We start from the raw sequence: 72,089 nt of genomic DNA, 5'->3' as shown, positions 1-72,089 counted from the left end.
TGCAAATGGCCAGAGTGAGGTTATGCTGATGAGCTCCTCTGGTGGGGCGATATGAAAATTAGCATGCTTCTGACATGGTGGACATGTCTTTACGAATTCCATTGCTTCTTTTTGTAAAGTTGGCCAATAGAATCCGGCCCGGAGTACTTTTTTGGTGAGGGCTTGTGCTCCAAGATGGTTGCCACAGATGCCACTGTGTACTTCTTCTAAACTTCTTTTGTGTTGGAAGTCGGCACATATTTTAACAGTGGTGTTGAAATCTCTCTCTTGTATAGAGTATTGTTTATGATGGTGTAGTACTGTGCTTCCCGTTTTAACCTCTTTGCTTCCTTCTTATCTGTAGGGAGTGTTTCTGTTTTGAGATAATTAATTATGGGAGTCATTCATCCTTGATCCAGACTTGTTATGGCTAGGACCTTTTCTTCTTTCGAGATTGACGGGTTTTGCAGCATCTCTTGGATGAGGTTTCTGTTGTTGCCCCCTGGTTTGGTGTTGGCTAGTTTTGATAGTGCATCAGCTCGAGCTTTCTGTTCCCGGGGTATGTGGCGGACCTTGTATTCCCCGAGTTGTCCGAGTTGTTCCCTGGTTTTGTCTAAGTACTTTTTCATGGTGAGATCCTTGGCTTGGTAACTTTCTGCTATTTGTGAGGTGACTACTTGTGAGTCACTGAAGATGATAAGCTTCTGAGCTCCAACTTCCATAGCCAGCTTCAAACCAGCCAGTAGTGCTTCATATTCGGCTTGGTTGTTTGAGGCAGGGAATCCAAATTTGAGGTAAAGTTTGATTTGGGATCCCTGGTTGCTTTCTATTATTATGCCTGCGCCACTTCCCGTTTTGTTCGAGGAACCATCTATGTAGAGATTCCATTCTGTAGGGATTTTTGGGGTGTCCATGAACTCTGCAATGAAGTCGGCCAAATACTGTGATTTGATGGCTGTCTGAGCTTCATATTGAAGGTCAAATTCGGACAACTCGACTGCCCATTGCAAGATTCTTCCTGCTAAATCTGTTTTCTGTAAAATGCCTTTTATGGGCTGGTTGGTTCGAACCCTGATGATGTGGGCTTGGAAATATGGGCGAAGTCGTCGAGATGTTAGTATGAGAGCATAAGCAAAATTTTCTATCTTTTGATAGTTCAATTCGGACCCTTGTAATACTTTTCTGATGAAGTATATACGTTGTTGTCCACTATCATCATCTCAGACCAGTGGTGAGGCTATTGCCTGATTTCCTACTGCGAGGTACAATACAAGTGATTCTCCTTCCCGTGGCCGAGTTAGAATAGGTGGTTGTCCCAGGAACCTTTTGAAATCCTGGAAGGCCTGCTCGCACTCTGTTGTCCATTCAAACCTCTTTCCCTTCCTTAGGGTGGCATAGAAGGGGAGGGATCTTATTGCCGATCCAGCTAGAAATCTGGACATGGCTGCCAATCTTCCATTGAGTTGTTGTACCTCTTTAACGCTGGTCGGACTCTTCATGTTGTGTATGGCTTGGAATTTATCCGGATTTGCCTCAATTCCTCTTTGTGTGAGAATAAAACCCAAGAATTTGCCAGCTTCTACTGCGAAGGTGCATTTTGCAGGGTTTAGCCGCATGCCATGCCTTCTTATAGTATTGAATACTTGGGTGAGGTCGGACAGTAACGACTCTTCACTTTGTGTCTTTATTAATATGTCGTCCATGTAGACTTCCATGTTTTTCCCGATGTGGTATGTGAAGACTTTATTCATTAATCTTTGATAAGTGGCTCCTGCATTGTTGAGTCCGAATGGCATGACGATATAGCAGTAGTTTGCTTTCAGGGTTAAAAATGAGTTTTTTTCTTGGTCAGGTGGGTACATCGGGATTTGATTGTATCCCGAATAGGCATCCATAAACGAGAGGTATTTGTATCCGGAGGAGGCATCCACCAGAGCGTCGATACTTGGGAGTGGATAAGGATCTTTTGGGCAGGCTTTGTTGAGATCAGTGTAGTCGGTGCACATCCGCCACTTCCCATTTGATTTTTTCACCAAGACGACGTTAGCTAGCCATAGTGGGTACCTAACTTCTCTTTTGAATCCTGCCTCCAGTAGAGCTTGTACTTGCTCTTCCACAGCTTGGGATCGTTCTGGTCTGAGCTTTCTGCGTCTCTGCTGTACTGGCCGAGATCCTGGGTAAACTGCCAACTTGTGGCACATTAACTTAGGGTCTATGCCTGGCATGTATGCGGCCTTCCATGCAAAGAGGTCGACATTGTTTCTTAAAAACTGTATGAGTGACTTCTTTACGTCTCCTTTTAAGATTGTGCCGATATTGGTTGTTTTATTTGGGATATCTTCGATATGGACCTTTTCTATTTCGCCTTTGGGTTGTGGACGAAGTTTTTCCCGCCCTCGAACTCCCCCGAGTTCGATGGTGTGGAATTCTTATCCTCTGCCTCTAAGGTTTAGACTTTCGTTGTAACAGCGGCGCACCATCTTCTGATCTGCTCTTATCGTAGCTATTCCTTCTGCAGTTGGGAACTTCATGCACAGGTGTGGAGTCGAGACTACTGCGCCGAGCTGATTTAATGTTGTCCGACCTATTAGGGCATTATAGGCTGAACTCACATTGACCACGATGTAATCTATGTTGAGTGTCCTTGACCGGTTTCCTTTTTCAAAGGTTGTGTGTAGTGAGATGTATCCAAGTTGTTGGATCGAAGTGTCTCCCAGCCCGAATAGGCTGTTTGGATATGCTCTGAGTTCTTTTTCTTCTAGGCCGAGTTTGTCGAAGGCGGTTTTGAATAAGATATCGGCCGAGCTTCCCTGGTCTACCAGTGTGCGATGGAGATTAGCGTTGGCCAATATGATAGTGATGACCATGGGATCGTCATGTCCCGAGACGATGCCATCTGCGTCCTCTTTAGTGAAAGTGATAGTGGGGATGTCGGGTGCTTCTTCTCCTCCCTCAACATGATATACTTCTTTGAGATGTCCTTTGCGAGATGATTTAGAGATTCCTCCTCCCGCAAATCCTCCGTGTATCATGTGGACGTGTCTCTCTGGAGTACGAGCTGGTCGTTCAGTTCGTTTGACATCTTCGTCACTTCTGCTTTTTCTTGTTTTGTCTGCTCGGATGGCTAAGTACCGATCTAGTTTTCCCTTTCTTACCAGTTTTTCTATGATATTTTTCAAGTCGAAACATTCGTTGGTAGAATTTCCATAGATTCGATGGTATTCACAATATTCAGTCCAATTTTTTCCTCCATTTTTGCTTTTGAGTGGGCGAGTTGGGGGTATCTTTTCAGTATGGCATACTTCTCGATAGACATCTACAAGAGACACCCGAAGAGGGGGTGTAATTGTGGTATTTTTTGATCTTTTCTCCATGCTGATCTTCTTTTTTCTTGGACTCTTTGTCCTTATCTCGGGAGGAGTAGGAGAATCCGGACTTTGAGGTTTCTCCTGGTCGAGAGTTTTTCTCCATGTTGATGTATTTCTCTGCTCGTTCTTGCACTTCATTCAGGGATGTGGGATGTTTTTTTGATATTGAATGACTAAAAGGTCCTTCTCGTAACCCATTGATGAGACCCATAATGGCTGCTTCTGTTTGGTAGACTTTGTATGTCCAGACATGCTTTGTTGAATCTTTCCATGTAGCTACAGAGACTTTCTCGATCTCCTTGTTTGATCCCTAATAGACTTGGGGCGTGCTTAGTTTTGTCTTTTTGGATGGAGAATCTGGCCAGAAACTTCTTGGCTAAGTTGTTAAAGTTTGATATGGATCTAGGGGGCAGATTGTCGAACCATTTAATTGCTATTTTTGTTAAGGTAGTCGAGAAGGCTTTGCAGCGAACTGCATCTGAGGCATCAGTGAGGTACATTATACTTCTGAAATTACTGAGGTGATGGCTGGGATTTGCTGTGCCATCGTATAGAGTCATGTCGGGAGGTTTGAAGTCCTTTGGGATTTTGGTCTTCATGATCTCTTTGGTGAATGGGTCTTGGTCCTTATGGGAGCTATCTTCATGGCCGGATTGAGTAGTTTTGGCCTTGAGATTTGCTTCGAGCTTTAGGAGCTTGTCCTCTAACTCGCGGCGTCACCTAGCTTCCCTTTGTAGGTCTCTTTCGGCTTTCCGTTGATACTCGACCTCTTTTTCAAGTTGTTTTAAGCGATCTTGAAGTGCCTCCATGGCTCCCGTGTTTGGTGAATTCTTGTCTTTGTTAGGTTGAGAAGTATCGTCTATTGTGATCTCCGCATTCTTATGTGGCGTTCTATTCTCCAAATCAGAATTGTGGTCGTTGTCAAGGTTATCCACCATGACGATGGGATGACTTCCAGATTCTCTGACAATGGCGCCAATGTTCCGAGAGTTACCTGAAACTGTAGGTCGATCTCGGACAAGATCTTCTGTACTGGTCGGCCATGCTGTGTCCGACTTGATAATGGTGATGCTGATCCTTCATCACCGGAGGGGATGGTACCTGCAAGGGACTCCGATGCTTAAGTTAGCAAGGGTATTAAGCAGGTTTTTTGTACTATCAGAGTATGAGTTATACCTGGGTGTTCCAGTGTATTTATAGTAGTGTGGAGTGACTTTTCTGGAGATAAGATAGTTATCTTTTCTTATCTTATCTTTGAGTGAAGTCATCTTATCTTTAAGGGAACCGCCCTTATCTCTATAGGCTTGGGCTGCCTTTGGATTTGGGTCGGGTTCCTCTGTTTGGGCCCTTATTGGGCTTTTCCTGGTGTTTTGGCCGAGCTCTTTGAGAAGAGCTCGTGTAGTTCTGATCTGAAGAGGTCAGTCGACTTGGTGTCAAACAACCCGGGTCAGATAGCTTGACCCCGGGTATGAACACCTATTAAGAAATGATCAATCTTTAAATTCTAGAATCATATCTTTTAGTTTCTTGTTAGTCAAGTAATCAACTTTAATTTCAAAAATCAAATCTTTTCAAATTTCCTTTTCAAATCTTTTTCACAATAGATTTCAATCATATCTTTTTCAAAACTTAATTTCAAAATCTTTTTCTAACTTCTTATCTTTTCAAAATTGATTTTCAAATCTTTTTCAATTAACTACTTGACTTTTTGTTTGATTTTAAAAGTTTACTATTTCTTATCTTTTTCAAAACCACCTAACTACTTTTCTCTCTCTCTATTTTTTGAAAATCACTAACCCTTTTTTCAAAATTCTTTTTAATTAACTAATTATTTTAAATTTTAATTTTATTTCTTTTCTTAAATTTTGAATTCTAACTAATAATTAAAATAAAAACAAAAATATTTTTCTTTTATTTTAATTAATATTCGAATACTCTCTCTCTCTCTCATCTCTTTCTATTTATTTTATTTATTTACTAACACTTCTCTTCTTCTTAAAATTCGAACCCTTCCTCCCTCTGTGTTCGAATTCTTCTTCTTCTCCTTTCTTTCTTCTATTCTTCCATTCTTCTACTCACATAAAGAAATCTCTATACTGTGATATAGAGGATTTCTCTTCTTTTCTGTTCTCTTCTTTTTCATGAGTATGAACAAGGATAAGAACATTCTTATTGAAGCTGATCCTGAACCTGAAAGGACTCTGAAGAGGAAGCTAAGAGAAGCTAAAGAACAACACTCTGAAAAGGACCTTACAGAAATTTTTGAAAAAGAAGTAGAGATGGCAGCCGAAAATAACAACAATGGTGGAGATGCAAGGAAAATGCTTGGTGACTTTACTGCACCCACTTCTGACTTCTATGGAAGAAGCATCTCAATTCCTGCAATTGGAGCAAACAACTTTGAGCTTAAGCCTCAATTAGTTTCTCTAATGCAGCAGAATTGCAAGTTTCATGGACTTCCATTGGAAGATCCTCATCAGTTCTTACCTGAATTCTTGCAAATCTGTGACACTATCAAGACCAATGGTGTTAATCCTGAGGTCTACAGACTTATGCTTTTCCCCTTTGCTGTAAGAGACAGAGCTAGGATATGGTTGGACTTACAACCTAAAGAAAGCCTGAACTCTTGGGAAAACTTGGTCAATGCTTTCTTGGCCAAATTCTTTCCACCTCAAAAATTGAGCAAGCTTAGAGTGGAAGTCCAAACCTCCAAAAAGAAGGAAGGTGAATCCCTCTATGAAGCTTGGGAAAGATACAAGCAATTGATCAAAATATGTCCTTCTGACATGCTTTCAGAATGGAGCATCCTATGTATATTCTATGATGGTCTGTCTGAATTGTCCAAGATGTCATTGGATCACTCTGCTGGTGGATCTCTTCATCTGAAGAAGACGCCTGCAGAAGCCCAGGAACTCATTGAAATGGTTGTAAATAACCAGTTCATGTACACTTCTGAAAGAAATCCTGTGAATAATGGGATGACTCAGAAGAAAAGAGTTCTTGAGATTGATACTCTGAATGCCATATTGGCTCAGAATAAAATATTGACTCAGCAAGTCAATATGATTTCTCAGAATCTGACTGGAATGCAAGCTGCATCCGGCAGTACTAAAGAAGCTTCCTCTGAAGAAGAAGCTTATGACCCTGAGAATCCTGCAATGGAAGAGGTGAATTACATGGGAGAATCCTATGGAAACACTTACAATCCTTTATAGAGGAGTCATCCTAATTTCTCATGGAAGGATTAGTAGAAGCCTAATCAAGGCTTCAATAATAATAATGGTGGGAGAAATAGGTTTGGCAATAGCAAGCCTTTTCCATCATCTTCTGAGCAAAAGATAGAGAATTCTAAGCAAAGTCGCTCTGACTTAGCAACCATAGTCTCTGATCTATCTAAGACCACTCTGAGTTTCATGACTGAAACAAGGTCCTCCATCAGAAATTTGGAGGCACAAGTGGGTCAACTAAGTAAAAGAGTTACTGAAATCCCTCCTAGTACTCTCTCAAGCAATACAGAAGAGAATCCAAAGAGAGAATGCAAGGCCATCAATATACCCAACATGGCCGAACCTATAGAGGAGGAAGAGGCAGTGATTTCTAGTGAGGAAGACCTCAATGGACGTCCACTGACCCTTAAGGAGTTCCCCATTGAGGAACCAAAGAAATCTGAGGCTCATATAGAGACCATAGAGATTCCACTGAACTTACTGTTGCCATTCATGATCTCTGATGAGTATTTTTCCTCTGAAGAAGATGAAGATATTATTGAAGAGCAAGTTTCTCAATATCTAGGAGCAATCATGAAGCTGAATGCCAAGTTATTTGGTAATTAGACTTGGGAGGATGAACCTCCATTGCTCATCAATGAACTGAATGCCTTCGTTCAACTAAAATTACCTTAGAAGAAATCAAATCCCAGAAAGTTCTTAATAGCTTGTACCATAGGCACCATGACCTTTGAGAAGGCTCTGTGTGACCTGGGGTCAGGAATAAACCTCATGTCACTCTCTGTAATGGAGAAACTAGGGATCTTTGAGGTACAAGCTGCAAGAATCTCACTAGAGATGGTAGACAAATTAATGAAATAGGCTTATAGACTTGTAGAGGATGTCTTAGTGAAGGTTAAAGGCCTGTACATCCCTACTGACTTCATAATCCTAGACACTGGGAAGGATGATGATGAATCCATCATCCTTGGAAGACTCTTCTTAGCCACAACAAGAGCTGTGATTGATGTAGACAGAGGAGAGTTAGTCCTTCAATTGAATAAGGACTACCTTGTGTTTAAGGCTCAAGGATCTTCTTCTGTAACCATGGAGAGGAAGCATGAAAAGCTTCTCTCAATACAGAGTCAAACAGCGCCCCCACACTCAACTTCTAAGTTTGGTGTTAGGAGGCCACCATTAAGCTCTGAGTCTCTGTGAAGCCCTCTAAAAGCTCACTGTCAAGCTATTGACATTAAAGAAGCGCTTATTGGGAGGCAACCCAATGTTATTTAATTATATTTATTTTAAACATTTGTTTTCCATTGTTATTTTATGTTTTCTTTAGGTTGATGATCATGTGAAGTCATAAAAACAATTGCAGAAATAAAGCAAAATAAAAAACAGCACACCCTGGAGGACAGGCTTACTGGTGTTTAAACACCAGTAAAGAAAGCATTTTGGGCGTTTAATGCCAGAAATGGCAGCATTTTGGGCGTTCAGAAAAACGCCCAGTAAAGAAGGAATCCTGGCGTTTAACGCCAGGCAGGGTATATGGCTGGGCGTTAAACGCATAAAATGGCAGTCAAGTGGGCATTAAATGCCAGAATAGATAGCATTCTAGGCGTTTAACGCCAGGATGACACAAGGGAGGTAATTTTGTTTCCAATTCGATTTTTTTCAATTTTTCATGTTTTAATTCATAATTTTTTGCATCAAACATATTTTAAAGTTTCATCTTTCAGTTTCTATTTTCAAAAATTAATAATCTTTCCAATTCTTTTTAATTCTCTTTTTAATTCTTTTCAATTCCTTCCAAAACGTTTTCAAAACTTACATATCTTTTCAAATTCTTTTGAACTCTTTTTTTTGTATACATTAATATGTTTTCAAATTTAATTGCATCACTCTTCTTTTACTCCCTTCTATCTTATTTTGGTTGAAGACGAGCAAAGCTTTTAAGTTTGGTGTGGAAAAGCTCAGTTTTTTATTTTTCCATAACCATTAATGGCACCTAAGGCTGGAGAAACCTCTAGGAAGAGGAAAGGGAAGGTAGTTGCTTCCAACTCCGAGTCATGGAAAATAGAGAAATTCATCTCAAAAGCCCATCGCTAGAAAGAGGATGGAGCAAACAAGAGAGCCCACCCATGGACCTCAACAAGAGCACTCCATTATCCTCCATAACATCAGAGAGGAGCAACAAAGGCAAGGAAGAGACATAGAGGAGCTCAAGCACTTCATAATATCTTCAAGAGGAAGAACTAGCCGCCATCACTAAGGTGGACCCGTTCTTTAATTTCCTTCTTCTTATTTTTCTGTTTTTCGAATTCTATGCTTTATGTTTTGTCTATGTTTGTGTCTTTATTACATGATCATTAGTGTCTAGTGTCTATGTCTTAAAGCTATGAATGTCCTATGAATCCTTTACCTTTCTTAAATGAAAAATGTTTTTAATTGCAAAAGAACAAGAAGTGCATGATTTCGAATTCTATCTTGAAATTAGTTTAATTATTTTGATGTGGTGGCAACACTTTTTGTTTTCTGAATGAATGCTTGAACAGTGCATATTTTTGATATTGTTGTTTATGAATGTTAAAATTGTTGGCTCTTGAAAGAATAATGAAAAAAGAGAAATGTTATTGATAATCTGAAAAATCATAAAATTGATTCTTGAAGCAAGAAAAAGCAGTGAACACAAAGCTTGCGAAAAAAAAAGAAAAAAATGGCGAAAAAAATAAAAAAAAGAGAAAGAAAAAGAAAAAGCAAGCAGAAAAAGCCAATAACCCTTTAAACCAAAAGGCAAGGGTAAAAAGGATCCAAGGCTTTGAACATTAAAGGATAGGAGGGCCCAAGGAATAAAAATCCTGGCCTAAGCAGCTAAATCAAGCTGTCCCTAACCATGTGCTTATGGCGTGAAGGTGTCAAGTGAAAAGCTTGAGACTGAGTGGTTAAAGTTGTGGTCCAAAGCAAAAAGAGTGTCCTTAAGAGCTCTGGGCACCTCTAACTGGGGACTCTAGCAAAGCTGAGTCACAATCTGAAAAGGTTCACCCAGTTATGTGTCTGTGGCATTTATGTATCCGGTGGTAATACTGGAAAATAAAATGCTTAGGGTCACGGCCAAGACTCATAAAGTAGCTGTGTTCAAGAATCAACATACTGAACTAGGAGAATCAATAACACTATCTGAATTCTGAGTTCTTATGGATGCCAATCACTCTGAACTTCAAAGGATAAATTGAGATGCCAAAACTGTTCAGAAGCAAAAAAGCTACTAGCCCCGCTCATCTAATTGGAACTAAGTTCGTTGATAAGTTTGGAATTTATTGTATTTTCTCTTCTTTTTATCCTATTTTGTTTTTAGTTTCTTGGGGACAAGCAACAATTTAAGTTTGGTGTTGTGATGAGCGGATAATTTATACCCTTTTTGGCATTGTTTTTACATAGTTTTTAGTATGTTTTAGTTACTTTTTATTATATTTTTATTAGTTTTAATGAAAAATTACATTTCTGAACTTTACTATGAGTTTGTGTATTTTTCTGTAATTTCAGGTATTTTCTGGCTGAAATTGGGGGACCTAAGCAAAAATCTGATTCAGAGGCTGAAAAAGGACTGCAGATGCTGTTGGATTCTGACCCTCCTACACTCGAAGTGGATTTTCTGGAGCTACAGAAGCGCAATTGGCACGCTCTTAATTGCGTTGGAAAGTAGAAATTCTGGGCTTTCCAGAAATATATAATAGTTTATACTTTGCCTGAGATTTGGTGGCCCAAACCGGCGCTAAATCCAGCCTAAAACTTTCTGGCGTAAAACGCCAGAACTGGCACCATAATTGTAGTTAAACGCCTAAACTGGCACCCAAGCTGGCGTTTAACTCCAAGAACAGCCTATGAATGTGTAAAGCTCAATGTTCAGCCCAAGCACACACCAACTGGGCCCTGGAAGTGGATTTCTGCACTATCTGCACTTAGTTACTTATTTTCTGTAATCCCTAGTAACTAGTTTAGTATAAATAGCACTTTTTACTGTTGTATTAAGATCTTTGGAGGTTTAGTCCTTAGACCTTAGGACTTGGAGGCTGGCCATTCAGCCATGCCTAGACTATTTTCACTTATGTATTTTCTACGGTGGAGTTTCTACACCTCATAGATTAAGGTGCGGAGCTCTGCTGTTCTTCATGAATTAATGCAAGTACTATTGTTTTTCTCTCTATTCACGCCTACTTCTTCTCCAAGATATACTCTCGTACTTAATTCAGTTAAGTCAGAATGAAGGTGTGACCCATGACAATCACCCAATCTTTGTTACTCGCTTAGCCAAGATCCGCGTGCCTGACAACCACAAGCGGTCTACATGATGTTCAACATAGTCATTGGACGACAGCTAGACTATATTCTCTTGGATATCTAATACACGGACCGAGTCTGTGAGATTAGTATCTTCGTGGTATAGGCTAGAACCAATTGGCAGCCATTCTTGAGATCCAGAAAGTCTAAACCTTGTCTGTGGTATTCCGAGTAGGATCTGGAAAGAGATGACTGTGACGAGCTTCAAACTTGCGAATGTTGGGCACAGTGACAGTGTGCAAAAGGACAAGGGTCCTATTCCGATGCTAGCGGGAACCGACAGATGATTAGTCGTCCGGTAGCTGTACTTGGTATTTTTTATCCGAGACGAGAAATCTGACAATTGATTAGCCGTGCAGAGATTGTATCTGGTATTTTTCATCCAAGAGGATCATAGAACTTGCCATGGAAGGGAGCACGCATGATTGGAAGAAGACAATAGGAAAGCAGAGGTTCAGAAGGAACAAAGCATCTTCGAACGCTTATCTGAAGCTCCCACCAATAAATTACATAAGTATCTTTATCTTATTTTATGTTTTATTTATCTTTTAATTATCAAAACCTCATAACCATTTGAATCCGCCTGACTGAGAATTACAAGATGACCATAGCTTGCTTCAAGCCGACAATCTCCGTGGGATCGACCCTTAGTCACATAAGGTATTACTTGGACGACCCAGTGCACTTGCTGGTTAGTTGTGCGGAGTTGTGAAAAGTGTGAATCACAATTTCCCACACCAAAGCCCAGTACTACACCATAGTGCACGACGTCCTATATAGGAGAGGGATCTCAACACCTCTCCTAAAACGTGTCCCGACCTCTACCACGAGGGAAGTCCTAGAAGAAGTCCATGGAGGCATGTGCGGCAACCACCTCAGGGCACGAGCTCTTTCCAAAAAGATACTTTGTGCTGGCTTCTACTGGCGGACCTTACAAAAGGAAGTAACAGAGTTTGTCAAAGTGTGCCCCCCATGTCAGAAGCACGCCAACTTTCATATTGCCCCATCCGAAGAGCTCATCTGCATTACTTCACCATGGCCGTTCGTAAAGTGGGGACTTGACCTCCTTGGACCATTCCCCTAGGGAACAGGGCAAGTCAAATTCCTTATTGTAGGAATAGACTATTTCAAAAAATGGATTGAGGCGGAACCATTGGCCACCGCCACCGCCCAAAGAAGTCGGAAGTTCCTATACAGAAACATTGTCACAAGATTTGGGATCCCATGCTCCATCATCATAGACAATGGCACTCAGTTCACCGACACGAGCTTCAGGAACCTGGTAACCAATCTGAAAATCAAGCACCAGTTCACCTCTGTAGAACACCCCCAAGCCAACGGACAGGCAGAAGCCGCCAACAAAGTCATATTGGCCAGGCTAAAATGGAGACTACACGACGCAAAAGGAGCTTGGGCTGAAGAGCTCCCGCAAGTCCTATGGGTATACCGGACAACACCACACTCCACCACCGGAGAATCACCCTTCCGACTTGCCTACGGAATGGAGGCAATGATTCCTATAGAAGTAGAAGAAGGATCCCCTAGAGTGATCCTCTACAACGAAAACACCAACTTCCAAGCACAAAGGGAAGAGCTCGACCTACTTCCAGAAGTCCGAGAAAGAGTTCGGATTAAAGAGGAAGCGCTAAAGCGTCGAATGGCTTCAAGGTATAATCGAAAGGTAATCCAGTGAAGCTTTGCCTCCAACGATATCATCTTAATCCAAAATGATATCGGAGCAGGTCGGTCAGGAGAAGGGAAGCTAGCAGCCAACTGGAAGGGACCATACCGAGTTACAGAAGTACTAGAAAAGGGTTACTATAGGGTGGCCGACTTCGAAGGGCGGGAGCTACCAAGGTCATGGCACGCCTGTAACCTAAGGAGGTACTATAGCTAGAAAAGATTTTAGGCTAAGGTGCACTCTTTTTCCTAAAAAGGTTTTTTAATGAGGTACTAGGCCAAGATCTATGAGCTGCCCAAACTAGAAGGGTAAACACTCGCATGTGCACACTTTTATTCATATTTTTTATCTTATTACCTGAATAAAATTTGTCGATTCCCCAAAAAAGTTTCCTACCAAGACGCATTAATCTACACTCATAAACACAAAATTCATCGCCCGATTAAGAAAGGTTGGCAAGGTGAAGCGATAAAAGCTCAAGTTAATGCAAGAAGTTATAAAAAGTAACCCATACAAAGCGACCTGATGAGGTCGAACTAAAAATGGGAATAATAGAAATAACTTGAGAAGGCCCGACAAAAAAGTTGGACCAAGGAAAGAATCACTGAAAAGGGGAACAAACGAAGGCCAAAAAGGTTGAAAAACCTAAGTCCGAAGTGCTCAGCTAAAAGGTATAAGCCCTGAAAGGGGACGCTACTTGAAGTGGAAGTGCGACCTCAAAGACGAAGCTAAGAAGTCGTCCAAATAAACTAAAAAGAAAAGGTTCCACATGTGAACACTACCTAAAAAGTTATTTGGAACTCGACTAAAAAGCCCGGATGGGAAAATCGCAAAGATGACATAGATAAACAAAGAAGGTTGTCAACACAGCCAAAGAAAAGGCGTGGTCCAAAAGGCAAAAAGAAGAATCCATAAAGAAAACATTACCTCAAAGCGCGTCGAGTCAAGAAATCTCGAGCACCTACATCCTAGGGTATCCAGAACCCACGAAGGGACGACATCGCCAAAAAACACAAAGACCACATAAGGGTTGAAAGAGCAACCTCCAAATACAAGCGTCTCGTCACAAGCTAAATTGATGCATCACTCAGATGGACTGAAACGCGAAAAATTAGAACACTAAAAGCTCAGAGGCTGCCTGACAGCAACCCAAGAGACAAAAGTGTTTTGTTCAAAATAAAAAGTTGCTAAGAAGCAACTAAATGTCAAAGAAAAGTTTCTAGAAGCACCACAAAAATCAGAAGTTCAAAAGGTCCACCGACCGAGCCACATCAAATACATATTGACAAAGATATGAACAAGAGAATTATAAAGGCTCCAAGTTCACCCCAGTAGTGGCATCCTTGGGAGAAGGAGGGATCATCAAAATCGGGGTGGCTCCAACAACTCCGTCCGGGCCATTGAGGATCTCCACGTCAGGCTCAGGCTCAGGAGGAACCACCTTGGCAGAAGGGGCTGCAGAAGACTCAGCAACAGGAGCTGTAGAAACCTTAACCATCGACACAGTGGGAGGATGATGAGTCCATATTTTACGATATATTTTGTTTTGATTTGAGTGGATTTCATCACATAAACCCATATTTATTCATCTAAATAGCATGCTTTTGAGATTTCTTCCTAAATTGTGCGTGAAAGTGAAAACATGCTCTTTTGTACTTAATTTGGTCAATTTTAATTCTCTTTAATCCTATTTGGTGACTTGATGTATTTGTTAAGTGATTTCAGATTTTCAAGGCAAGTTTGGGTTGAAGAAATGAAGAAAGAGCATCAAAAAGGGGAGAAATCATGAAGAAAATGAGATTTGGAAGCTGCTGCAAAGATGCGTACGCACAGTGATGCATGCGTACGCACAATGGTGACTTCATGCAAGGATGCGTACGCACCAAATATTGTGCGTACGCACGATGGGAATTCTGCGCAACCGTGTGTACGCACAGTAGGTCGTCCGTATGCACGCATGCATGCACGTGAGGTCATTAATGCAAATTGCTGGGGGCGATTTTTGGGCTTCCAAAACCCAGTCCAACTCATTTTCTGAAGCTATTTAAGGCCAAAGTGAAGAGGAATGAGGGGGGGGGGGGGACAATTAGGTTTAGTTTTTATGATGTTTTCTCTTAGTTTCTAAAGAGAGAAGCTCCCCCTTCTCTCTAGAATTACGGTTTTTAGCTTAGTTTCCTTTTAATTTCAGCGCTTTAATTCTTGTCTTAGTGTAGTTTCATTTATGTTTCTTTGCTTTATTCTCTTTATCTTCTTCATCTCTTTTGTTATTTTCTCTTTTATGTCAATTTTCATGTTATGAACACTTTTGTTATTTTAATTCCAATTAATGCAAATTTATGTTTCCATGTCATTTATTGCTTTCTTTAGTTGTTATTGCTATTTTCTTGCTTTGGTAGTTATAGAATTTATTTTATTGTAATTTAATGTTATTTTATTTTCATGCACACCAAGTGTTTGATAAAATACTTGGCTTAGTTTTCACTTAGTTTTTCTCCACTCTTGGCTTAAATTTGATGACTTTGGTGATCCTTGAGTCATTGATGTCCATTCTTGTTTGATATATTAGAGTAGTTAGTTGATTTGGTTTCCCTTGACTCTATGTGACCCCTTAGTGTTGACATAGGACTTAGGGATTGAAATTAACTATGCCTATTTGACTTATCTTTGATGTAAGGTTGACTAAGTAGGATTAACTCTTCATAATCATCATATGTTTGTGGTCAATGGCTAGGATAGGTAACCTTAGCTCTCAATTACTTGCCAAGAGGTTTTCTTGCACTTTTAGTTTCCTTTCCTTGCATGTTCATTGCTTTGACTTTTATTGCTTGGACTTTGAATTCCTTGCATATTTATTTGATTGCTTTGATGTTTAATTTATTACGTGTTTAATTTTCACACTCTTGGTTGAGAAATTGGGTGTTTGGGTAGAATTGAGTTGTGGATGTCCATTCCGCATTGTGTGAGAATAGCTAATTGGTTTGGTTTCTATTGACGCTAGTCTTTCACTAAGTAATTAGTTAGTTGACTAAGACTTATGGATTGAGGTCAATTACGTCTTTTGACTAATTCTCAAGGAGGATTGACTGATTTTGATTGATTCCACACAATTGCCATTTTTGTGGTCCATAACTGGGATAGGAAACCTAGATTATCCACTTCTTGCCAAGAGTTGCCATTTACATTCCTTGCATGCTCATTTACTTTCTTGCTATTTACATCTCTTGCTCTCTTGCTTTCATTCCCAATTCCCCATGCTCTTTCTCATAGCCAATGATTATACACTTAATTGCAACTCCTAGGGAAGACGACCCGAGGTTGAAAGACTCTCGGTTATTATGTGGTTTGAATTGTGATAATATTTTGATTGATGATCAATTGTTGGTTTTGGACTATACTTGCAACGTCAATCCTATTTTTTGTGTGAAAATCCAAACCTATGCTTTTGGTCATCTATCAAAATTTGGCGCCGTTGCTGGGGAGTTGCAATGGTATAAGTTATGGGCTATTGTATATATGTTAATATGTAAATAGCTTGCTTTTTGGTTGTCTTTTGTTAGGATTTGGATCCTGGAGGACATTGGAGATTCAAGCATTTGGTGGGAAAGTCAAGCACAAGCCACCATAGCAAGGGCTTTCCCAATTTCTAACTTAAAGACATTAAATAAAAGTGCTTGGTAAAATTGTTCTAACTCTTCTTTTTTGTGCATATTTTGACTTATTTGCTTTTTTTATGCTTGGTTAGCTTAGAATTAGTTTAATTTTGAGTTAGTTATGTTAATTTTGGTTTGGATCATGAATTTATGGGTTCTTGCATGTTTTGGTGTTGAGTTTTGGTTGAACTAAGGTTTGGTGCCTTAGAATTTTGAAAGAAAAATTTTTCCAACCTACCTACTAATTAGCTTAGTAGTGGGTTAGCGTCAATGGGTATCAAATTTATCACCAAGGGTTCTCAAATCATCAAATCCGTTATACCCAATAACTAAGTTTACCCAATTCCCTTAGCTTAGACCAAGAGTTAACAAAACTACTCAAAAATAAAAGGGAACATTTCATCAAACATGTAGAATGCAATAAAAGTAAACATCATAAATTGCAAGAATAGTAAAATCTACCAACTATCGATTGCAAGGAAAATAAAATCACAACTCAATTCATCAATAAAAGAAACATCAACATCAAATTGCATTAAATGTAAACCAATCCAACATGAGTTCATCATCACAAAAGAGAGCAAAATGAGAAATTAACATCACAAATAAGAGAATCAAGATGTAGAAATGAGAAATTATAAACGAAACAAGATGAGATCAAGGAATTAAACATGGATCTATGACAATCTAACCTAATCCTAACCTAATTCTAGAGAGAAGAGGGAGCTTCTCTCTCTAGAAAACTAACTAAAGGCTCATGTTGGCTAAACTAATTACTCCCCCCTTTGCTTAGACTTCAATTCAGCATGAAATACACCCAGAAACAAGTTGGATTTGGGCATGGGCAGTTCAGAAATCGCCCCCAGCGTTTTGCCTTTAAGTGGGCCACGTGAGAGTATCGACGCGTACGCGCCATGTGCGCGTGCGCGTCGATTGGAAAATTCTTCATCCGCGCGGACGCGTCATGTAGGCGTGCGCGTCTCTATGCGAAACCACTTCTGCGCGTGCGCGCCTTGTACGCTTGCGCGTCCATTGATGCATTCCCAATCTTTGTTTCTTCATGCATTCTCCACTTTGTATGCTTTTCTCCTTATTTCTTCCATCCAATACTTGCCTTATGAACCTGAAATCACTCAACAAACACATCAAGGTATTGAATGGAATTAAAGTGAATCAAAATCACCAATTTAGGGCCTAAAAAGTATGTTTTTACACTTAAGCACAATTCAAGGGAGAATTACAAAACCATGCTATTTTATTGAATAAATGTGGGAGAAGGTGGTAAAATTCCCTAAAATAAGCACAAGATAAATCACAAAATCGGGGTTTATCAGTACGCCCACCCCTGTTTTCTCACACTTTACTTCTTTTCTTCTCTTCTCTCTACTTCTTCTCTTCTTCTTTCTTCCACCACTCTCTTCTCTTACTTTTGCCCTCTTTTCTACTTTTTCTAGTTTCTTTTCATTGCATTTTATTTTTTATTTTAGTAAATTTATATTAGCTTTGATTTAGTTACTTGTTAATTAAATAAGTTGCAAGTGTTTGATTGATGATTTATTGGGTTGCTTCTTGCTTGAATTTTGATCTAATGAATACGTGCACTGAGCATCATATCTTTATTTAATTGCCTAGATAAATTGTGAGTTTGATTCATATGTTATAGCTACCATATGCATTAGACTTTATCCTTGTTTGGCATTATGAATTGGGCACTTTTACTTTAGTGAATTGAGTTGAGCTACTTAGTCATCATGGCTCTTAAGTAAACGTAATCACATAATAAGGTATTTGTTCCTTGTTAATGCTTTGCATTTTTTTGAGTTGACTTAACTTGATTCTTATCAAGACTTGTCACTTTTTGTAACAAGCACCTTATACATGTGATTATTTTCTTATTCCTAAGGGTGAATAAGTAGTCCCTTTTCATTATTGAATTGGTTGTTGTTGATTGTGCCATTTTCTATTCCCCATGCGCTTTCACTTGCACGATTTCGATAACCAATGTCTTATATACTCAATTCACTTTAGTTATGGTTACCTAGGTTATTTGTGCCTTAAGTTTTGCTTATCTATTACTTGCAACTTAGGACTACTTAATTGAGGAACATGCTATTTCTTTCGCTTTTGTGGTTATTGTTTTACCCGATCAATGTGTTGTATTCTAAATTTTGCACACATTTATAATATACACATTGCCCTTTTATCATACCACACACATCTCACTTTTCCTCAATTGTTGTTTATTTATTTTCTATAGCAACCCGAAGCCCCCGGAGCCCACCCGCCGAAGGTGGAGCCTCACATTCCCTCACTTTGCAACATTCTTCTTTTGTTTGGTTTGTTTGTATATATCTCCTTAATGCTTATAGTTATATGATAGTAAATACTTGCATGTTGCATGTTAGATTGAATAAGTTTGGTTGAAACAACAAAGAATTTTCAAGAAATCTCTTTTAGGGCGTTCCATTGATTAGATTTGAAAATTTGTTTTTGAACTTGCTTGAAGTATTCTTTGTTATGGGACATAGAAAAGAGCTTGAACAAATTACCAAGTGAGATTTGAGCTTTAATTGTGTGGTTGCACATCTTCAACCACAAATTTTATTCTTGTGTGATATACTCCTTTTATGATTATGATCTTTGATTTGCTTGGATTCTTTATGTCCTATATTTGTTGTCTTGAAATGCATTTAATATGATTGAGGCCATTTTTGATTGAACTCACTTAACCCATATGGCCAACCCTTACATTTACCTTTGAAAACCACTTTTGAGCCTTTTAATTCCTCTTTTGTTCTAATTTTAAGCACATCTTTTGCCCTAAGTGAAAAACCATTATGTCCATGTATTGTATCTTTGATTAGCTTGGGTTTGAGTGTGTGTTAATTGAGTGTGGGAGGAATTTGTGGAAAACTTTAGTAGTAAGTGTTTTGGGTTCTCATATCGAAAATTTGGAAAAAATGGGTGATCACTCATGCATTCATCATTTAAAACATATGCATCTTCTTTGTGATAATAATAAAAAAAGAGAAAGAAAGGAAAGAAAAGAAAAAGAAATGATAATAAGAATGTAAATAAAGGATTTATATGTGTGTGAATTAAAAAAGAAAGATGCATGAGTGAACATGAAAAAGGGATAAATGGTTAGTTAGGTTATTTTGTCATGTTTATAGGATGATATAGGATTAGGTGGGATACTTGAGCCAATCAAAGATGCAATCTATTATCCCACTTAACCATATTGATCCTACCCTTACCTAAGCCCCATTATAACCCACAAAAGACCTCATGATATTTGCATTTATTCATCAAATATTAGTTGATTGTTAGATGAATTGCAAATCTTTGAAAACATGATTAAAGGAGGATTGAGTGATTAAGCCCTAAACACTGAGCAATTAGAGTGTAAACACATTTGGTGAGGGGTTCAATCGCTCAATTCTATGATTTCATCTCTTATATTGTATCTTCTTGCAAGTTGTTGAATTGAATTTTGAGAATTTCAAATCAAATCTTTGGACATTGATTATATTGCTATATTTTCTTGTCTTGGCCCTAAGTTTGTACTATGGATTGATTGAGATCCTTTTGTTTGTTTTTACAAAACTCAGTAGGAAGCATATTGTAGATATATATAGATAGCATTTAGTATAGTTGAAGTCTGGCTGGCTGTGAAGCCATGTCTAATCTATGCTTTATGTTCTATCTATGTTTGTGTCTTTATTACATGATCATTAGTGTCTAGTGTCTATGCCTTAAAGCTTTGAATGTCCTATGAATCCATCACATTTCTTAAATGAAAAATGTTTTCTGAAAAAGAAAGAGAAGCACATGAATTTTGAATTTTAAAATAGTTTAACTATTTTGATGAGGTGACAATACTTTTTGTTTTTCTAAATGAATGCTTGAACAGTGCATATTTTTTAATTTGTTGTTTATGAATGTTAAATTGTTGGCTCTTGAAAGAATAATGAAAAAGGAGAAATGTTATTGATAATCTGAAAAATCATAAAATTGATTCTTAAAGTAAGAAAAAGCAGTGAACACAAAGCTTGCAAAAAAAAAAAAAGAAAAAAGAAGAGAAAAAGAAAGAAAAACAAAAAGCAAGCAGAAAAAGCCAATAGCCCTTTAAACCAAAAGGCAAGGGTAAAATAAAAAGGATCCAAGGCTTTGAGCATTAATGGATAGGAGGGCCCACAGGAATAAAATCCTGGCCTAAGCGGCTAAACCAAGCTATCCCTAACCATGTGCTTGTGGCGTGAAGGTGTCAAGTGAAAAGCTTGAGACTGAGAGGTTAAAGTCGTGGTCCAAAGCAAAAAGAGTGTGCTTAAGAGCTCTGGACACCTCTAATTCGGGATTTTAGCAAAGCTGAGTCACAATCTGAAAAGGTTCACCCAGTTATGTGTCTGTGGCATTTATATATCCGATGGTAATACTGGAAAACAAAATGCTTAGGGTCACGGCCAAGACTCATAAAGTAGCTGTGTTCAAGAATCAACATACTGAAATAGGATAATGAATAACACTATCTGATTTCTGAGTTCCTATAGATGCCAATCATTCTGAACATCAAAGGATAAAGTGAGATGCCAAAACTGTTCAGAAGCAAAAAGCTAAAAGCCCTGCTCATCTAATTAAGACTGGTCTTCATAGATGTTTTTGGAATTTATTGTACATTCTCTTCTTTTTATCCTACTTTGTTTTTAGTTGCTTGGGGACAAGAAATAATTTAAGTTTGGTGTTGTGACGAGCAGATAATTTATACGCTTCTTGGCACTGTTTTTAGGTAGTTTTTAATATGTTTTAGTTACTTTTTATTATATTTTTATTAGTTTTTATGCAAAATTCACATTTCTGGACTTTACTATGAGTTTGTGTATTTTTCTGTGATTTCAAGTATTTTCTGGCTGAAATTGAGGGACCTGAGCAAAAATCTGTTTCAGAGGCTGAAAAAGGACTGCAGATGCTGTTGGATTCTGACCTCCCTACACTCGAAGTAGATTTTCCGGAGCTATAGAAGCCCAATTGGCACGCTATGAATTGCGTTGGAAAGTAGACATTATGGGCTTTCGAGCAATATATAATAGTTCATACTTTGCCCGAGATTTGATGGCCCAAACTAGTGTTCAAAGTCAGCCCAAGGAATTTTGGGGTAAAACGCCCAAACTGGCACCAGAATTGGAGTTAGACGCCCAAACTGGCACCAAAGCTGGCGTTTAACTCCAGGAACAGCCTAAGCACGAAAAAGATTCAATGCTCAGCCCAAGCACACACCAAGTGGGGCCCGGAAGTAGATTTCTGCATCATTTACTTATTTCTGTAAATCCTAGGCTACTAGTTCATTATAAATAGGACCTTTTACTATTGTATTTTCATCTTTAGATCATTTTTGAGACTATCTTTGTATCACTTTTTATCTCTTGATCACGCTTTGGGGGCTGGCTATTTGGCCATGCCTGGACCTTTATCACTTTTGTATTTTCAACGGTGGAGTTTCTACACCCCATAGATTAAGGTGTGGAGCTCTGCTGTTCCTCATGAATTAATGCAAAGTACTATTGTTTTTCTATTCAATTCAAGCTTATTCTTATTCTAAGATATTCACTCATACTTCAACCTGATGAATGTGATGATCCGTGACACTCATCATCATTCTCACCTATGAACGCATGCCTGACAACCACTTCTGTTCTATCTGTAATAGCTTGAGTATGTATCTCTTAGCCTCCTGGTTCACGACGTATGGTTGCCTCTCCTGACAAAAAAGCCCTCCATTCCATGAGATCAGAGTCTTCGTGGTATAACCTAGAATCAATTGGGAGCATTCTTGAGATCCAGAAAGTTTAAACCTTGTATGTGGTATTCCGAGTAGGATCTGGGATGGGATGACTGTGACAAGCTTCAAACTCGCGAGTGTTGGGCATAGTGACAGATGCAAAAGGATCAATGGATCCTATTCAAACATGAGTGAGAACCGACAGATGATTAGCCCTACGTAACCCGTAGCCGGACCATTTTCACTGAGAGGATGGACGGTAGCCATTGAAAACGATGATCCCCCAACATACAGCTTGCCATGAAAGGGAGTACGAATGGTTGGAAGAAGGCAGTAGGAAAGCAGAGGTTTAGAAGTAACAAAGCATCTCCATACGCTTATCTGAAATCTCACCAACGAATTACATAAGTATTTCTATCTATTTTCTGTTTTAATTATACTTTAATTATCAATACTTCATAACCATTTGAATCCACCTGACTGAGATTTACAAGGATGACCATAGCTTGCTTCAAGCCGACAATCTCTGTGGGATCGACCCTTACTCATGTAAGGTATTACTTGGACGACCCAGTGCACTTGCTGGTTAGTTGCATCGGAGTTGTGAAAAGTGTGAATCACAATTTTGTGCACCAAGTTTTTGGCGCCGTTGCCGGGGATTGTTCAAGTTTGGACAACTGACGGTTCATCTTGTTGCTCAGATTAGGTAATTTTATTTTATTTTTAAGCTTTTTATTTTCAAAAAATTAAAAAAAAAAATTATTTTCTGAAGAACAAAATAAAATATGTTTAGTTTCCTAAAAAAATTCTTCAGAATTTTTAAGAATGAATTCTAGAGTTTCATGATGATTTGTTGAAGTTTGGCTGGCTGTGAAGCCATGACTAATCTTTTGGACCGAGGTTTCAACTTATCATCACAAGAGCTTGTTGATTTCTATCAATCTTGCTATTGAATGTAATGATCTGCTAAAGCTTGGTTGGCCATTGGCCATTGACGAGAGAACTTTTTTGTGGTCTAGAAATTCGCAGATAAAGCCTCGTTGCAGCTATAGCTTCTAAACCAACAAAAGTCCTTTCATACAAACGTTTTAGTTGTCACAAGTAACAAACCCCTTTAAAATTGATAACCGAAGTATTTAAACCTCGGGTCGTCTTCTCAAGGAACTGCAGGGAGGTGTTCTTATTATTGGTTATGAGTTTTGTAAATTGGGGGTTTTGAAAGTAAGGAACAAGTAATTTAAATGACAAGTAAAATAAATAAATAATTGTAAAATAAACTCTTGGTAAGGTATGAGAACTGGAATTCCTATCCTAGTTATCCTTATCAATGGTGATGATAATTGGGTTTTAATCCCACTTAGTTAACCTTTACTAAACAAAGGAAGGTCAAGTGGACTAATCAATTTGATCCTCAGGTCCTAGTCAATTCCTAAGGAAAGACTAGAGTTATTGGAATTCGATTCAATTAGAAAAATAACAATTATCAATCACGATGAGTTTGATAACTCAAGAGTCTCCAATTAATCAATTAAAGCCGAGAATATGAAGAGCTAAATCATAAATCTAAATACCTCAATTGCATTAATAAAAGAAAATCAATCTAAACATAAAGAGTTCATAAGCCAATTTGGCAACATAAGTAATTAAATGAGAGCATTAAAGTATCTGAAAGTAAAAGAGAATTATAAAGTAAAAGAAATATTGAACCTAATAAAGAATTGAAATACTAAATCCTTTAAGAGGAATCCTAATCCTAAAACCTAAGAGAGAGGAGAGAACCTCTCCCTCTAAAAACTACATCTAAACTATGAAAAGTGAATTATGAACTGATGATTATGAATGAATAGATTTTCCCACTTTATAGCCTCTGATCTGTGTTTTCTGGGCCGAAAACTAGGTCGAAAACAGCCCAGAAATCGCTGGAGAAGAAATCTGCCACGCTGATTTTCGTCACTGCGACGCATCCGCGTGGAGCGCGCATTCGCCTCGCCTAGCATCAGGGCAACAATGGAATATTATATATCAAATTGAAGCCCCAGACGTTAGCTTTCCAACACACCTGGAACCGTATTGTTTGGACCTCTGTAGCTCAAGTTATGACCGTTTTAGTGCGAGAGGGTCAGGCTGACAGCTTTGCAGTTCCTTCAACTTCTTGTATTCCTTCCACTTTTGCATGCTTCCTTTGCATCCTCCAAGCCATTCCTGCCCTGTAATCTCTGAAAATACTTAACACACATATCAAGGCATCGAATGGTAATAGGAGAGGATTTAATAATTAGTAATTTAAAGGCCAAAGAAACATGTTTTCAATCATAGCACAAAATCAGGAAGGAAAACGTAAAACATGCGATTAGTATGAATAAGTGGGTAAAGAGTTAAAACCACTCAATTGAGCACAAGATAAATCATAAAATAGTGGTTTATCAACCTCCCTACACTTAAACATTAGCATGTCCTTATGCTAAGCTCAAGTGAAGCTATAAAGGTGAAGAGGAATGGTAGAATGCATGAAATGCAACCTATCTATGTGAATGCAACTAAATGTGAAATGCTTCTACCTACTTGGTTAAAAATAAATAAGTTCTCAAAGACAAACATAAATCAAATTCCACTAATTCAAACCATACAGTAAAAATAAGCAGACTTGTAAGAAGACAGCTCATGGAAGCAGGGAACATAGAATCACGCATTGAACCCTCACTGGTAGTGTATATGCACTCTAACTCTCAAGTGTCTAGGGTTAATCACTCTACTCTTCTCTAATCATGCTTTCTAAACTTTGTTCTTCATCTAACCAATCAACAAATATTTAGTATATCAATGCAAACATCATGAGGTCTTTTTAGGGTTGTAATGGGGCTGAGGTAAAGGTAAGGATATATATATATATATATATATATATATATATATATATATATATATATATATATATATATATATATATATATATAAGGCTAAGTGAGCTAACAAAGTGAATCCTTGATTAATTTAAGATCTCACCTAACATATACATACTTTATATAATTTAAAATGCTTTACCTAGCTATCCAAATTTTTCCCATTTTTGTATTACATGCTCATGTATCAAACTTATTTTTGAATTTTGTCGCATGTGCATTGATTCTTTTTATTTTGCATTTGGGGTAATATTATTTTTCTTCTTTTCTTTCTTTTTTTTTCTTTTTTTTTGTATCCCCTTATTTAATTACTTAATATATATATATATATATATATATATATATATATATATATATATTTTTTAATGCACATGGTAATTTAATTATTTTGATTTCACATGAGCATGCTTCCCAAATTTTCAAATAACTTATTCAATTTAATTCCCCCTTTTTTTCTTTCTATCATCCCATGTTCCCATAAAATTCGCCATACTTAAATTATACACAATGTCTATCTTAAGCTAACCAAGGATTCAACTTGAAATTTTTATTTTGTTTTTCTGCTTAAGGCTAGTAATGTGGTTATAGAACAGAATAAATGGGGATAAAAGGCTCAAGGTGGCTAACAAAGGTGATGTAAAAGGTAGGCTTAATTGGGATAAGTGAGCTAGTAACAAATAATGGCCTCAATCATATGCAGGTATGTAAATACACTAACTAGTGGACATATAGAATGGAACAAAGTATAGATTACAATCATAGAGAAGTAAACACACAAGAATAAAATATTTATGGTTAAATAATGTAACCATATAAATAAGCTCAAAATCTCACAGGTTGTGTGTTCTTTGGCTCAAAAACCATGTTCCAAATACAACTTCAAACAAATTTAACATAAAAATTTTTCAATTTAAATTAGTGAAATACTATAAAAATTTCTTGAAAAAGAAAATAATACTTCAACCAAGTGGTAAAATATGCACAAAATCAAACAAATATGCAATCAAACATGCAAATACAACAACTAATAAGGAAAATAAACCATTGGTGTTGAGATAGAAGAGTAACTAACCCAGGGAGATCGATATCGACCTCCCCACACTTAAAGATTGCACCGTCCTCGGTGCATGCTGAGATGTACAAGTGGACGGGTTGCTACAACTGACGCTTGTAGATAGAGGCGCCTTAGCTGGAGGTCTCTTGGTTCCCCTCCGTGCCGGTGTCTTGTCAGTGGCCTTCTCTTTTCCTTTCTTGGTACCGATGCCTAAGGAAGAGGAAAAAGGAAGAGTGTGAAATATAGAAAACTCAGATCGGAAGGGAGAAAATTCTAAGTGATAAGGAATGCCAAAGGAAAGATGATAGCCCAACTACATGGTAGCTACAACATGTAGGGAGGACAACAATAAAGATCAAAAAGGGCAATTCAAAATAATTAGATGCAAGAGGGTAAAAACATGAAAATAATAGGCATGGGAAGCATAGCTCAAGCATCAAGTAATAAATGTGCCAAATTAAAGAGCATGTGTAATGATGACTATTGTGAATGATAATCCCCAAATACATTGGGTGTGTAAGTTAAAATAGGGATGAAAATAATGTAATCCAAATGTATATGAGAGCCATAAGTAAATGTCAATTGTCAAATCTCTCGTCAGAGTAGCCACATGCTCAAATAAAATAAGGTACTATCCAAATAAAACTCCAACACCAACATAAAAATACATGAAAAAGAATTGAAAAAGAAACCAAAAGGAAAGAACAAATAAATGTATTAAACAAAAGGGATAGAAGAGTAGAGGGGGAGAAGAAGAGAAAGAAAGAAGAAAGAAGAAGAAAGAAATTAGGATTTGGGGAAGAAAAGATAAGATATTTTGGCTGATCTGGATATTCTGTGCGCCGCATACGACGCGGACGTGTGAGTGACGCGGTCGTGCGGATAGCGCTTCTATGAAGTAACGCGGACGCGTGGGTCACGCGTACGCATGGAGTGATTTGTGCGATTGGTGCGAGTACAGCCTCGCGTTCGTGCAACTCTCTGTTCGAAACTCTTTTTGCCAAATTTTTGGGTGACGCGGTCGCGTGATTGACGCGATCGCGTGAATGGCCTTACTTTTAAAAATGACGCGGACGCGTGGGGCATGCGTTCGCGTGGTGGGGCTTGTGTTTCTATCACGATTCCAGCCCCACTCCATCACAACTTGCTGCCATACACCCTTTTTACGTCGATTTTCAGGGCACGCGTTCGCGTGCGTGAGGAGGACGCGTGGGAGGCATTTTTTTGCAAATGACGCAGACGCGTGAGTGATGTGGTCGCATGGATCAATTTGTGCCAAAGGCACGCCTCCAGCCATGCTTTCGCGTGACTCTCTGTTCGCTTTTCTTTTCTTCCAAACGCACTGGTGACGCGGACGTGTCAGCGACGCTTCCGCGTCGCGTGCGTGCTTTTTTTTCTATTTTTTATGCAAAATGAAGAATGTAGTATGCAGATGTTATGAATTATTCCAGGGTCAAGGAAATAAAATAAAACTTAAAAAACAAACAAAACAGGCTAGAATTAAAACTGAAAAAGGGACGATCATACCATGGTGGGTTGTCTCCCACCTAGCACTTTTAGTTAAAGTCCTTAAGTTGGACATTTGGTGAGCTCCCTGTTATGGTGGCTTGTGCTTGAACTCATCTTGAAACTTCCACCAATGCTTGGACTTCCAATAAGCTCTATCAATATCAAGTAAATTCCTCAAGCTTTGATGGAATTTTTCACAAGCTTTGAGCTCCCAAAATTGATCCTCATATATTCCTGGATCCCAAATCTTGTTTCTACACCCGTCTTCAAGTTGATTATCATGATTCCATCCGGGTGGTTCAGCTTTAGAATTCTCACTGAAGCGTCCAAACAACTTCCCAGACCCATTCAATTGAGCTCTACACCAACCTTTGCGTTTAAACTTAAAGCTTCCAACCATAATGAACCTTGCAGGACAATTCTTACCACTGACCATCTTTCTCTTACTCTTAATGCCACAAAGAGTTCTAAGTTGACCATCCGTCTCTAGTAGCCCATATTCAGGTGGAATTATAAAGCTAAGGGATATGAATTTTACCCACTTGAATATTGTGTTGGACGGTAATGGCCTTGGGAGAGGTGTTTCTAATGAACTTGCAAGCACCACTCCCTTGTGCTCTTCTCTGACAACTTCCACCTCCTTGTAAGCTTCTTCAATTTCAACCTCTTCCTCTTGGTAGCTTTCTTCCAATTCAATCTCCTCTTCACTGCTTTCCAAGGGCATGGGAGGTTGTGCTTCTTCTTCTTGAGTCTCCATCTCTTGATCGATCTCTTCTAAGTCCTTAACCATGACATGCCTTAGAGGTTGTACACCCTCCTCAACATCAAATGCAACCGTCTTGGAAGGAGGCTCTTTGTCTTGACTTTTCCATGGAGGTTCAGCATCTCGCAAGTCTTCAACCACTTCTTCCTCTTCAATAATTACTGCTTTGTCCAGTAGTTTTAATATAAAATCGTACTTATCCTTGATGATTTTCTTTTCATGATAACTCCTTTCAACTATTCTTTCATCTTCAAGGGTCTCTCCTATCTCCACATGTTGGGTCTCTTCTTGCTCTAAGACAAAATCAGAATCCTCCTTGATGTCTTCCTTCACTAATTCTTCAACCACTCGTTCGACTTCAAGGGTCTTTACTACCTTCACCTTTAGGGCCTCCTCTAGCTCCTTATGAAGTATGGATTCGCGAAGATGATCCATTCTCTCTTGTTCCATGTCAATAGCATCATTGGGATCACGTTGCTCTTGGATTGATGGATGTGGGTGCTCTTCCATGGATGGTGGTGATGGGATGGAGAGATCATTCTGTGGTTGAAAAGGAAGTGCACTAGAGCTTGAGGGTTGATTGTTGAAGGTATTTAGTGGTTCGATTTGGGCGACGAGAGCTTGTATAGTAGAGTTTAGATCGGTAAGTGCTTTCTCCATGGAGGTTTGGGGTGGATAGGAGGGTTCATTTGGCTCATAAGGTGGTTGGTATGGTGGATACGGGTAAGGGTCATATGGAGGTGAATGGTGGAAAGGGGCTTGTGAGTATGGTGGTCCAAAGCTATTTTGAGGAGGTGGTTCATTGACATATGATGGAGCTTGCTGGTAACTACAAGGGGGTCCACCATATCTATTATCTTGGCATGCATTGTAGGATGTTCATTGTCCATGGTATCTTGGAAGGTGATGTTGCCGAAAGGGTTGATCAGATCCTCGTGGCTCCTTCCATCTCTGATTGTTTTGACCTTGATGCATGTTCCTGTAATAATTTCCATTCCTTGCAACAGCATTGGGACCAAACTCAAAGCGATGGGGGTGAGAACTCATAATAGCAAATAAAAATTAAAAACGAAAATAAAAACAAATTTAAATTAAAAGATTATTGAAATTTAAATTTTTAATTTGAAAATTAAATTTTGAATTTTGAATTTTTAAATTTTGAATTTTGAATTTTTGAATTTTTGAAATTTGAAATTTGAATTTTAAATATTGAAATTTGAAATTTGATTTTGAAATAAGATAAGGTTTTGAAAAAGATATGATTTTTGAAAAAGATTTGAATTTTGAAATTTAAAACTAAGATAAGATAAGATAAAAATTTTAAAATAGAAATCTGAAATTTTTTTTATGCAAATTTCAAAAATTCAATTAACATAAAGAGAAAAGATATTTTTGAATTAAATGAGGAAAGAGAAAAATAATAAAATGACACCAAACTTAAAATTTTTAGATCAAAACGAAGAAAATAACTAAGAATAACTTGAAGGTCAAGATGAACATGAAGAACAAATTTTTGAAAAATTTTTAATAACTAAATAAAAACCAATAACCTATTAATTTATGAAAAAGCAAAAATAAAAACAAAAATAAAAACAAATAAACAGGCAAAAAGCAAATATTTACAATAACCAATAATAAGGCACACGTTTGTAATTCCCCGGCAACGGCGCCATTTTGACGTGGCGGAAATTGGCGAGTTAAGAAATTATTATAAGAGATACGTTGCAAGTACAGTTCTTAACCAACCGAAAATCCACTTATCAATTTAGAAGGGGTTGTCACAAAATTAGAATTAAAATACTAGGAGTATGAATCCCAGGTCGTCTCCCAACGAGTTGCAGAAAGGTGTGCTATTTTATTAATCAGATGTTTTCTAAAATGGTTTGAATTGATAAACAGGAAATTAAATCAGAGAATTTATGTAATTTAAATAAAAACCTTGACCGGGAGTAGATTAGTTGGAAGCTCTATCCTTGATGGAGTTCTCCCAAGATCAAAATGATAATTAAAGGTTGTTCTGCTTAGTTATCCTTTACTAGGTAGAGGAAAGTCAAGCAAGTTGGAAGGCAATTTCTATTCACAAGTCCTAATCCTCTCCCTTGAGAAGGACTAGTGTCAGTGACTAGAGGGCGATCCAACAATAAACCCAATTACAATTTTTCTCTTGAGTGTTCCAACTTAAGGTTCTCCTTTCAATCATCTCCCAATCAAGTTATGGAACTACTCGCTCATTATGAATGTAAATTTCACAAAGTAAGGAAGAGAAATAAAGAGAGACATGATAAATAATAATAATCAAAGAAACCAATTAAAAATAAAAATAATTCTTGTATTAATAAATTCTAAAAATAATCCAATAGTAACTTTGAATAAATTAAGGACATGGAAGAGTAAGTGACAAGTAAGGAAACAAACTAGAATGATGAAGTCTTGATGGAGGTAATAACTCTTCTCAATATCCTAATCCAAAAAGCAATAAAAACGAAATCCTAAGAACTATGAATGTGTAGAGAGAAAACCTAGAGGAGGAGTAAAGTTAGATCTCAAACTAAAATTATGCGGAATGAATGTTGTTTTTCGTCTCTGCATGTTCCCTGGCTCTAATATGCTTTTCTGGGCCGAAAACTGGGTCAAAACAGGGCCCAAAATCGCCCACAGCAAATTCTGCAGATTTTGCAAATCGTGCACGTCACGCGATCGCGTCATCCAGCGTTTTGCCTTGCCACGTGTGCACGTCCTCCACACATTCACGTCACTTGTGCAGTTTCCAATCCATGCGTTCGCGTCAGGCACGCGAGCGCGTCACTGCAATCTCCTCTATTTCGCGCGGTCGCGTGAGCCATGCATCTGCGTCACTTCTCGCTGGTCATCTCCTCAATTTCTTGTGTTCCTTCCATTTTTGCAAGCCTCCTCTCTAATTTCCAAGTCATTCATGCCCTATAAAGCTTGAAACACTTAACACACGGGTCATGGCATCGAATGGAATAAAGGAGAATTAAAATACATAATTAAAAGTCTCTAGGAAGCAAGTTTTCAATCATGGAGTAACTTTTGGGAAGGAATTGTAAATACATGCTAATCATATGAATAAGTGGGTAAAGGTTTGATAAATCCACACAATTAAACACAATATAAACCATAAAATAATGGTTTATCAACCTCCCCACACTTAGACATTAGCATGTCCTCATGCTTAGTTGAAGGAGATAAAATAAATGAGTAGGAACATGTAAAACTCTTGCAATGCAATGCAATGCAACCTATATATGTGAATGCAACTATAAGATTCTTGTCCACCTGGTCAAAAGTAAATAAGCTCTTCAAGACAATTACACGTGGTCTAGAAATTCGCAGATAAAGCCTCGTTGCAGGTATAGCTTCTAAACCAACAAAAGTCCTTTCATACAAACGTTTTAGTTGTCACAAGTAACAAACCCCTTTAAAATTGATAACCAAAGTATTTAAACCTCGGGTCGTCTTCTCAAGGAACTGCAGGGAGGTGTTCTTATTATTGGTTATGAGTTTTATAAATTGGGGGTTTTGAAAGTAAGGAACAAGTAATTTAAATGACAAGTAAAATAAATAAATAATTGTAAAATAAACTCTTGGCAAGGTATGAGAACTGGAATTCCTATCCTAGTTATCCTTATCAATGGTGATGATAATTAGGTTTTAATCCACTTAGTTAACCTTTACTAAACAAAGGAAGGTCAAGTGGACTAATCAATTTGATCCTCAGGTCCTAGTCAATTCCTAAGGAAAGACTATAGTTATTGGAATTCGATTCAATTAGCAAAAATAACAATTATCAATCACGATGAGTTTGATAACTCAAGAGTCTCCAATTAATCAATTAAAGCCGAGAATATGAAGAGCCAAATCATAAATCTGAAATACCTCAATTGCATTAATAAAAGAAAATCAATCTAAACATAAAGAGTTCATAAGCCAATTCAGCAACATAAGTAATTAAATGAGAGCATTAAAGTATCTGAAAGTAAAAGAGAATTATAAAGTAAAAGAGACATTGAACCTGATAAAGAGTTGAAATACTAAATCCTTTAAGAGGAATCCTAATCCTAAAACCTAAGAGAGAGGAAAGAACCTCTCCCTCTAAAAACTACATCTAAACTATGAAAAGTGAATTATGAACTGATGATTATGAATGAATGGATTCTCTTACTTTATAGCCTCTGATCTGTGTTTTTTGGGCCGAAAACTGGGTCGAAAACAGCCCAGAAATCACTGGAGAAGAAATCTGCCACGCTGATTTTCGTCACTGCGACGCGTCCGCATGGAGCGCACGTTCGCGTCACCTAGCGTCAGGGCAACTATGGCATATTATATATCAAATCAAAGCCCCGGACGTTAGCTTTCCAACTCAATAGGAACCGCGTCGTTTGGACCTCTGTAGCTCAAGTTATGACTGTTTTAGTGCGAGAGGGTCAGGCTGACAGCTTTGCAGTTCCTTCAACTTCTTGTATTCCTTCCACTTTCGCATGCTTCCTTTCCATCCTCCAAGCCATTCCTGCCCTGTAATCTCTGAAAATACTTAACACACATATCAAGGCATCGAATGGTAATAGGAGAGGATTTAATAGTTAGCAATTTAAAGGCCAAAGAAACATGTTTCAATCATAGCACAAAATCAGGAAGGAAAACGTAAAACATGCGATTAGTATGAATAAGTGGGTAAAGAGTTGATAAAAACCACTCAATTAAGCACAAAATAAACCATAAAATAGTGGTTTATCAGCCATGTCTAGTGTTTTGGACTGAAGCTTTCTCTGAAAGCTTGGCTGGCTAGTAAGCCATGTCTAATTCCTGGACCGGAGTTTTAGACTAACATTGCATGATTCTTGGAATTCTCATTAAAAATTTTGAATTTCTTTATTTTCCTTTTCAAAATAATTTTCGAAAAAAAAAATACAAAAAAAATAAATTTAATAAAACCATGAAAATAAAAAATAATTTGTGTTTGAGTCTAGTGTCACATTTTAAGTTTGGTGTCTAGTATATTTGTAATTTTCTTGCATTTTTCTAAAATATATGCATTATGTTCTTCATCGATCTTCAAGTTGTTCTTGATGAGTTTCTTGGGTCTAATCTTTAAATTCTCTTGTTTGGTGTCTTTTCTTATTTTTCATATGCATTTTTGAATTATTAGTTCTTTGATTTGGTGTCGTGCATGTCATTCTTTTCTTAAAAATATGTGTTGATGTTCATCTTGACATTCAATGTATTCTTGCATACATTGTTTATTTGATCTTAGTTATTCATGATTAGTTTCATTTTATTGTTGCTCTCTCTCATCATTAAAAATTCAAAAAAATTTTCAAAATTATGTCTTTTCAATTCAATAATACAGAGAATTGAAGATTCAGAACATACAGCAGAGGAATTATAGAGAAAAAACTGGGCGTTCAAAACGCCCAGTGAGGAAGGACAACTGGCATTTAAATGCCAGCCAGGGTACCTGGCTGGGCATTAAACGCCCAAAAGGGTAGTACTTTGGGCGTGAAATGCCAGAATGGATACCATTCTGGGCGTTTAACGCCAGGATAGCATCAAGGAGGTAATTTTGTTTTCAATTCAAATCTTTTTCAATTTTGAAAGTTTTAAAACAAATTTTTCAAAATCTTATCTTTTTCATATCCTCTCTTATCAATCATATCTTTTTTAAAATCAAATATTTTTAAATTATTTTTCAATATTTTCGAAAATCCTTGCTACATTTAATGATTTGATTCAAAAATTTCAAGTTGTTACTTGCTTGTTAAGAAAGGTTCAATATTTGAATTTTAGAATCATATCTTTTAAATTTCTTATTAGCCAAGTCATTAATTTCCAATTATATCTTCTCAATCATATCATTAATTTAAAATTTTTTAAAATTGTTTTTCAATCATATCTTCTCAATCATATATTCTCAACCACATCTTTTTCAAAATAATTTTCAATCATATCTTTTTGATTACTGATTTCAAAATATTTTTCAAAATCACCTAACAACTTTCTCACTTTTAATTTTCGAAAAACCATTAACCATTTTTCAAAATTCTTTAACTAATTGTTTTAAATTTTAATTTTATTTTTCTTTTAAAAATTTTCGAAAATTCCCTCTCTCACCTTCTTCTATTTAAGGACTAACAATCCTCCTCAATTAGCAATTCGGACTCTCTCTCCTTTTTCATATGTTCGAATTCTTATCTACCTACCTCATCCCTCTATTCCTGTTTTCCTCTGACACCTCAAGGAATCTCTATACTGTAACATAGAGGATTCTTATTCTTTTCTGTTCTCTTCTTTTTCATATAAGCAGGAGCAAGGATAAGAGCATTCTTGTTGAAGCTGATCCGGAACCTGAAAGGACATTGAAGAGGAAGCTAAGAGAATCTAAAGCACAACACTCTGGAGAGGACCTGACAGAATTTTTTGAAAAAGAAGAAGACATGTGATGAGCGGATAATTTATACGCTTTTTGGCATTATTTTTAGATAGTTTTTAGTATGATTTAGTTAGTTCTTCGTATATTTTTATTAGTTTTTAAGCAAAATTCACATTTCTGGACTTTACTATGAGTTTGTGTATTTTTTTGTGATTTCAGGTATTTTCTGGCTGAAATTGAAGGACCTGAGCAAAAATCTGATTCAGAGGATGAAGAAGGACTGTAGATGCTGTTGGATTCTGACCTCCCTGCACTCAAAGTATATTTTCTGGAGCTAAAGATATCTAAATGGTGCGCTCTCAATTGCGTTGGAAAGTAGACATCCAGGGCTTTCCAGAAATATATAATAGTCCATACTTTGCCCGAGTTTAGACGACGCAAACTGGCGTTAAACGCCAGTTCTCTGCCCTATTCTGGCGTTAAACGTCAGAAACAGGCTACAAGTTGGAGTTAAATGCCCAAAACAGGTTACAACCTGGTGTTTAACTCCAAAAATAGCCTAGACACGTGTAAAGCTCAAGTCTCAGCCCCAGCACACACCAAGTGGGTCCCGGAAGTGGATTTTTGCACTATCTATCGTAGTTTACTCATTTTGTGTAAACCTAGGTTACCAGTTTAGTATTGAAACAACTTTTAGAGATTTATTTTGTACCTTATGACATTTTCACTTTTTACATTGTATCTCTACGGCATGAGTCTCTAAACTCCATGATTGGGGGTGAGGAGCTCTGTTGTGTCTCAATGAATTAATGCAATTACTTCTGTTTTCTATTCAATCACGCTTGTTTCTGTTCTAAGATACTCGCTTATACTTAACCATGATGAATGTGATGATCCGTGACACTCATCATCATTCTCAACCTATGAACGCGTGCCTGACAACCACTTCCGTTCTACCTTAGATTGAGTGTGTATCTCTTAGCCTCTTGGTTCATGATCAGAGTCTTCGTGGTATAGGCCAGAATTATTGGCAGCCATTCCTAAGATCCGGAAAGTCTAAACCTTGTCTGTGGTATTCCGAGTAGGATCTGGGATGGGATGACTGTGACAAGCTTCAAACTCACGAGTGTTGGGCGTAGTGACAGATGCAAAAGGATCAATGGATCCTATTCCGACATGAGTGAGAACCGACAGATGATTAGCCGTGCGGTGACAGTGCATTTGGACCATTTTCACTGAGAGGACGGATGGTAGCCATTGACAACAGTGATCCACCAATATACATCTTGCCATGGAAGGAGACCTGTGTGCGTGAAGAAGAAGACAGTAGGAAAGCAGAGATTCGGAAGACAGAGCATCTCCAATTCCTCAATCTGTTCTCCATTACTGCATAACAAGTATTATTTATTTTATGCTATTTACTCTTCATAAATATAATCACTCTTATCATTAATTTCCTGACTAAGAATTACAAAATAGCCATAGGTTGCTTCAAGCCGACAATCTCCGTGGGATCGATCCTTACTCACGTAAGGTATTACTTGGACGACCCAGTGCACTTGCTGGTTAGTGGTACGAGTTATGAAAAGTGTGATTTACAATTCGTGCACCAAGTTTTTGGCGCCGTTACCAGGGATTGTTTGAGTTTGGACAACTGACGGTTTATTTTGTTGCTTAGATTAGGAAAAATTTATCTTTTTAATTTAGAGTCACTAAAATTGCGTCTTCTATTATTATTTTTGTTGAAATTTTCTTTAAATCCTTATTTTCTCTTATTAAATTTTTCAAAAATTTTTATAAACTAATAATTGAGTTTTTCTGTTTGAGTTTAGTTTCATATTTTAAGTGTGGTGTCAATTGCATGTTTTTATTTTCTTTAAATTTTCGAATTTGTGTTCATTGTTCTTTCTTGATCTTCAAGTTGTTCTTGCTATTTTTCTTGTTTGATCTTTAGTTTTTCCTACCCTGTGTATTTTCTTATTTTTCTTGTGCATTTTCAAATTATAAGTATTCAAAAAAAAAATAAAAAAAAATTTATATACATTAAATACCTTTTTTTTTAAAACACTTTAAATTTATAACTCAATTAGCTAGAGCGTTGTGTTTATGTTCTTGGTAATTGGGAATCTTCCTCTTAAAACTTTTTCAAAAATAATTTTCTTTGATTAAATCTCGTGTCAAACTTTTAAGTTTGGTGTTCTCTTGTTATTTTTTATTTTCGAAAACTTATTTTTAGTTTTCTAAAAGTTTTAAGTTTGGTGTTCTTTTTTTGTTCTTGTGAGTCTTCAAAGTGTTCTTGAGGCTTCTTTGTGTTTTGATCTTAAAATCTTTAAGTTTGGTGTTCCTTGGTGTTTTTCCTCCAAAACATTCGAAAAAAAAACAAGGAGCATTAGATCTAAAAATTTTTAAGTCTTGTGTCATTTTATTATTTTTCTCTTTCCTCATTAAATTCAAAAATATCTTTTCTCTTTATTTTAAATTGAATTTTTGAAAATTACTTTTAAAAATTCAGATTTTTATTTTAAAAATCAAATCTTTTCAAAATTCAAAATCTTTTTCAAAAATCATATCCAAAGTTTTTCAAATCTTCTTAATTAAGCAATTATTTTCATTTTCAAATTTATTTTTCTCTTTGTTTTCGAAATTTACATTTTAATTTCTAATTATTTTATTTTATTTTATCTTATTATTTTTATCTATCTTAATAATTTGGTTTGTTCTACTTCAATAAAATAAAAACAAAAATATATTTTCTTTACAATTCATATCAATTCTATTTTATCCATCATGGATCTAAGTGGAAATGAACAGTCCAGAAGGACTCTGGGATCATATGCTAATCCCACTACAGCTGCATATGGGAGTAGTATCTGTATACCTCCCATCAAAGCAGGTAGTTTTGAGCTAAATCCTCAGCTCATTGTCATGGTACAGCAAAACTGCCAGTATTCCGATCTTCCACAGGAAGAACCTACTGAGTTTCTGGCACAATTCTCACAAATTACTGACACAGTACGTGACAAGGAGGTAGATCAGGATGTATACAGGCTGTTACTGTTTTCGTTTGCTGTAAAAGACCAAGTTAAAAGGTGGTTAAATAGCCAACCCACAGCAAGCATAAGAACATGGAAACAGTTATCAGACAAATTTTTGAATCAATATTTCCCTCCAAAAAGGATGACACAGCTAAGGCTGGACATCCAAGGCTTTAAACAAGAGGATGATGAATCCCTTTATAATGCCTGGGAGAGGTACAGAAGGATGCTAAGGATATGCCCCTCTGAAATATTTTCAGAGTGGGTGCAATTAGACATCTTCTACTATGGGCTTACAAAAAGAGCTCAGATATCTCCAGACCACTCAGCTGGTGGATCTATACACATGAGAAAAACTATTGAAGAGGCTCAAGAGCTTATTGATATAGTTGCTTGAAATCAGCATCTGTACATAAGTAGTGGGTCCTCCATAAAAGAAGAAGCCAAAGCAGTGTCTACTGAACTTGGTCCTCCAGAACAAGTTGCTGAACTCAATCAACAATTGTATTTTCTAATAAAACAGCTAGCAGAGTTTAAGGAGATGCTACAAGACACTAAAAATGCTAATAAAAATATGGAAGCACAATTAAATCAGACAAAACAGCAGTTATCAAAGCAAATAACAGAAGAGTGCCAGACAGTTCGATTAAGAAGTGGAAAAACATTAAATACCTCACTTCAGAGCAGCAGAAAGCCAAGAAAAGAACAACTGACAGAGGATGAGCAAAATATTATCCAAAATCCCTCTGAGGACAGTAAGAGCCCAGAGAGGAATAACTCTGGCATTCAAATGCCAGAAAAGGATGCAAAGTTGGCGTTAAACACCCAACTCACGCGCAGTTCTGGCATTCAAACTCCAGAAACAGGCAAGGAACTAGCGTCAAACGCCCAATGGAAGCTCAGTTCTGGCGTTCAAACGCCAGAAACAGGTAAGAAGTTGGCGTCCAACGCCAATCCAGCTTCTAACTCTGGCATTCAAACGCCAGTGAGGGATCAGACACACACAAGTACTGATAGCAACCCCTTTAAAAAGGCTTCTCTAACTACCTCTGTAGGAAATAAACCTGCAGCAACTAAGGTTGAGGAATACAAAGCCAAGATGCCTTATCCTCAAAAACTCCGCCAAGAGGAGCAGGATAAACAATTTGCCCACTTTGCAGACTATCTCAGGACTCTTGAAATAAAGATTCCGTTTGCAGAGGCACTTGAGTAAATACCCTCTTATGCCAAGTTCATGAAAGAGATCTTGAGTCATAAGAAGGATTGGAGAGAAATTGAAAGAGTTCTCCTCACTGAAGAATGCAGTGTAGTCATTCTGAAAAGCTTCCTAGAAAAGCTTAAAGATCCCAGGAGCTTTATGATACCATGCATATTAGAGGGTAATTGCACCAAGACAGCTTTATGTGATCTTGGGGCAAGCATCAACCTAATACCTGCATCCACTATCTCCATTAAATACCCATCAGGCGTGATTGAAGACATGATTGTTAGGGTTGGGCCATTCGCCTTTCCCACTGACTTTGTAGTGCTGGAAATGGAGGAGCACAAGAGTGCTACTCTCATTCTAGGAAGACCTTCCCTAGCAATTGGACAAACTTTTCCGGTGATCATAAGCTCTGCTTTAAATCCACTGGAAGAGGAAGTGCTACTTCAAGTGCTAAGGACACACAAGACAGCTCTTGGGTGGTCCATAAGTGATCTTAAGGGCATCAGCCCAGCAAGATGCATGCACAAGATCCTATTGGAGGACGATGCTAAGCCAGTGGTTCAACCACAAAGGCGGCTAAATCCAGCCATGAAGGAAGTGGTACAGAAAGAGGTCACCAAGTTACAGGAGGCTGGGATTATTTATCCTATTTCTGATAGCCCCTAGGTGAGCCCTGTCCAAGTTGTTCCCAATAAGGGAGGCATGACAATAGTTCATAATGAAAAAAATGAACTGGTTCCTACAAGAACAGTTACAAGGTGGCGTATGTGTATTGACTACAGAAGGCTCAATATAGCCACCAGGAAAGATCACTTTCCTTTACCATTCATAGACCAGATGCTAGAGAGACTAGCAGGTCATGAATATTACTGCTTTTTGGATGGCTATTCAGGCTACAACCAAGTTGCAGTAGATCCTCAGGACCAAGAGAAAACAGCATTCACATGTTCTTCTGGAGTGTTTGCCTACAGAAAGATGCCTTTTGGTCTGTGCAATGCACCTGCAACCTTTCAGAGGTGCATGCTCTCTATCTTCTCTGATATGGTAGAGAAATTTCTGGAAGTCTTCATGGATGACTTTTCAGTATTTGGAGACTCATTCAGCTCCTGCCTTAACCATCTAGCACTTGTTCTGAAAAGATGCCAAGAGACCAACCTAGTTTTAAACTGGGAAAAATGTCACTTATGGTGACTGAAGGGATTGTCCTTGGGCATAAAATCTCAAACAAGGGAATAGAGGTGGATTAAGCTAAAGTTGAAGTAATTGAAAAATTACCACCACCTGCCAATGTTAAGGCAATCAGAAGCTTTCTGGGGCATGCAGGATTCTACAGGAGGTTTATAAGGGATTTTTCAAAAATTGCAAAACCTCTGAGCAACTTGCTAGCTGTTGACATGCCATTTGTGTTTGACACAGAGTGTCTGCAGGCGTTTGAAACTCTGAAAGCTAAGCTGGTCACAGCACCAGTTATTTCTGCACCAGACTGGACATTACCATTCGAACAAATGTGTGATGCTAGTGACCATGCCATTGGTGCAGTATTGGGGCAGAGGCATGACAAGCTTCTACATGTCATTTATTATGATAGCCGTGTCTTAAATGATGCCCAAAAAAATTACACAACCACAGAAAAAGAATTGCTTGCAGTGGTTTATGCCATTCACAAGTTTAGATCATACTTAGTAGGATCAAAAGTGATTGTGTACACTGACCATGCTGCTCTTAAATATCTACTTACAAAGCAGGATTCAAAACCCAGGCTCATAAGATGGGTATTGCTTCTGCAAGAGTTTGATATAGAAATAAGAGACAAAAAAGGGACAGAAAACCAAGTGGCTGATCATCTGTCCCGGATAGAACCAGTAGAAGGGGCATCCTTTCCCTCTATTGAGATATTTGAAACCTTTTCGGATGAGCATTTGTTTGCCATTCAGGAAACACCATGGTTTGCAGACATTGCAAACTATAAAGCTGCAAGATTCATAGCCAAGGAGTACAGCAGGCAACAAAAGAAAAAATTAATTACTGATGCAAAGTACTACTTGTGGGATGAACCTTATCTCTTTAAGAGATGTGCAGACGGAATAATCCGTAGGTGTGTGCCTAGAGAAGAAGCACAGAAGATCTTATGGCATTGCCATGGGTTACAATATGGAGGACATTTCGGAGGTGAGCGAACAGCCACTAAGGTCCTCCAATGTGGCTTCTACTGGCCTACCCTCTATAGAGATTCCCGAGAGTTTATACGTAACTGTGACAGTTGCCAGAGAGCTGGTAATCTGCCTCATGGTTATGCCATGCCTCAACAGGGAATCTTGGAGATTGAGTTTTTTAATGTGTGGGGTATTGACTTCATGGGCCCTTTCCCACCATCATACTCAAACACTTATATTCTGGTGGCAGTCGGTTATGTATCCAAATTGGTAGAGGCCATTGCCAGACCCACTAATGATACTAAGACAGTGCTGAAGTTCCTCCAGAAATATATCTTCAGCAGGTTTAGTGTCCCTAGAGCACTAATCAGTAATGGGGGCACTCACTTCTGCAACAAACAGCTTTACTCTACTATGGTCCAGTATGGAATTAGCCACAAGCTGGCAACTCCATATCATCCACAGACAAATGGGCAAGCTGAAGTCTCTAATAGAGAACTAAAAAGAATCCTGGAACGGACTGTAAGTACCCGTAGAAAGGATTGGGCGAGAAGCTTGGATGATGCTCTGTGGGCTTACAGAACAGCATTCAAGACTCCTATAGGGACCTCTCCATACCAGCTTGTGTATGGTAAGGCCTGTCATCTGCCCGTGGAACTGGAGCATAAGGCCTACTGGGCAACCAAATTCCTAAACTTTGATGCCAATTTAGTCGGAGAGAAAGGTTGTTCCAACTGAATGAGCTAGAGGAATTTAGACTCACTGCCTTCGAAAATGCCAAGCTTTACAAAGAGAAAGCAAAAAGGTGGCATGAGAGAAAGTTGTCATCTAGAGTCTTTGAACCAGGACAGAAGGTTCTGCTGTTTAACTCTAGGCTCAGGCTATTTCCCAGGAAACTGAAATCCCGGTGGAGGGGACCATATGTGATTACAAGTGTGTCACCATATGGCTATGTAGAGCTTCAAGACATTGATTCTAATAAGAAGTTCATTGTTAATGGACAGAGAATCAAGCATTATCTTGAAGGCAATGTTGAGCAAGAGTGCTCAAGGCTGAGGCTAGATTAAAAGCTCAGCAAGGTCCAGCTAACGACAATAAAGAAGCGCTTGCTGGGAGGCAACCCAGCCATTAGCAAAGCTTTTTATTTATTTATTTATTTTTAATTATACAAGTTTAATATAAATAATCTTCAAGGTAAAGAATCAATTGCATAAGTTCACAGGGTTACAGAAGAATTCAGAATACAAAACAGGGAGAAGGAGCTCACTGGCAAGAAAACGCCACTAAGAGGTATATTTGGGCGTTAAACGCCCAAAAGAAGCATTTACTGGGCGTTTAACGCCATACCTGCAGCATCCTGGGCGTTCAGAAAAACGCCCAGTGATGACAGATTTCTGGCGTTTAACGCCAGCCAGAAGCAACAGCTAGGCGTTAAACGCCCAAAAGAGGCTACAGATGGGCGTTAAACGCCCAAAACAAGCAGCAATTGGGCGTTTAACGCCATGATTGTGGAGGGGAGGAAGTTTTTGTTTCCAACTTGATTTTTTTCAAAATTTCATATTTCCATCCATTTTTCTTGCATAAACATGTTCCCATACTTTCATTTTTCAAACTTTTTCCAAAACAATTTTTAAAATATCTTAATCCTAAAATTAAATCTTTCTCAATTCTTCTTCAACCTCTTCTCAAATATTTTTCAAAACAAATCTATCGTTTTCAAATTTTTTCAAACTCATCAATATCTTTTTCAAATCTTCACAATATTTTTAGAACAAATATATCTTTTTCAAATATCTTTCATATCTTCTCAATTTTAAATTACATCTTTTCCTATCTTACTTATCTTTTCCAAATCACATTTTCTATCATATCTTTTTAAAAGATTTTCGAAAACCCACCCCTTCCCCTTTAAATCCTCGTTCAGCCTCCCCCATCTCATCCACAAATTTGAACTTGGCTCTCCCTTTATCCCTCTCCTTTCTTTTCTTTTGCTTGAGGACAAGCAAACCTCTAAGTTTGGTGTGTTATCCGTGATCACTAAGCCAATAACCACCAAGATCATGGCTCCTAAGGGAAAACAAACCAACTCAAGTGGCAAGAAAGAGAATATTCTAAAATCACTTTGGAATCAAGGAAAGTTCTTAACCAAAGAACATTCAGACCATTACTACAAAATAATGGGTCTAAAGTCAGTGATCCCCGAAGTTAAGTTCGATTTGAAAGAAGACGAATATCCGGAGATCCAAGAGCAAATTCGAAACAAGAGATGGGAAGTCCTAGCTAATCCTGAAACAAAGGTGGGAAGAAACATGGTTCAGAAATTCTACTCTAATCTGTGGCAGACAGACAGGCAGAGAATAGCTGGAACCGCATTCTATGACTATCGAACTCTGGTCAAAGGGAAGATTGTTCACACCCACCCTGACAAAATAAGGGAGATCTTCAAGCTGTCTCAACTGCAAGATGACCCAGACTCCTTTAATAGGAGAATGATGAGACCAAATCAGAGATTGGACAAAATCCTAGAGGACATATGCCTCCCTAGAGCCAAATGGACAACCAACACAAAGGGTGTCCCAAACCAACTCAAAATAGGAGATCTCAAACCAGTCGCCAGAGGCTGGCTGGACTTTATTGGGCACTCTATACTGCCCACTAGCAACCGCTCTGAAGTCACCATCAAAAGAGCAGTGATGATTCATTGCATTATGCTGGAAAAAGAAGTGGAAGTTCATCAGCTGATTTCTTGTGAGCTTTACAAAATTGCAAACAAGAACTCCAAAGATGCCAAATTGGCTTATCCAAGCTTGATCTCTCTGTTATGTAAAGATGCTAGGGTAAAAATGGAAGTAGATGATTATATCTCAGTTGAGCAACCAATCACCAAAAAGTCAATGGAAGGACAAATGTAGGACGACCCCATCAAGAGGAGAGCACAGGAGTTCCTCCCGGAAATTCTTCAATTTGAATACTGGGGGTGCCTAGAAGCATCTATCACCCAGTTACAAGAAGCTACGAATCAACTGAAGGAAGAACAACAAAATCAAAACAGCATGCTCTACAAACTGCTTAGGGAACAAGAAGAGCAAGGGCGTGAACTGAAGGAACTGAAGCGTTAGAAGCTATCTCTTGAAGGGCCAAGTACCCCATAGACTAAAGAGGCATCTACCTCCCAAAATAAAGGTTGTTGAGTTCTAACTCTGTGATAACCTTTTATCCATTTTAAGAGTACATGAGTATTAGAATTAGAGTCATTGAATTAGAGTCATTTATCTTTATGTCTTTAATTTCCTTTCTTTTATTACTAAGTGTCTGCTTTTATGCCTAATTCATATTATTTCCATTAAATAATAAATAAAGATTGGAGTCTATGCCTTAAAGTTATGAATGTCCTATGAATCCATCACTTTTCTTAAATGAAAAATGCCTTTAATCATAAAAGAACAAGAAGTACATAAATTTTGAATTCATCCTTGAAATTAGTTTAATTAATTTGATGTGGTGACAATACTTTCTGTTTTCTGAATGAATGCTTGAACAGTGCATATGTCTTTTGATATTGTTGTTTATGAATGTTAAATATGTTATCTCTTGAAAGAATGATGAAAAGGAGAAATGTTATTGATAATCTGAAAAATCATAAAATTGATTCTTGAAGCAAGAAAAAGCAGTGAATACAAAAGCTTGCAAAAAAAAATGGCGAAAAAAAGGGGGAGAAAGAAAAAGAAAAAGCAAGTAGAAAAAGTCAAAAGCTCTTTAAACCAAAAGGCAAGAGCAAAAAGCCAATAGCCCTTAAAACCAAAAGGCAAGGGTAGAAAGGATCCAAGGCTTTGAGCATTAATGGATAGGAGGGCCCAAAGGAATAAAATCCTGGCCTAAGCGGCTAAACCAAGCTGTCCCTAACCATGTTCTTGTGGCGTGAAGGTGTCAAGTGAAAACTTGAGACTGAGCGGTTAAAGTCGAGGTCCAAAGCAAAAAGAAGAGTGTGCTTAAGAACCCTGGACACCTCTAATTGGGGACTCTAGCAAAGCTGAGTCACAATCTGAAAAGGTTCACCCAGTTATGTGTCTGTGGCATTTATGTATCCGGTGGTAATACTAGAAAACAAAGTGCTTAGGGCCACGGCCAAGACTCATAAAGTAGCTGTGTTCAAGAATCAACATACTAAACTAGGAGAATCAATAACACTATCTGAATTTTGAGTTCCTATAGATGCCAATCATTCTGAACTTCAAAGGATAAAGTGAGATGCCAAAACTGTTCAGAGGCAAAAAGCTACTAGTCCCGCTCATCTGATTGGAGCTAAGTTTCTTTGATATTTTGGAATTTATAGTATATTCTCTTCTTTTTATGCTAGTTTGATTTTCAGTTGCTTGGGGACAAGAAACAGGTTACAAGTTGGAGTTAAATGCCCAAAATAGGTTACAACCTGGCGTTTAACTCCAGAAACAGCCTAGGCACGTGTAAAGCTCAAGTCTCAGCTCCAGCACATACTAAGTGGGCCCCGAAAGTGGATTTCTGCACTATCTATCGTAGTGTACTCATTTTCTGTAAACCTAGGTTACCAGTTTAGTATTTAAACTACTTTTAGAGATTTATTTTGTACCTTATGAAATTTTCACGTTTTACATTGTATCTCTACGGCAAGAGTCTCTAAACTCCATGATTGGGGGTGAGGAGCTCTGCTGTGTCTCGATGAATTAATGCAATTACTTCTGTTTTCTATTCAATCACGCTTGTTTCTGTTCTAAGATACTTGCTTATACTTAACCATGATGAATGTGATGATCCATGACACTCATCATCATTCTCAACCTATGAACGCGTGCCTGACAACCACTTCCGTTCTACCTTAGATTGAGTGTGTATCTCTTAGCCTCTTGGTTCATGATCAGAGTCTTCGTGGTATAGGCTAGAATTATTGGCGGCCATTCCTGAGATCCGAAAAGTCTAAACCTTGTCTGTGGTATTCCGAGTAGGATCTAGGATGGGATGACTGTGACAAGCTTCAAACTCATGAGTGTTGGGCGTAGTGACAGACGCAAAAGGATCAATGGATCTTATTCCGACATGAGTGAGAACCGACAGATGATTAGCCGTGCGGTGATAGCGCATTTGGACCATTTTCACTGAGAGGACGGATGGTAGCCATTGACAACGGTGATCGACCAACATACAGCTTTCCATGGAAGGAGACCTGCATGCATGAAGAAGAAGACAGTAGGAAAACAGAGATTCGGAAGACAGAGCATCTCCAATTCCTCAATCTGTTCTCCATTACTCCATAACAAGTATTATTTATTTTATGCTATTTACTCTTCATAAATATAATCATTCTTATCATTGATTTCCTGACTAAAAATTACAAAATAGCCATAGCTTGCTTCAAGCCGACAATCTCCGTGAGATCGATCCTTACTCACGTAAGGTATTACTTGGACGATCCAGTGCACTTTCTGGTTAGTGGTACGAGTTGTGAAAAGTGTGATTTAAAATTCTTGCACCAACATGGCCGAACCCCACAACAATGGTAGAGATGCAAGGAAGTTGCTTGGTGACTTTATTGCACCCTCTTCTGACTTCTGTGGAAGGAGCATCTCAATTCCTGTAATTGGAGCAAACAACTTTGAGCTTAAGCCTCAATTAGTTTCTCTAATGCAGCAGAATTGCAAGTTTCATGGACTTTCATTGGAAGATCTTCATTAGTTTTTAGCTGAATTCTTGCAAATCTGTGACACTGTTAAGACCATTGGGGTTAATCCTGAGGTCTACAGACTTATGCTTTTTCCCTTTGCTGTAAGAGACAGAGCTAGGACATGGTTGGACTCACAACCTAAAGAAAGCCTGAACTCTTGGGAAAAGCTGGTCAATGCCTTCTTGGCAAAGTTCTTTCCACCTCAAAAATTGAGTTAGCTTAGAGTGGAAGTCCAGACCTTCAGACAGAAGGAAGTCGAATCCCTCTGTGAAGCTTGGGAAAGATACAAGCAGTCGATCAGAAGGTGTCCTTCTGGCTTTCTTTCAGAATGGAGTATCATATGCATATTCTATGATGGTCTGTCTGAACTGTCCAAGATGTCATTGGACAACTTTGCTGGTGGATCTCTTCATCTGAAGAAGACGCCTGAAGAAGCCCAGGAACTCATTGAAATGGTTGCAAATAACCAGTTCATGTACACTTCTAAAAGAAATCTTGTAAACAATGGGACAACTCAGAAGAATGGAGTTCTTGAGATTGATACTCTGAACACCATACTGGCTCAGAATAAAATATTGACTCAGCAAGTTAATATGATTTCTCAAAAGTTTGACTGGAATGCAAGCTGCATCCTGCAGTAATAAAAAAGCTTCCTCTGTAGAAGAAGCTTATGATCCTGAGAATCCTGGAATAGAAGAGGTAAATTCAGTGACGGATCCAGAAAATTTTGATAGTGGGGGCGAAATATATATAACATAATAATAATTTTTATAATAAAAATATTACGTTTACATAAAAAATTAGCTATCAAATTATCTACTATAAATTTGTGTATAAATACATATATCATTTAACTTATTTTTAATGTGTATTTTGTATTTCAAAATTTGTATTTTAAAATTTATTCTGTACAAGTGATTATTTTATATATACGTAGCATAATTCTTGTTATAATTATATTTTGTTATTGTAAAATATGATTAGGTTTCAAAAAATCTAATTACAAATTAAAATACTAAAATAGTAATTTATATAATAACATATAAATTAAAATTTAATTTTTTATATTTCATATTTTAAAACTTTGACAATATAATTAAAATGTCTTTTTTTTGTATATGTCGTTAAACAATCATTTAAAACTCAACTTTCATACAATTAGCTCTTGATGATATTCATAGTTGAAAAGGTTCATTTAATTAGTGTAGTTATTATGAAAAAACTAAAGCTAATTTTAAAAAAAGAAATACAAATGGATAGATAATATTCTTTCGAGTCGATTTCTAAGAAAGAACATCAATCTTATTTAAATTTGAAACTTGATCATTATAATGGACATCTAATATGAAGTTCTCAAATTGGCTATCAAGTGTCAAAAGTTGAATAAAAAATTATTGTAGGGTCAAATTTAATAATTTAGTGGGGCAAATAAATATTATTATTATATATACTACTCAATAAAATTTCAAATTGTAGTGGGGGCGTTTGCCCCCACACCCTAAAGAATGGATCCGTCCCTGGGTGAATTACATGGGAGAACCCTATGGAAACACCTACAATCCTTCATGGAGGAATCATCCTAATCTCTCATGGAAGGATCAACAGAAGCCTAATCAAGGCTTCAATAGTAATAATGGTGGAAGAAACAGGTTTGGCAATAGCAAACCTTTTCCATCATATTCTCAGCAACAGATAGAGAATTCTAAGTAGAGCAACTCTGACTTAGCAACTGTAGTCTCTGATCTAGATAAGACCACTCTCAGTTTCATGACTGAAACAAGGTCCTCCATTAGAAATTTGGAGGCACAAGTGGGTCAGCTGAGTAAGAAGGTTACTGAACTCCCTCCTAGTACTCTCCCAAGCAATACAGAAGAGAATCCAAAAAAAGAGTGCAAGGCCATAACTATAACCTACATGGCCAAATCTGGGGAGGAAGAAAAGGCAGTAATTTCCAGTGAGGAAGGCCTCAATGGATATTCACTGGCCTCCAAGGAGTTCCCTAATGAGGAACCAAGGGAATCTGAGGCTCATACGGAGACCATAGTGATTCCACTAAACTTACTGTTGCCATTCATGAGCTCTAATGAGTATTCTTCTTCTGAAGAGGATGAAGATATTGTTGAAGAGCAAGTTGCTTAATATCTAGGAGCAATCATGAAACTGAATGCTAAGCTATTTGGTAATGAGACTTGGGAGGATGAACCTCCATTGCTCATCAATGAACTGAATAATCTGGTTCAACTGAAATTATCTCAGAAGAAACAGGATCCTAGAAAGTTCTTAATACCTTGTACCATAGGCACCATGACCTTTGAGAAGGCTCTATGTGACCTAGGGTTAACTGTAAACCTTATGCCCCTCTCTGTAATGGAGAAACTAGGGATCCTTGAGGTGCAAGCTGCAAGAATCTCACTAGAGATGGCAGACAATTTAAGGAAATTGGCTTATAGACTTGTAGAGGATGTCTTGATAAAGGTTGAAGGCTTTTACATCCCTGCTGACTTCATAATCCTAGACATTGGGAAGAATAAGGATGAATCCATCATCCTTGGCAGACCCTTCCTAGCCACAGCAAAAGCTGTGATTGATGTTGACAGAGGAGAGTTGGTCCTTCAAGTGAATGGGGACTACTTTGTGTTTAAGGCTCAAGGATCTCCCTCTGTAACCATGAGGAGGAAGCATGAAAAGCTTCTCTCAATGCAGAGTTAGTGGGATTTCTTCAAACCAACAATCTTCGTGGGATTCGACCCTTACTCACGTAAGGTATTACTTGGACGACCCAGTGCACTTGCTGGTTAGTGGTACGAGTGTGGAAAGTGTAATTCACAATTCGTGCACCAAGTTTTTGGCGCCGTTGCCGGGGATTGTTCGTGTTTGAACAACTAACGGTTTATTTTGTTGCTTAGATTAGGAAAATTTTTCCTTTTGGTTTAGAGTCTCTTATTATTGTTCTTGGTTAAAAATATCCTTCTTCAAAACAAGTGTTACATTTATTGCCCAATTGGCTAGAGTGTTGGTTTATGTTTTTGATGATTGGGCACCAGTTTTATTAAAAATCTTTTTCAAAAATAATTTTCCCTTGATTAAATCTGGGGCCAAACTTTAAGTTTGGTGTTTTCTTGTTGATTTTTCTTGGGTTTTCTAAAAATTTTAAGTTTGGTGTTCCTTATTCATGTTCTTGTGTTCTTGTGAGTCTTCAAAGTGTTCTTGAGTTTTCCTTGTGTCTTGATCTTAAAATTTTTAAGTTTGGTGTGTTCCTTGGTGTTTTCCCTCCAAAATTTTCGAAAACTAGGAGCATTAGATCTAAAATTTTAAATCTTATGCTATTTTATTGTTTTTCTCTTTCCTCACTAAATTCAAAAAATATCTTTTCTCTCTATTTCTAAAACAAATTTTCGAAATTCAGATCTTTTTTCAAAATTTAAAATCTTTTCCAAATCATATCTTTTTCAAAGCTCCCTTACCACTTTCTCTCTCCTCATTTTTTTCGAAAATTTTTACCTATTTTTATTTATTTTATTTTATTTTAATTTATTTTATTTTTGAAATAAATAAATAAATAAAAATAAATTTTTTATTTGACATCATCTCCCTTTCTCCATCATGGATCTAAGTGGAAATGAACAGTCCAGGAGGACTCTGGGGTCATATGCTAACCCCTCTACTGCTTCATATGGGAGTAGTATCTGCATACCCTCCATTGGAGTCAGTAGCTTTGAGTTGAATCCTCAGCTCATTATCATGGTGCAGCAAAGCTGCCAGTATTCCGGTCTTCCACAGGAAGAACCTACAGAGTTTCTGGCACAATTTTTATAAATTGCTGACACAGTACATGATAAGGAAATAGATCAGGATGTCTACAGACTATTACTGTTTCCATTTGCTGTAAAAGATCAAGCTAAGAGGTGGTTAAATAACCAACCTAAGGCCAGCATAAGGAGATGGAAACAGCTGACAGAAAAATTCCTGAATCAATACTTTTCCCCAAAACGAATGACACAGCTAAGGCTGGACATCCAAGGGTTTAAACAAGGAGATAATGAATCTCTTTATGATGCCTAGGAGAGATACAGAGAGATGCTACAAAAATGCCCTTCTGAAATGTTTTCAGAGTGGGTTCAGTTAGACATCTTCTATTATGGGCTTGCAAAAGGAGCTCAGATGTCTCTAGATTACTCAGCTGGTGGATCTATCCACATGAGAAAGACTATTGAAGAGGCTCAAGAGCTCATTGATACAGTTGCCAAGAATCAGCATCTGTACCTAAGCAGTGACCCTTCCATGAAAGAAGAGGTTAAAACAGTAACTGCTGAACTCAGCCCTGTAAAACAAGCTGCTGAATTCAATCAGCAATTGGACTTTCTAACAAAGCAGTTAGCCGAATTCAAGGATAAACTACAAGAGACAAGGATGGCTAATATAAATATGGAAGAACAATTGAAGCAAACAAAGCAGCAGCTGTCAAGACAAATAACAGAAGAATGCCAAGCAGTTCAATTAAGAAGTGGAAAAACATTAAATACCTCACCTCAAGGCAGCAAAGAGTTAAGGAATGAGCAAACCACCCAAAATTCACCTGAGGACAGTAAGAGCCCAGGGAAAAGTAATTCTGGCATTAAAATGCCAGCAATCTGGTGGAAGACTGGCGCTGAACGTCCAGACCATGCCCAAGACTGGCGTTCAATGCCAGTAACAAGCAAAGACTGGTGTTCAACGCCAGAAACAAGCAAGGATCTGGCGTTGAACGCCCAAAATGGGCAAGATCTGGCGCTAAACGCCCAAAATGGGCACAGTTCTGGCGTTCAGACGCCAGGAACAGACAAGGAGTTGGCGTCTCACATCACTCCAGCTTCTAACTCTGGCACTCAATTGCCAGTGAGGGATCAGATACACACAAGTGCTGATGACAACCCCTCTAAAAAGGCTTCTTCAGCCACTTCTGTAGGCAATAAACCTACAGCAACTAAGATTGAGGAATATAAAGCCAAGATACCTTATCCTCAAAAACTCCGGAAAGAGGAACAGGATAAGCAGTTTGCTCGCTTTGCAGATTATCTCAGGACTCTTGAAATAAAGATTCCATTTGCAGAGGCACTTGAGAAAATACCTTCTTATGCCATGTTCATGAAAGAGATCTTGAGTCATAAAAAGGATTGGAGAGAAACAGAAAGAGTTCTCCTCACTGAAGAATGCAGTGCAGTCATTCTAAAAAGCTTTCCTGAAAAGCTTAAAGACCCTGGGAGTTTTCTGATACCATGCATATTAGAAGGTAACTGCACCAAGACATCTTTGTGCGATCTTGGGGAAAGCATCAACCTAATACCTGCATCCACTATCAGAAAGCTTGGCTTAACTGAAGAAGTTAAACCAACCCGGATATGTCTCCAACTTGCTGATGGCTCCATTAAATATCCATCAGGCATGATTGAAGATATGATTGTCAGAGTTGGGCCATTCGCCTTTCCCACTGACTTTGTAGTGTTGGAAATGGAGGAGAACAAAAGTGCTACTCTCATTCTAGGAAGACCCTTCCTAGCAACTGGACGAACCCTCATTGATGTCCAACAAGGGGAAATAACCCTGAGAGTCAATGATGATGAGTTTAAGTTGAATGCTGTCAAAGCCATGCACCATCCAGACACATCAAAAGATTGCATGAAAGTTGATCTTATTGACTCTTTGGTAGAAGAGATTAGCATGGCTGAGAGTCTCGAATCAGAGTTGGAAGACATCTTTAAAGATGTTCAGCCTGATTTGGAGGATTCAGAGGAGATTAAAGAGCCTCTGAAATTTCCTCTGGAAGAGGAAAAACCTCCTAAACCCTAGCTCAAACCATTACCACCATCCCTGAAATATGTATTTCTAGGAGAAGGTGACACTTTTTCAGTGATCATAAGCTCTTCTTTAAATCCACACGAAGAGGAAGCACTTATTCAAGTGCTAAGGACACACAAGACAGCTCTTGGGTGGTCCATAGGTGACCTTAAGGGCATAAGCCCAGCTAGATGCATGCACAAAATCTTATAGGAGGATAATGCTAAACCAGTGGTTCAACCACAGAGGCGGCTAAATCCAGCCATGAAGGAAGTGGTGCAGAAAGAGGTCACCAAATTACTAGAGGCTGGGATTATTTATCCTATTTCTGATAGCCCCTGGGTGAGCCCTGTCCAAGTCGTTCCAAAAAAGGGAGGCATGACAGTGATTCATAATGAAAAAAATGAACTGGTTCCTACAAGAATAATTACAGGGTGGCGCATGTGTATTGACTACAGAAGACTCAATACAGCCACCAGAAAGGATCATTTTCCTTTACCATTCATAGACCAGATGCTAGAAAGACTGGCAGGTCATGATTATTACTGCTTTTTGGATGGCTACTCAGGCTATAACCAGATTGCAGTAGATCCGCAGGATCAAGAGAAAACACCATTCACATGTCCATCTGGAGTGTTTGCTTATAGAAGGATGCCATTTGGGCTATGTAATGCACCTGCAACCTTCCAAAGATGCATGCTCTCTATTTTCTCTGATATGGTGGAAAAATTTCTGGAAGTCTTCATGGATGACTTTTCAGTATATGGAGACTCATTCAGCTCCTGTCTGGATCACCTGAAACTTGTCCTGAAGAGATGCCTAGAGACCAACCTAGTCTTAAACTGGGAAAAATGTCACTTCATGGTGACTGAAGGGATTGTCCTTCGGCATAAAATCTCAAACAAGGGAATAGAGGTGGATCAAGCAAAAATAGAGGTAATTGAAAAATTACCACCACCTTCCAATGTTAAGGCAATCAGAAGCTTTCTGGGGCATGCAGGATTCTATAGGAGGTTTATAAAGGATTTTTCAAAAATTGCAAAACCTCTAAGTAATCTGCTAGCTGCTGACACGCCATTTGTGTTTGACACAGAGTGTCTACAGGCGTTTGAAACGCTGAAAGCTAAGTTGGTCACAGCACCAGTTATTTTCGCACCAGAATGGACATTACCATTTGAGCTAATGTGTGATGCCAGTGATCATGCCATTGGTGCAGTATTGGGACAGAGGCATGACAAGCTTCTGCACGTCATTTATTATGCTAGTCGCGTTTTAAATGATGCCCAGAAAAATTACACAACCACAAAAAAGAACTACTTGCATTGGTTTATGCCATTGACAAGTTCAGATTATACTTAGTAGGATTAAAAGTGATTGTGTATACTGACCATGCTGCTCTTAAATATCTACTCACAAAGCAGGATTCAAAACCCAGGCTCATCAGATGGGTGTTGCTTCTGCAAGAGTTTGATATAGAAATAAGAGACAGAAAAGAGATAGAGAACCAAGTGGTTGATCATCTGTCCCGGATAGAGCCAGTAGAAGGGACGTCTCCCCCCCCTCTCTTGAGATCTCTAAGACTTTTCCGGATGAGCATTTATTTGCCATTCAGGAAATACCATGGTTTGCTGATATTGCAAACTATAAAGCTGCAAGGTTCATACCCAAAGAGTACAACATGCAACAAAAGAAAAAATTAATCACTGATGCAAAGTACTACTTGTGGGATGAACCCTATCTCTTTAAGAGATGTGCAGACGGAATAATCCGTAGGTGTGTTCCTAGAGAAGAAGCACAGAGGATCCTATGGCATTGCCATGGATCTCAATATGGAGGCCATTTCGGAGGTGAGCGAACAGCCACCAAGGTCCTCCAATGTGGCTTCTATTGGCCCACACTCTATAAAGATTCCCGAGAGTTTGTACGTAATTGTGACAGTTGCCAAAGAGCTGGTAATCTACCTCATGATTACGCCATGCCTCAACAAGGAATCTTGGAGATTGAGTTGTTTGACGTATGGGGAATTGACTTCATGGGACCTTTCCCACCATCATTCTCAAACACTTATATTCTGGTGGCAGTTGACTATGTATCAAAATGGGTTGAGGCCATTGCCACACCCACCAATGATACTAAAACAGTGCTGAAGTTCCTCCAGAAATATATCTTCAGCAGGTTTGGGGTCCCTAGAGTACTAATCAGTGATGGGGGCACTCACTTCTGCAACAAACATCTTTACTCTGCCATGGTCCGGTATGGGATTTGCCACAAGGTAGCGACTCCATATCATCCACAGACTAATGGACAAGCTGAAGTCTCTAACAGAGAGCTAAAAAGAATCCTAGAACGGACTGTAAATACCCGTAGAAAGGATTGGGCAATAAGCTTGGATGATGCTCTGTGGGCATACAGAACAACATTCAAGACTCCTATAGGGACCTCTCCATACCAACTGGTCTATGGTAAGGCATGTCACCTGCCCGTGGAACTGGAACATAAAGCCTACTGGGCAACCAAATTCCTGAACTTTGATGCCAGATTAGCTGGAGAAAAAAGATTGCTCCAACTAAATGATCTAGAGGAATTCAGATTCACTACTTTCGAAAATGCCAAGCTTTATAAAGAAAAATAAAAAAAGTGGCATGACAGAAAGCTGTCATCTAGAATCTTTGAACCAGGACAAAAGGTTCTGTTGTTCAACTCCAGGCTCAGGCTATTCCCCGGGAAACTAAAGTCCCGGTGGAGGGGACCATATGTGATTACAAGTATATCACCATATGGTTATGTGGAGCTTCAAGATATTGATTCTGATAAGAAGTTCATTGTCAATGGACAAAGAATCAAGCACTATCTTGAAGGCAATGTTGAGCAAGAGTGCTCAAGGCTGAAGCTAGACTAAAAGCTCAGCAAGGTCCAGCTAAAGACAATAAAGAAGCGCTTGCTGGGAGGCAACCCAGCCATGGGGCATCAATCCTCTAAGAATTTTGCCCTATTTTTATTTTTATTTGTTTATATAAAGTTCACTGACCCTAAGGTAAAGAGTCAATTGTATAAGTTCACAGGGTTACAGAAGGATTCTGCACACAAAATAGAGAAAAAGAGCTCACTGGCAAGAAAACGCCAATAAAAGTCTGTTTTGGGCGTTCAACGCCCAACAGAAGCATCCACTGGGCGTTGAACGCCATTGAGGATAGCCATCTGGGTGTTAAACGCCAGAAAGAAGCTCTTTCTGGGCGTTTAACGCTAGATTTACAGCATTCTGGGCGTTTAGAAAAACGCCCAGTAACAAAGGACTTCCTGGCGTTCAACGCCAGAAAGAAGCAGCAGCTGGGCGTTGAACGCCCAGGAGAGGTAGCATTTGGGCGTTGAACGCCCAAAACATGCAGCGTTTGGGCGTTTAAACGCCAGGATAGTGGGGAGGAGGTAAATTCATTTTTTCTTCACATTTTTCATTTTAATCTTAATTTTCATGCTTCAATTCATGATTTCTTGCATAAACATGTTAAGAACCCTGATTTCTAAAATCCCTAATTTCTAAAAACCCTACCTTAAAAATATCAAATGTATCTTAATCCATAAGCACAAACCCTCTTTTTCAATTCAATTCAACTCTTTTTTTCAAATTTTCAAAACACATATATCTTTTTAACTAATATCTTTTTCAAACCTCCACATTATCTTTTTCAAAATCTAGATTTATCTTTTTCAAAAATTTTTCATATCTTTTCAATTTTAAACTATATCCTCTCTTATCATATCTTCTATCTTATCTTTTCCAAATCAATCTTTTTTATCATATCTTTTCTAAATTTTCGAACCCACCCCCCTCCCTTTAAATATGGGTTCGGCCACCCCCCCTCCATCAACAATTACACCTAGCTCTCCTTCTATCCCTCTCCTTTCTTTTCTTTTGCTTGAGGACAAGCAAACCTCTAAGTTTGGTGTATTTATCCGTGATCACTAAGATCATGGATCCTAAGGGAAAACAACCCACTTCAAGAGGCAAGAAAGAGAGCGTTCTAAAACCACTTTGGAATCAAGGGAAGTTCTTATCTAAAAAACATTCAGACCATTATTACAAAATAATGGGTCTAAGATCAGTGATCCCGGAAGTTAGATTCGATCTGAAAGAAGACGAATATCCGGATATCCAGGAGCAAATTCGAATCAGGAACTGGGAGGTCCTAGCTAATCCTGAGACGAAAGTGGGAAGGAATATGGACCAGGAGTTCTATGCTAATATGTGGCAGACAGACAAGCAAAAACTATCTGGAACTGCTTTCTATGAATATCGGACCATGGTCAGAGGAAAGATTGTTCATACCATCCCTGACAAGATCAGAGAGATTTTAAAGCTACCTCAGCTGAAAGATGATCCAGACTCTTTCAACAGGAGAATGATGAGAACAGACAAGGGCCTAGATAAGATTCTAGAGGATATATGTATCCCTGGAGCAAGGTGGACCACTAGCACGAAGGGTATCCCAAATCAACTCAAAAGGAATATCTCAAACCAGTCGCCAGAGGATGGCTGGATTTCATTGGGCATTCTCTGCTGCCCACCAGCAACCGTTCTGAAGTCACTGTTAAAAGAGCAGTGATGATCCATTGCATCATGATGGGAAAAGAAGTGGAAGTTCATCAACTGATTTCAACTGAATTCTACAAAATTGCTAATAAAAATTCTAAAGAGGCCAGGTTGGCTTACCCAAGCTTGATTTCTCTGCTCTGCAAGGACGCTGGGGTAATGATGGGAATAACTGAGTATATCTCAATTGAGAAACCAATCACCAAAGCATCAATGGAAAAACAACAAGCGCAGGATGACCCCATCAAGAAGAAAACACAGGAATTTCTCCCAGAAATCCCTCAATCTGAATATTGGGAGTATCTTAAAACATCAGCTACCAAGATACGAGAAGCTATGGAACAAATAATAAAGGAACAGAAGGAACACAATCAAATTCTTTGCTATTTGATTAAAGAACAGGAAGAGCAAGGGCGTGACTTGAGGGAATTGAAGCGCCAGAAGTTATCTCTTGAAGGACCAAGCACCCCACAGATCCGAGGAACATCCACTTCCCAGAACAAAGGTTGTTAAATTCCAATTTCTGCTTTAACTCTGTGATAGTTGTCGTTATAAGAGTTTACCTTAGGAGTCATATAGTAGTAATTAGTGTCTATTTTGATTTTACCTCCAATTAAGTTATAGTCTATTTTTCTCATCATCAGCAAACATGAATAAAATAGTAGATCTTTTGAATAAGAGGCAATAAAATTCAAGTTTTTTTTTAATAAGAAAAATTCTAATTAGTAACATGTGGTGGCAATGCTTTCTGTCTTTTGAATGAATGCTTGAACAGTGCATAGGTCTTTTGAATTTGTTGTTTAAGACTGTTAAATATGTTGGCTCTTGAAAGAATGATGAACATGAGACATGTTATTGATAATCTAAAAAATCATAAAAAAATGATTCTTGAAGCAAGAAAAAGCAGCAAAGAACAAAGCTTGCAAAAAAAAAAAAAAGAGAAGAGAAAGCAAGCAGAAAAAGCCAATAGCCCTTAAAACCAAAAGGCAAGGGTAATAAAAAGGATCCCAAGGCTTTGAGCATCAGTGGATAGGAGGGCCTAAAGGAATAAAATCCTGGCCTAAGCGGCTAAACCAAGCTGTCCCTAGCCATGTGCTTGTGGCGTGAAGGTGTCAAGTGAAAACTTGAGACTGAGCGGTTAAAGTCAAGGTCCAAAGCAAGAAGAAGAGTGTGCTTAAGAACCCTGGACACCTCTAATTGGGGACTTTAGCAAAGCTGAGTCACAATCTGAAAAGGTTCACCCAATTATGTGTCTGTGGCATTTATGTATCCGGTGGTAATACTGGACAACAAAGTGCTTAGGGCCACGGCCAAGACTCATAAAGTAGATGTGTTCAAGAATCATCATACTAGAATAGGAGAATCAATAACACTATCTGAATTCTAAGTTCCTATAGATGCCAATCACTCTGAGGTTCAATGGATAAAGTGAGATGCCAAAACTGTTCGGAAGCAGAAAGCTACTAGCCCCGCTCATCTAATTAGAATCTGAGCTTCACTCAAAAACTCTGAGATATTATTGCTTCTTGACTTATTAGTCTTCTATTTTATTTGTCTAGTTGCTTGAGGACAAGCAACAGTTCAAGTTTGGTGTTGTGATGAGCGGATATTTTATACGCTTTTTGGGGTTAATTTCATATAGATTTTAGTATGTTTTAGTTGGTTTTCAGTTTATTTTTATTAGTTTCTAGGAAAAATCCACATTTCTAGACTTTACTATGAGTTTGTGTATTTTTTTGTAATTTCAGGTATTTTCTGGCTGAAATTGAGGGTGATGAGCAAAAATCTGATTCAGGCTGAAAAAGGACTGCTGATGCTGTTGGATTCTGACCTCCCTACACTCAAAATGAATTTTCTGGAGCTACAGGTCTCCAAATGGCGTGCTTCCAATTGCGTTGGAAAGTAGACATCCAGGGCTTTCTAAAAATATATAATAGTCCATACTTTGCTCAAGGATAGATGACGTAAAATGGCGTTCAACGCGAGTTCTCTGCCCAATTCTGGTATCCAGCGCCAGAAACAAGTTGCAAGTTGGAGTTCAACGCCAGAAAAGGATCCAAAGCTGGCGTTGAACGCCCAAAACAGCCCCAGACACGTGAGAAGCTTTAGTCTCAGCCCCAGCACACACCAAGTGGGCCCCAGAAGTGGATTTCTGCACTATCTGTTATAGTTTACTCATTTTCTGTAAACCTAGGTTACTAGTTTAGTATTTAAACAACTTTTAGAGATTTATTTTGTATCTCATGACATTTTAGATCTGAACTTTGTACTCTTTGACGGCATGAGTCTCTAAACTCCATTGTTGGGGGTGAGGAGCTTTGCTGTGTCTCGATGAATTAATGCAAGTATTTCTATTTTCCATTCAAACATGCGTGTTCCTACCTAAGATATCCATTCGCGCCTAACTATGGAGAAGGTGATGATCAGTGACACTCATCACCTTCCTCAATCCATGAACGTTTGTCTGACAATCACCTCCATTCTACATCAGATTGAATGAATATTTCTTAGATTCCTTAATCAGAATCTCCGTGGTATAAGCTAGATTGATGGCGGCATTCATGAGAATCCGGAAAGTCTAAACCTTGTCTGTGGTATTTTGAGTAGGATTCTAGGATTGGATGGCTGTGACGAACTTCAAACTCGCGAGTGCCGGGCGTAGTGACAGACGCAAAAGGATAGTAAATCCTATTCCGGTACGACTGAGAACCTGCAGATGATTAGCCGTGTGGTGACAGCGTACCTGGACCCTTTTCACTGGAAGGATGGATGGTAGCCATTGATAACGGTGATCTACCTACACACAGCTTGCCATAGGAGGACGTGCGTGCGTGAATCAAAAGACAGAGAAAAGCAGAGATTCTGAAGACAAAGCATCTCCAAAACTCCAACATATTCTCCATTACTGCATAACAAGTAACCTTTAATCCATACTCTCTTGTTTATTCGTAATTCAACTGATAAATATAATTGACTTCCTGACTAAGAATTGTAAGATAACCATAGATTGCTTCAAACCAACAATCTCCGTGGGATTCGACCCTTACTCACGTAAGGTATTACTTGGACGACCCAGTGCACTTGCTGGTTAGTGGTACGAGTGTGAAAAGTGTAATTCACAATTCGTGCACCAAAGAGCACTCCATTATTCTCCATGAAATTAGAGAGGATTAAATAGCCATGAGGGAAGAACAACAAAGGCAAGGAAGAGACATTGAGGAGCTAAAGCACTCCATAAGATCTTCAAGAGGAAGAACTAGCCGCCATCACTAAGGTGGACCCGTTCTTTAATTTACTTGCTCTTTATTTTCTATTTTTTTGAAAACTATGCTTTATGTTCTATCTATGTTTGTGTCTTTATTACATGATCATTAGTGTCTAGTGTCTATGCCTTAAAGCTATGAATGTCCTATGAATCCATCACCTTTCTTAAATGAAAAATGTTTTCTGAAAAAGAAAGAGAAGCACATGAATTTCAAATTTTAAAATAGTTTAACTATTTTGATGCGGTGGAAATACTGTTTGTTTTTCTGAATGAATGCTTGAACAATGCATATTTTTGAATTTGTTGTTTATGAATGTTAAATTGTTGGCTCTTGAAAGAATAATGAAAAAGGAAAAATGTTATTGATAATCTGAAAAATCATAAAATTGATTCTTGAAGTAAGAAAAAGTAGTGAACACAAAGCTTGCAGAAAAAAAAAGAAAAAAAATGCAAAAAAAAAAAGAAGAGAAAAAGAAAGAAAAAGAAAAAACAAGCAGAAAAAGCCAATAGCCCTTTAAACCAAAAGGCAAGGGTAAAATAAAAAGGATCCAAGGCTTTGAGCATTAATGGATAGGAGGGCCCACAGGAATAAAATCCTGGCGTAAGCGGCTAAACTAAGATGTCCCTAACCATGTGCTTGTGGCGTGAAGATGTCAAGTGAAAAGCTTGAGACTAAGCGGTTAAAGTCATGGTCCAAAGCAAAAAGAGTGTGCTTAAGAGCTTTGGACACCTCTAATTGGGGACTTTAGCAAAGCTGAGTCACAATCTGAAAATGCTCACCCAGTTATGTGTCTGTGGCATTTATGTATCCGGTGGTAATACTGGAAAACAAAATGCTTAGGGTCACGGCCAAGACTCATAAAGTATCTGTGTTCAAGAATCAACATACTGAAATAGGAGAATCAATAACACTATCTGAATTCTGAGTTCCTATAGATGCCAATCATTCTAAACTTCAAAGGATAAAGTGAGATGCCAAAACTGTTCAGAAGCAAAAAGCTAAGAGCCCCGCTCATGTAATTAAGACTGATCTTCATAGATGTTTTCAGAATTTATTGTACATTCTCTTCTTTTTATCCTACTTTGTTTTTAGTTTCTTGGGGACAAGCAACAATTTAAGTTTGGTGTTATGATGAGCGGATAATTTATACGCTTTTTGGCACTGTTTTTAGGTAGTTTTTAATATATTTTAGTTACTTTTTATTATATTTTTATTAGTTTTTATGCAAAATTCATATTTCTGGACTTTACTATGAGTTTGTATATTTTTCTGTGATTTCAGATATTTTCTGGCTGAAATTGAGAGACCTGAGCAAAAATCTGTTTCAGAGGCTGAAAAATGACTGTAGATGCTGTTGGATTCTGACCTCCCTGCACTCAAAGTAAATTTTCTGGAGCTAAAGAAGCCTAATTGGCGCGCTCTTAATTGCGTTGGAAAGTAGACATTCTGGGCTTTCCAGCAATATATAATAGTTTATACTTTGCCCGAGATTTGATGGCCCAAACTCGTGTTCAAAGTCAGCCCAAGGAATTCTGGTGTAAAACGCCCAAACTAGCACCAGAATTGGAGTTAAATGCCCAAACTGGCACCAAAGCTGGCGTTTAACTCCAGGAACAGCCTAAGCACGAAAAAGCTTCAATGCTCAGCCCAGGTACACACCGAGTGGGCCCTGGAAGTGGATTTCTGCATCATTTGCTTATTTTTGTAAACCCTAGGCTACTAGTTCATTATAAATAGGACCTTTTACTATTGTATTTTCATCTTTAGATAATTTTTGAGACTATCTTTGTATCACTTTTGATCTCTTGATCACGCTTTGGGGGCTGGCCATTTGGCCATGCCTGGACCTTTATCACTTTTGTATTTTCAACGGTGGAGTTTCTACACCCCATATATTAAGGTGTGGAGCTCTGCTGTTCCTCATGAATTAATGCAAAGTACTATTATTTTTCTATTCAATTCAAGCTTATTCTTATTCTAAGATATTCACTCGCACTTCAACCTGATGAATGTGATGATCCGTGACACTCATCATCATTCTCACCTATGAACGCGTGCCTGACAACCACTTCCGTTCTATCTGCAATAGCTTGAGTGTGTATCTCTTAGCCTCCTGGTTCACGATGCATGGTTGCCTCTCCTGACAACAGAGCCCTCCATTCCATGAGATCAGAGTCTTCGTGGTATAAGCTAGAATCAATTGGCAGCATTCTTGAGATCCGGAAAGTCTAAACCTTATCTGTGGTATTCCGAGTAGGATCTGGGATGGGATGACTGTGACGAGCTTCAAACTCGCGAGTGTTGGGCATAGTGATAGACGCAAAAGGATCAATAGATCCTATTCCAACATGAGTGAGAACCGACAGATGATTAGCCCTACGTAACCCGTAGCCAGACCATTTTCACTGAGAGGACGGACGATAGCCATTGACAACAGTGATCCCCTAACATACAGCTTGCCATGGAAGGGAGTACGCATGGTTGGAAGAAGGCAGTAGGAAAGCAGAGGTTCAGAAGTAACAAAGCATCTCCATACGCTTATCTGAAATCTCACCAATGAATTACATAAGTATTTCTATCTTATTTTCTGTTTTAATTATATTTTAATTATCAATACTTCATAACCATTTGAATCCACCTGACTGAGATTTACAAGGATGACCATAGCTTGCTTCAAGCCGACAATCTCCGTGGGATCGACCCTTACTCACGTAAGGTATTACTTGGACGACCCAGTGCACTTGCTGGTTAGTTGCATCAGAGTTGTGAAAAGTGTGAATCACAATTTCGTGCACCAAGAGGCAAGAAATGTAAATAGCAAGAAAGTAACTTAACATGCAAGAAATTTAATGAAAGCAATTAAATGATTATGCTAGGAATTAAATGAAAGCAATTAAATTGAAAAGCAATTAATCAATGAAAAGGTAAAATTCAAGTGCAAGAAACCTCTTTGGCAAGTAATTGGGAGCTAAGGTTACCTATCCTAGCCATTGACCACAAACACATGATGATTATGAAGAGTTAATCCTACTTAGTCAACCCTACATCGAGGATAAGTCAAATAGGCATACTTGATTTCAATCCATAAGTCCTAGTCAACTCTATTAATGGGAGACTTAGAGTCAATAGAAATCAAATCAACTAACTACTCTAATGTATCAAACAAGAATTGACATCAATGACTCAAGGAGCACCAAAGTCCTCGATTTCAAGCCAAGAGTAAAGAAAAACTATGTAAAAACTAAGCCAAGCATTTCATCAAACACTTGGTGTGCATGAAAATAAAATAATATTAAATTGCATAAAAAATAAAATCTAACTACCAAAAGCAAGAAAATAATAACAATAACTAAAATAAGCATTAAATGAACATAAAACATAAATTGCATTAATTGAAATTAAAATTAACAAGAGTATCCATAAACATAAAAATGACAAAAATGAAAAATTAAGAAGAACTAAGAGAACTAAGACAATAAAGCAAGGAAACATAAATGAAACTACATTAGAATAAGAATTAAAAGCTGAAATTAAAGGAAAATTAACTAAACCTAACCTAATTCTAGAGAGAAGGGGGAGCTTCTCTCTCTAGAAAACTAAGAGAAAAACATAGGGGTTGACTTCCCCACCAATGCTAAAATGTCCAATGTCCTCCGGGATCCCAATCCTAACCATCAACAACGACAAAAGACAACCAAAAAGCAAGCTATTTACATATTAACATATATACAATAGCCAAAAATTAAGTAAGCAACATATGCACAATCAATCCAAAAAGAAGCTATTCACAATATTCACTTATGCACAATAGCCGACAACATACACCATTGCAACATCCTCGGCAACGGCGCCAAAAAATTTGATGTATTGGCCAAAACGGGTTAGGAAATTTTTTTTTATCTCAAAATAGAATTAGCATTGCAAGTATAGTTTCCAAGCCAACAATTGGCCAACAATCAAATTTAAATCTAAAGATATCACAATTCAAACCAAATATAAACCAGGACTTTTAAGTTCCGGGTCGTCTTCCCAAGGAATTGCAATTAAGTGATCATTTATTGGCTATGATTGATTGCAAGAGAGGCAAGAAATATAAATAGCAAGAAAGTAACTTAACATGCAAGAAATTTGATGAAAGCAATTAAATGATCATGCAAGGAATTAAATGAAAGCAATTAAATTCAAAAGCAATTAATCAAAGAAAAGGGAAAATTCAAGTGCAAGAAACCTCTTGGCAAGTAATTGAGAGCTAAGGTTACCTATCCTAGCCATTGACGACAAAAGCATGATGATTATGAAGAGTTAATCCTACTTAGTCAACCGTACATTGAGGATAAGTCAAATAGGCGTAATTGATTTCAATCCATAAGTCCTAGTAAACTCTATTAATGGGAGACTTAGAGTCAATGTAAACCAAATCAACTAACTACTCTAATGTATCAAACAAGAATGGACATCAATGACTCAAGGAGCACCAAAGTCCTCAATTTCAAGCTAAGAGTGAAGAAAAACTATGTAAAAACTAAGCCAAGCATTTCATCAAACACTTGGTGTGCATGAAAATAAAATAATATTAAATTGCATAAAAAATAAAATCTAACTACCAAAAGCAAGAAAATAATAACAATAACTCAAACAAACATTAAATGAACATAAAATATAAATTTCATTAATTGAAATTAAAATTAACAAGAGTATCTATAAACATAAAAATAATAAAAATGGGAAATTAAGAAAAAGAACTAAGAGAACTAAGACAATAAAGCAAGGAAACATAAATGAAACTACATTAGAACAAGAATTAAAAGCTGAAATTAAAGGAAAATTGACTAAACCTAACCTAATTCTAGAGAGAAGGGGAGAGCTTCTCTCTCTAGAAAACTAAGAGAAAAATATAGAAAAGCTAAACCTAATTGCCCCCGTTGCTTCCGCTTGAATTGGGGTTGAAATAGCTTCAGAAATGAGTTGGATTGGGTTTTGGAGGCCCAAAATTAAATTTGTCCCCAGCGATTTACAATTAATGAGCTCACGTGACTCGAGTCACACGTACGCGTGGGTCATGCGTACGCGTCACCTGGAAAAATTCACTTCCACACGTACGCGTGGATCACGCGTATGCATTGCCGAGCTCACACTTGTGCGCGCGCACGCAACACCTGTGCGCACGCACGGATGCTTGAACTTCCAAACTCCATTTCCTCATGGTTTCTTCTCTTTTGCATGCTCTTTTTCTCACTTCTTCAACCCATACTTGCCTTGGAAACCTAAAATCACATAGCAAACACATCAAGGCATCAAATGGGATAAAAGTGAATAAAATTTAGCAATTAAAAGGCCTAAAAAGCATGTTTTCACTTTCAAACACAAATTAAGAAGAAATCATGAAACTATGCTATTTCATTGAATAAGTGTAGGAAAAGTTCATAAAATCCACCCAATTAGAGCAAATAAATACCATGAAATGTGGATTCATCAGAGTCTAATCTAGATAATCAATTAATTTGTTTGTTGTTAATCATAATTAGTCCCTAACAAAGGCACCAAAACTTGATGAGGATTTTATAAAATCACAAACTATCGGTAAGTGCACCGAATCATATCAAGTAATACCACGGGAGTGGGTTATCATTCCCACGAGGATTAACAGACTAAGCCACAGTGATCAACTGATTAATCTAGTCAGACAATCAAAATTAAGGATTTTAGAAATCTTTAACATAAAACAGTGAATTAAAGAAAGGCAAGCAGCAATTTTCTCAGAAAGTAATATGATAAACAAGAGGAAAGGTGATAAGTGGATTTCTTATACGCTTTTTCATAGCATTTTCATAGTGTTTTTAGTAGATTTTATTAAGTTTTATTAAGTTTTAGTATGTTTTAGTGAAAATTTTACCTTTTGGATGCTACTTTGAGTTTTTGTATTTTTTCTAAGATTTTAGGTGATTTTTGTACAAAATTTGCAAGATTGGCTAAGTCTTATTCAAAGCTGAAGAAAGGATAGCAGATGCTGTCAGATCTTGACCTCCATGCAGTCCAACAAGCATATATTGAGCTACAGAAGTTCAAATGATGCGTTCTTAATGGCATTCGAAAGCTAACTTCCATAGCGTTGCAGCAATATATAATAGTCTATACTTCATTTCCAGATCATTGCCCATAACTGGCGTTGAATGCCCACTTCTGGAGTTCAACGCCCAAGAAGGACCAAGCCCAGCGTTGAATGCCCAAAGCTGGCATCCAATGCCAGCCAGGTACCAAAAGACAGCACGTTCACCCCCCTAATTGGCATTCAATACCCATCCTCCAAGTTGAATGCCAGGCTTGGACAAGCACAAGACCAAAGTGGGCCCAAAGTGGATTTTTGCACTCTTTAGCTTAGTTTAGTTTATCTTTGTAATTTTTAAATTTAAATTAACATCTTTTAGGGTTAGCATCTCCTATATAAAGAGGAGATCACTTAGATTGAAGGATCAAACTTGTATCATACTTTTAGACCTAAGTTCTCTCTGTAAATTATGAGCAACTAAACCTCCTAGGTTAAGGTTAGGTGCTCTGCTGATTCCTTTGGATTAATAATATTACTATTTCTATTTCAATATATGTTTGATTCCATTCTATGATGTATTGTCATTCTTCATCCAAATGAGACTGGGTATGTCCCTTTTTCTACATGAGTTCTTTACGAGTCCTGACTTGGATAGTATTGAGTTATAGCATGAGAATACATCATCTGAACCAATAATTCATATGGGCTAATCAAGGATAAGTGACATATAATCCGGTTAGTTATGGGTGATGAGGTTCCTGTGGTGCTAAAGCTAGAATCGTTGAGCTTCATTCTCTGATCCGAAAGATCTGACCTTGTCTGTGGCATTTTGAGTAGGATCACAAAGGGGAATAAATTGTGTGGGCTTGATCCTCGGTCATATTGAATGACCACTGACAACGGCGTTTGATATAGATTAGAGGAGATTAACTTGATGAGATGACATGAGTTAATCACTTATAGATTTTCCATAGAATGAATCATTCATTGTTGGAATAGTCAGTAAGACATGTTAATCCAGAAAGATAAAGCATCTCCAAGGCCTTAACCAATTTTTCTCATCATTGTTTCTACATCTATTCTTTATTGCTCTCTTTACTTTTTGTTTTATGTGGCTACAACAATAACCACTATTTTTCTATTCGATTGACTAAGATCTGCAAGATAAGCACAGCTTGCTGAATCCAACAATCCTCGTGGGATCGACCCTTACTCACCTGAGGTATTACTTGGACGACCTGATACACTTGCCGGTGAAGTTGTGCGAGTTCAATTTCGCACACCAAGTTTTTGGCGCTGTTGCCGGGGATTGTTCGAGATTGACAAACTACCGGTTGTCTTGCTCCTTAGATCAGGTACTTTTTACTAGTTTTTTCTTTTGTTTGTGTTTCTTGTTAAAATTTCCAAACTTTCTTTGTTTCTTTTCCAAAAATTTTTCAATAAATTCATCTTTAGTCATCTTTTTCTTTTGTTTGAGTCTTGTGTCAAATCTTAAGTTTGGTGTCCTTTTGGTTTTTGTTGATTTTTCTTTTCTTGATTTTTCGAAAAATTGTCCTTGGCTTCTTTCCTCTTTGTTCGAGGTTTTTGTGTTATTTCCCTTGGTTTGATTTCACAATTTTTAAGTTGAGTGTCTTTTAGTGTTTTTCCTTTTCTACTTTTTCGAAATTGTTATCTTTGATTTCAAAATTTTTAAGTTTAGTGTCCGTCTAGTGTTTGTCTTTTCTTTCTGATTTTTCAAATATATATATATAAAATAATATTTTAATTCAAACATTAAAAGAAATCTTTTTCTTATCTTGGTTTTAAATTTTAAAAGTTTGGTATCTTGTCAGTAAACTTTTTGTTTAACTTTAATTTTCTTTGATCTTATCTTATCTTTGAATCTCTATCTTATCTTTTTTCTTTGAATTTCAAAATTTTTGTTATCTTATGTTTATTTTAAATTTCAAATTTTAAAAATTTAGTATTTTGCTAGTTTTTCTTTATTTCAAATTTGAATTTCAAAATCTCTATTTGACTTCTTTTCAATTTTCAAAATCAAATCTTCTATCTTTAATTTCAAATCTTGTTAGTTAGTTATTTGCCTTGTCTTATTTTAAATTTTAAAAGTTTGATATCCCTTTAGTGATTTTCTTAGTTAATTAGTTTTTTTTTTAATTTTTGAATCATATCTTGTTTATCTTTCTTAATCTTTAATCTTTATCTTTTCTTTAAATTTCAAAATTTCTTATCTTATCTTACCTATATTTTAAATTCAAATTTTAAAGTTTAGAGTTTCTTTAGTTTTGAAATTCAAAATCTTTATCTGACCTTTTCCTTTTCAATTTTCAAAAAATAATTTAAAAACCAAATCTTATATCTTTATTTTCAAATCTTTTTAGTTAATTGTTTGCTTTATCTTGTTTTAATTTTAAAGTTTGGTGTTCCTTTAGTGTTTTCTCTCTCTTTTTTGAATTTTGAAAATTTTTAAACCTCTTTCTTTTTAATTTTTTTTTAAATTTTTCAAAATTTCTAAGTTAATTTATTTATTTATTTTCGAATTAGTTTCTATTTTTTATTTTTATTTTATTTAATCATTTTCGAATTTAAAAAAAAAATTCAAAATTTTAGGAGTAATTCTTGCATTCTCGCTTCGAACTTTCTTGTAAATTGCTCACTTTATCTTACTGTATTTCTTTTTGGATATCTCACTGGTAGTTCTCTTGACTTTGACATAGAAACTCCTACTTTTCTTTGTCTCTTGCTGGTTTAGGAATACCAAAATTACCATGAATCCAATTTGGGGTGCACAACCCAAACGAACTTTGGGATCCTATACAGCTTCCACTCCTAACTTCTATGGAAAGAGTATTAGTGGACCTCCTATTTACATAGATAACTTTAAGGTCAGCATAGACCTGATCATGCTAATGAAGCAACAAAATTGCTAGTTTCATGGACGCCCACAAGAAGACCCCAATAAATTCATCTCCGACTTCTTGCAATTCTGTGACACTATAGAGACTAATGAAATGGATCCTGAAATCCACAGGCTAATACTCTTCCCATTTACTGTGAAGGATCAAGCATAGCTATCAGGGACGGATCCATTCTTTATGGTGTGGGGGCAAGCGCCCCCACTACAATTTGAAATTTTATTGAGTAGTATATATAATAATAATATTTATTTGCCCCACTAAATTATTAAATTTGACCCTACAATAATTTTTTATTCAACTTTTGACACTTGATAGCCAATTTGAGAACTTCATATTAGATGTCCATTATAATGATCAAGTTTCAAATTTAAATAAGATTGATGTTCTTTCTTAGAAATCGACTCGAAAGAATATTATGTATCCATTTGTATTTCTTTTTCTAAAATTAGCTTTAGTTTTTTCATAATAACTACACTAATTAAATGAACCTTTTCAACTATGAATATCATCAAGAGCTAATTGTATGAAAGTTGAGTTTTAAATGATTGTTTAACGACATATACAAAAAAAAGACATTTTAATTATATTGTCAAAGTTTTAAAATATGAAAAATAAAAAATTAAATTTTAAATTATATGTTATTATATAAATTACTATTTTAGTATTTTAATTTGTAATTAGATATTTTGAAACATAATCATATTTTATAATAACAAAATATAATTATAACAAGAATTATGCTACGTATATATAAAATAATCACTTGTACAGAATAAATTTTAAAATACAAATTTTGAAATACAAAATACACATTAAAAATAAGTTAAATGATATATGTATTTATACACAAATTTATAGTAGATAATTTGATAGCTAATTTTTTATGTAAACGTAATATTTTTATTATAAAAATTATTATTTTGTTATATATATTTTGCCCCCACTATCAAAATTTTATGGATCCGTCACTGATAGCTATGGTGGAATCTTGAACCCATAGGAAGTTTGAACACTTGGGATAAGCTTGTTAACAAATTCCTGAACAGGTTCTCTCCCTCGCAGAGATTGACTAAGTAGTGACAGACGTTTAGAATTTCAGGCAGGAAGAGAGCGAGCCCCTATATGATACTTGGCAGAGGTACAAGTGGATGCTCAGGAGATACGCCCCTGATATGTTCTCAGCTTGGAGTAGGATAGACATCTTCTATGAAGGTCTCTCTGAGATGGCCAAGAGGTTCTTGGATCATTCTACAGGTGGTTCTCTGCACCCTTAGAAAAAGACACCTGAAGAGGCAGATGAGCTCATTGAGATGGCTGTCAATAACTAGTGCTTATACTCATCTGAGTAGACTCCAGTTTGGAAGAAAGCTCAAGAAGTGGAGGATGTAGATGTGATCCTTGCTCAGAATGCACTTATGTTGCAACAAATAAATCTCCTCACTCAATAATTGAGTAGCATGCAGAGTCAAGTTGCTGAGGTTCTTCGTGCTCCTCTAGATACTCTTTGTGATATGAGTGGTAACTGCCCTCAAGGTGAAATTCACAACTATGGCCAGTAGACACTTGAGCAGGTTAATTACATGAAAAATTCCTCCAGAAACCCCTATGATACCCCTCATTTTCAGACTTTTAATCAAGGGTGGAGGAATCACTCAACCAGAGAGGAATTTGAACGCCCAGGAGGGGGAAAAAATGAAGTTGAATGCCCAGGAGGGGGCAGAGGGGAAGTTGAACGCCCAAGAGAGAGCATAGAAGATGTTAAACGCCCTGAAATGGGGGTAATAGACATCAATTCAAAAGACACCCCTCAGTCACCCTTTTCCAGTAACTTTGGACACTCGTCCTACACTATCCAAGGCCCTCATCAGGACCAAGGAGGCTGAGCCTAAGGTGGTACACACTGTTAAGGAACTAAATGAAGAAGAGGCTCAAGAAGAGGCTAGAAGTACACTGTTACATGCCCCTCTTATGGGAAGAAAGTATGAAGTACCATACCCTCAGAAGCCCCAAAAGGAGACCAAGGACGAGCACTACTCATAATCCTTAGAAGGCTCTAAGAAGTTGCAAATCAATATTCCTTTTGCTGAGGTTTCGGAGCAAAGGCCTCTCTCTGCCGTACTCATGATGAGCTTACCCCCTGAACAAAAGGCCTTTAAGGGAGATGACACAGAGGTATTACCTGAGGAGTACAGTGCACTAATTTAGAATGAGCTACCAAGGAAGATACCAGACCCAGGAAGATTTTAGATTCTCCGTACTATTGGAAAGATCACTTTTGACAAAGCCCTATGTGATCTGGGCTTAAGTTTAAATCTGATACCTCCATCTGTGATGAAGAAGCTGGGAATCCAAGAGGCACAGGAAACAAGGATTACCATGTAAATGGCTGAGCAGTCCCTGAGACAAGCATATAGGCCAGTAGAGAAAGGACTAGACAAGGTTGGAGAGTTATTCCTCCCGACAGACTCTGTGATACTCGACAAGGGAGAAGACACAAATGACTCCCTTATTAATGTTAAACTAAATGAATTAGTGGTGAGGTCACATGAGGACTACATTGTTTTCAAGGTTTATAAGCCTCCACCACCCCCTGACAAGGGAGGTACTTACATCCAGACTCTGGCATTCAAGCCTCCTCCTTTGGGTGGAACCAATTTAATTCCCCCTAACACCAAACGTAAGTTTGGTGTTAGGTGTGCATGGTGTATGAATCCCTACACTCCGTACAGCTGTACCAGCAAGTGCATCCAAGTAA

Source organism: Arachis hypogaea, chromosome 20, assembly GCF_003086295.3.
Source record: "Arachis hypogaea cultivar Tifrunner chromosome 20, arahy.Tifrunner.gnm2.J5K5, whole genome shotgun sequence".
Lineage (NCBI taxonomy): Eukaryota > Viridiplantae > Streptophyta > Magnoliopsida > Fabales > Fabaceae > Arachis > Arachis hypogaea.
The sequence above is the reverse complement of the archived record's forward strand: the minus strand, read 5'-3'. Positions refer to the sequence as shown.